The sequence below is a fragment of the Pongo pygmaeus genome, chromosome Y (assembly GCF_028885625.2).
Source record: "Pongo pygmaeus isolate AG05252 chromosome Y, NHGRI_mPonPyg2-v2.0_pri, whole genome shotgun sequence".
Taxonomy (NCBI): domain Eukaryota; kingdom Metazoa; phylum Chordata; class Mammalia; order Primates; family Hominidae; genus Pongo; species Pongo pygmaeus.
Window position 1 is genome coordinate 36,322,826 of NC_072397.2, and position 72,089 is coordinate 36,394,914.

Consider the following 72,089-nt stretch of genomic DNA (forward strand, 5'->3'; position numbering starts at 1 on the left):
TGAAAGTCCAGCCCCGCACCATCGCTATTTCCAAGTTGCCCATCCTTTCTCGACCAAACCAATGTACTTACATATGTTTGATTGACGACTCCTGTCTCCCTAAAATGCATAAATATAGGCAGTGTACACATCACCTGGGGCACATGTTCTCAGGATCTCCTGAGTAGGGCTGTGTCATGGACCATTTGTCACTCATATTTGGCTCAGAATTCTTCAATTGACTTTATGGTATAATATTAAAATTTGATACTGTTAGTACATCTCAGCTAATGTAGGATGTCAGTGTTCATAAAGTGGACATTTTCTTCAACATTAGAAATCCACTCTCAATTACACTGTGACTGTCACAGGAAAAGAAAAAATGTTGCTAACCAGTCACATATCATATACTTAAACTTAAATAATAATTCAAGTTCTCATATACCTACTTAAAAATTTTTCTATGTTGTTTGAACTACTTTAGTTCTCTAAGAAAAATGAGTCATTAAAGCATGAAAAAAGTGTTGTTGGAGGTTGTGATTTCTCCCCTGGCCTCAGCCAGTCATAGTGGTTCCACTCAGTGCCTCTCCTTTCTCTGTACCAGAATCTCCCCCAGAAACAAACTCAGATCATCTGCAAACCACACTTTGGTAGCTGTGACAATGCGTGGTCACTGACTCACTCAAGGGACACTTTCGTATAGTCAGAATTGGAGGCTAGGGCTGGGAATTAAGGCTCAGGGCAGTGCCCCTCCTCAGTTCTGGGTGCTGCAGACAGGGTGTATTTTCCTTACCTGGCCACCAGATGCCTGAATGCCATGTCTTTCCTGGGAGGGTCCTGAGGAGACGTTTTTATTCTCACCCGGTCGTAGCACCAGATCTCTTGTAGCAACGGCCACTCCTGGACATGTCCGGAAGAGAAAGAGGCTTCATCTTCATTGTGGACGCGATCCCGGGTATGCCAAAGCCGCGACCACTCTTGGGCGGGTCCTGAGATGAAGGAGGCTTAGTCTTCACCATGAACGTGCCACTGGTGTCCCCAGGTACCCTGAAACAACGGCCTTTCTCCGGTGTGTCCTGAGGAGAAGGAAGCGCTGTCCAAGGCTCTGTGAGGACACCCTGCTCCTCAGAGAGTTAGTTTGCGGGCTCTGCGGGCTCATTGCATAGGCTCCGTGCACCCTCTGGTGGTAGCCCGGGAAAATCTCTGAAATTAAGGGTGGGTTCATCCAGGCGGTAATCTCTGGAAGTGGAAGTTAAATAGAGCCAACATTCCCATACCTGAATGGAGATAAAAAGAAGCAAAGAAGACTGGCAATAGATAAAACATAATTGAGTTTTTGTATATCAGCAATAGTGAATAGAAATCATTGGAATTTGAATATTAAAACACCACTTACAACACTACCCACAAAATTGAATCCATTAAGTATAAATGTAACAAAATATGCAAGATTCATTCAGTAAACAACAAGTCACCTTTGAGAGAAATCAAAGAAATGTTAGTAAATGCAGAGAGGCCTGGCATGTTGGCAGATGCCTGTAATCCCAGCACTTTGGGAGGCTGCCACAGGCAGATCACTTGAGCCTAAGAGTTGGAGACCAGCCTGGGGAACAGGGTGAAATCCATCTCTACCAAAAATACAATGCCTGTAGTCCCAGCTACTTGAGTCATTGAAGTGGGAGAATCTCAGTGAGTTGAGATAGCAGCACTGCACTCCAACATGGGTGACACAACTCTTTTTCAATCAATCAATCAATCAATAAACAGATGTTTCTCGTTCTGGAGAAGTACATTTTTGATTATTTCAGCCATATCCCAATCAAACTCCAGGTAAATATATCAACAAACTCTTCCTAAACCTAGAATAGATGAAATAAGACTGAAGAAGAACAAAGCTAAGGGACTTGCACATCTGGATATGAATACTTACACTAAAGCTAACGTAATAAAGAAGAGTGTGGCATTCATAATTTAATACACAAGCAGATAAGTGGAAGAGAATAGATAGCCCCAAAACCATCCCAAGTCAACTGATTTTGTCAAAAATGCAAAGCATATTCTTTGGAAGAGATAAAGCTATTTCACAAGTGGCAAGAAAACTGCTGGAAACTATATGGAAATAAATGAACATAGACAAAAACTTTACAGTTAAAAAATTTGTCAAAAATACCCATACATTAAATTTATTCAATGCAAAGTTGTAATTAGAAAATATCTGCCTGGGCCTGGGTTTCGTAATGAGTTATTAGCAAGTCCATGAAAGAAAAAGAATGGATAATATGAACTTTATTGGAAGTTGAAATCTCTACTCTGTAGAACACCCTGTTACCAGTGGACATGGCAGTTCAAGCCTGTAATCTCAGCACTTTCGAAGGTGAAAGCAGACAGATCACCTGAGGACAGGAGTTCCAGATCAGCATCGTATACATGGTGAAATCACGTCTGTACTAAAAATGCAAAAATTTAACTGGGATTTCTGGTGTGCGCCGGTAATCCTAGCTGCTCGGGAGTCTGAGCAAGGAGAATCCTTTGAACTTGGGAGTTGGGGATTGCAGTGAGGCTAGATCTGGTCATTGCACTCCAGCCTGGGTAACAAAATGAGACTCCACCTCTAAAAAGAAAAAATCTGGTAAACAGAACCAAAAAGCCAGCCACAGATAGAAAAATTTAGCAAACTCATCGGAAAAGTGACTCGTATGGACAATATATGAGGAAACTCTCAAACTCAAAAAGATAAGCAATGCAATTCCAAGGTCAGAACCTGAGTAGATACATCACTAAGGAAGATACAGAGATGGAAATCAGGCAGGCACACCAAACACTGCTTGCGGAAAGCCTGCTGATTCTGCTGAAGGCTGAGACTCCAAGTTATCCATGGGGAGCAGCAGTGGTTGCCAGAGTGGCAGTGGCTCCAAAGGCTGCCCCCACCTACCCTATTTCCACCCTTTCTCCAGGGTCCAAGAGTCCCCAAGGCACTGAGCATCCTCTCCCAGAAAGAGCCTGAAGTTGGATATTTTGTTTCTCTGCTTTCCTTAAAGTTCTGGAGTCTGCCAAGTATCCTTAAGTTGGAAGTTTTATTATTATTCTAAGTACCTTGCAGCACTGGCAAGCATTAGGAGAGTTGGTTTTTAATCCACACTTGTCTTCATAAAGAGATAAAAGAATTGGCTCCAACTGCTTTTTAGTAAATTCTTCTAAAATGTTCGGTATAATATATTTTTATTTTGTTTTCCTGGAGACACAAAGCACAGACAAATTATAAAGTAAAACCCAAACAGGGAGTAATCATGAAATCATAGACACTATTTAGTCTTCATTTAACCTGACTTATTTTCATTATAATTTAACTTCTAGGATACATTTGCAGATCAAGCAGATCTGTTACATTGGTGTACATGTGACACGGTGGTTTGCTGCACCCATCAACCCATCATCTAAGTTTTAAGTCCTGCATGCATTCAGTATTTGTCCTAATGATCTCCTTCCACTTACCCCCTACTCCCTGAGAGGCCCCATTGTGTCCTCATTGTTCCATTCCCACTTATGAGAGAGAACAGGTAGTGTTTGCTTTTCTGTTCCTATGTTAGCTTGCTGAGAATGATTGTTTCCAGCTTTATTCATGTCCCTGGAAAGGACATGAACTTATTCTTTTTCATGGCTGCATAGTATCCCATTGGATATATGTTCCACATTTTCTTTATCCAGTCCATAATTGATGAGCATTTGGGTTTGTTCCATGTATTTTTTGTTCCTGAGTAGTGCTGCAATAAACATATGTGTGCATGTTTCCTTATATAAAATGATTTATAATCCTCTGGCGGTATACGACATAATGGGATTGCTGGGTCAAATGGTATTTCTGGTTATAGATCATTGAAAAATCACCACACTGTCTTCCCCAATGATTGAACTAATTTACACTCCCACCAGCAGTATAGAGCATTCCTTTTTCTCCACATCTACACCAGCATCTGTTGTTTCCTGACTTTTTGATGGTCACCATTCTGACTGGTGTGAGATGGTATCTCATTGTGCTTTTGATGTGCATTTCTCTAATGACCAGTGATGCTGAGTTTTTTTATACACATTTGTTGGCTGATTAAATGTCTTCTTTTGAGAATTGTCTGTTCATATCCTTTGCCCACTTTTTGATGGGGATTTTAATTTTGTTGTATATTTTTAAAAATTTCTTGTAGGTTTTGAATCGTAGACCTTTTTCAGATAGATAGGTTGAAAAAATGTTCTCACATTTGGTATGTCACCTGTTCACTCTGATGATATTTTCTTTTGCTGTGGAGAAGCTCTTTAGATTAGTTAGGTCCCATTTGTCAATTTTGGATTGTGTTGCCATTGTTTTTTGGTCTTTTGGTCATGAAGGCTTTGCCCATGCGTATATCCTGAATGATATTGTCTTGATTTTCTTCTAGGGCATTTAGGGTTTTAGGTTTTATGTTTAAGTCTGTTAATTCATCTTGAGTTAATTATGTGGTGTGAGAAAGGGATCTAATTTCAGGTTTCTGCATATGGTGAGCCAGTTTTCCCATATCAGGGAATTCTTCCCCAGTTGCTTGTTTTTGTCAGGCTTGTCAAAGATCAGATCACTGTAGATGTGTGAGTTACTTTAAGCAGTATGGTCATTTTCATGATATTTATTCTTCTTATCCGTGAACATGAATTTTTTTTTTTCCAAATTTTGCTGTCCTCTCTTATTTCTTTGAATGGTGGTTTGTAGTTCTCCATAAAGAAGTCCTTCATGTTCTTTGTAATTTTTATTCTTAGATATTTTATTTTCTTTGGAGCAATTGTGAATTTGAGTTCATTCATGATTTGGCTCTCTGTCTATTATTGGTGTATAGAAATGCTTGTGATTTTTGCACATTGATTTGGTAGACTGAGATTGCTGGAGTTGCTTATAAGCTTAAGCTAACTCATATAAAAGACAAGTTTCTTGTCTATTGTTAAGGAGTTTTAGAGGTGAGATAATGGGGTATTCTAAATATACAACTATGTCCTCTAAAAACAGGCAAAACTTGATTTCCTTTATTTTTATCTGAATATCCTTTATTTGTTTCTCTTGCCCAATTGCCCTGGGCAGAACTTTCAATCTGATGTTGAATAGGAGTGGCGAGAGAAGCCATCCTTGTCTTGTGCCCTGTGTTTTGTGTTTTCAAAGGAAATGTTTCCAGCTGTTGCCCATTCAGTATAATATTGCCTATGGGTTTGTCAAAAATACTTCTCTTTAGTTTCTGATACATTCCATCAATACTTGGTATATTGAGTGTTTTCAGTAGGAAGGGATATTGAATTTTATCAAAGGCCTTTTCTGCATTGATAGAGAAAATTATGTGGTTTTTGTCATTGGTTCTCTTCACATGATGAATTACGTTTGTTTATTTGTTTATGCTGAAACCAGCCTTGCTGGTTGGAGCTGATCTGATCGTGTTGGATAAGATTTTGATGTATTGCCGGATTTAGTTTGCGAGTATTTTATTGTGAATATTCACAATGATGTTCATTGGGGATATTGGCCTATTTTTTTTTTTTTTGTCTCTGACAGGTTTTGGTATTAAGATGATGCTGGCCTCATAAAATAAGTTCAGAAGGAGTGCCTCTTTTTCTATTGTTTGGAATAGTTTCAGAAGGACATGGCACCAGCTTTTCTTTGTACTTCTGTAGAAGTCAGCTGTCAATCTGTCTGGTCTGGGCATTTTATGGTTGGTAGGCTATTAATTACTGCCTCAACTTTAGAATCTGTTGGTCTCTTCAGGGATTCTACTTTTTCCTGGTTTAGTCTTGTATAAGTGTATGTGTCCAGGAGTTTATTTATTTCTTCTAGATTTTTTGCTTTATTTACATAGAGGTGTTTACAGTATTCTCTGATGGTAGCTTTATTTATGTGGGATCACTGGTTTCATCCCCATTATCTTTTTTTTTACTATGTCGATTTTATTTTCTCTTTTTGTCTTCTTTATTAGTCTGGCTAGCAGCATATCTATTTTGTTAAATTTTACAAAATAAAAAAATACACTCCTGTATTCATGAATTTTTTGAAGGATTTTCCTGTGTCTAACACTTTCAGTTATGTTCTGAAGTCAGTTATTTTGTTTTTTGTCTCAGCTTTTGTTCTTTCTTCTTCTTTTTTTTTTTTTTTTTTTTTTTTTTTAGAAGGTGTCTTGCTCTGCCATGCACACTGGTGTGGAGTGGTGCTACCTCAGCTCACTCTGGCTTTTAACTTTTGGGTTCAAGAGATTATCTCAACTCAGCTTCCCGAGTATCTTAGATTATAGGTGTGTGCCCCCATGTGAGGCTACTTTTTTTTTTTGTATTTTCTGTGGAGTTGGAATTTCACCATGTTGGTTGGCTAAGCTGGTGTTGAACTCTTGAACTCAGGTGACCTGCCTATCACAACTTCCCAATGTGCTGAAATATCAGGCATGAGCCACTAAGTCTGTCCCTCTAGTTTTCTTCATTGTGATTTTAGGGTGTTGATTTTAGATCTTTCCCACTTTTGATTTGGGTGTTTAGTGCTATAAATTTCTCTCTTAACGCTATTTTAGCTGTGTTCCAGAGATTGTGGTAGGTTGTGTCTTTGTTCTCATTGATTTCAAACACTTCTTTCTTAATTTTGTTATTTACCCAGTGGTCAATCAGGAGCAGGTTTTACAGTTCCCATGTAATTGTGCTGCTTTGAGTAAGTTTCTTAATCTGAGTTCAATTTATTCCACTCTGGTGTGAGACAATGTTTGTTTTCATATCCGTTCTTTTGCATTTGCTGAGGAGTGTTTTACCTCCAATTATGTGGTCAATTTTCCAATAAGCGCTACGCGGTGATGAGAAGAATGTATATTCTGTCGATTTGGCATGGAGACTTCTGCAGATGTCTATTAGGTCTGCTTGGTCAAGTCTGCGTTCCCTTCCTGAGTATTCTTGTTAAAATTCTGGCTCATTTATCTGTGTAATATCAATAGTGGGGTGTTAAAATCTCCTGTTACAATTGTGTGTGAGTCTAAGTCTGTGTAAGTCTCTACGAACTTGCTTTTTAATCTGAGTGCTCCTGTATTAGGTTCATATATATTTAGGATTGTTAGCTATGCTTGTTGCATTGATTCCTTTACCGTTATGCAATTCTCTTCTTTATCTTTTATGATCTGTGTTGGCTTAAAGTTCGTCTTAGGATAGACTACAATTTCAACCCCTGCATTTTTTTTTTTAACTTTCCATGTGCTTGGTAAATATTCCTCCATCCCTTTATTTTGAGCCAATGTGTGTCTTCACCCAAGAGATGTGTCTCCTGAATATAGCACACTGAAGAGCCTTGACTCTTTATCCAATTTGCCAGTCTCTGTACTTTGATTGGTAAATTTATTTCATTTACATTTAAGGTTAATATTCTTAAGTGTCAATTTCATCCTGGCATGGCAATGCTAGCTGGTTGTTTTGCATATTATTGATCCACTTTCTTCATAGTGTTGTTGTTCTTTATATTTTGCTATTTTTTTCAATGGTGAGTACTAGTTTTCTTTTGTTTTTTTTTTTCGTTTGTTTGTTTTTTGAGACGGAGTCTCACTCTGTCGGCCAGACTGGAGTGCAGTGGTGTGGACTTGGCTCACTTCAAGCTCCACTTCATGTGTTCCTGCCTTTCTGACTCAGCCTCCTGAGTCTGAGTAGCTGGGACTACAGGCACCCACCAACACGGCCAGCTATTTTTTTTGTATTTTTAGTAGTGATGGGGTTTCACTGTGTTAGCCAGGATGGTCTCCATCTCCTGACCTCATGATCCTCCTGCCTCTGCCTCCCAAAGTGCTGGGATTACAGGTGTGAGCCACTGCACAAGGTGAGTACTTTTATTTTCTTTCCATATTTAGTGCTTTCTTCAGGAAATTTTCTAAGGCAGGGATGGTGGTGACAAAACCATCTACATTTTGGTGTCTGTAACAATTTTATTTTTCTTTTTTCTTTTTTATTTTTATTTTCTTTTTTATTTTTCAATTTTATTTTTTATAAGGCTTAGTTGGGCTCAATATAAAATTCTAGGTTGAAATTGTTTTTCTTTAGAGTTGTTTTATATTGGACTCCACTCTCCTCTGGCTTGTAGGGTTTCTGCAGAGAGATCCTCTGTTAGTCTGATGGGTTTCCCTTTGTAGGTAACCTGATCTGTCTCTCTGGCTGTCCTTAACATTTTTTCTTTTTGTTCAACCTTACAGAATCTGACAGTTATAGGTCTGTTGCACCTCTCGAGGGGTATGTTAGTGTGTTATCTGTATTTCCTGAACTTGAATGCTGGCCTGTCTTGTTTCATTTGTGAAGTTCTCCTGGATAATTCATTGACGTGCATTTACAAACTTGGTTCCATTTTTCCCCATCACTTTCAGGTACACCAATCAATTATAGGTTTGGTCTATTTACATAGTCCCATATTTCTTGGAGGCTTTGTTTGTTGCTTTTCTTTCATTTTTCTCTAATCTTGTCTTCATGCTTTATTTCATTAAGTTGATCTTGAATCTCTGATACCCTTTTTTCCTCTTCATTGATTCAGCTATTAATACTTGTTTTTGCTTCACAATGTTTCTTGCACTGTGTTTTTTAGCTCTATGAGTTCACATACGTTCTTCTCTAAACTGGTTATTTTAGTTAGCAGCTGCTGTAATGTTTTATGAAGGTTCTTACCTTCCTTGCATTGGTTTAGAACATGTTTCTTTAGCTCAGATAGTTTTGTTATTACTGATCTTCTGAAACCTACTTCTGCCTACTCATCATCCTCATTCTCCATCCACTTTTGTGCCCTTGCTGGAGAGGAGTTGCAGTCATTTGGAGGAAAAGAGGCCTTCTAGTTTTTTTGAATTTTCAGCTGTTTTGTGCTGGCTATTCCTCATTTTTCGTGGATTTATCTACCTGTGATCTTTGATCTTGAATGTCTTTGTACTGGGATTTTCTGTGAGTGTCCTTTTTGTTGATGTTGATGTTACTGTTTCCTGTTTGTTAGTTTTTCTTCTAACAGTCAGTCGTCTCTTCTGCAGCTCTGCTGCAGTTTGCTGGTCTACTGCAGATGCTGTTTTCCTGGTTATCACCATATGAAGTTGCACAAGAGCAATGATTGGAAGATTGGTCCCAGAGTGATACCCGGCTGGTGCCAGCAACAACTCTTCTGTAGAAAGTATCTGAATGTCTTTGGATTGGGATTACGTGTGAGTGTCCTTTTTGTTGATGTTGATGTTACTGTTTCCTGTGTGTTAGTTTTTCTTCTAACAGTCAGGCATCACTTCTGCAGCTCTGCTGCAGTTTGCTGGTCTACTTCAGATGCTGTTTGCCTGAGTATCACCATATGAAGTTGCACAACAGCAATGATTGGAAGATTGGTCCCAGAATGATACCTGGATGGTTCCAGCCACAGCTCTTCTGTATGAAGTGTCTGTTGACCCCTGCTGGAAGGGGTCTCCTAGTCAGGAAGCACATTGTTCAGGGGCACACTTGAAAAGCCAGAGCAGAGCTTGAGCACTGTCCTGGGAGATACACTGCTCTCTTCAGAGCAAGCAGGCAGGAATATTTAAGTCTGCTGAAGTTGCACTCACAGCCATCCCTTTTTCCAGGTGTTCTGTCCCAGGGAGATGGGAGTTTTACATATAAGCCACTGACTCAGGCTGCTGTCTTTCTTTCAGAGATGCCCTACCCAGTAAGGAGGAATCTAGAGCACCAATGTGGCCACAGTTGTTTTGCATGCTTCTGTGAGTTCCATGCAGTCCAAACTTCCTGGCAGTTTTCTTAACACTCTGAGGGGAAAACCTTTTGCTGAAGTCTCAGTAATGGTGGTCAACCCTCTCCCAACCAACCGTGATCATTGTAGGTTGACTTCAGGCTTCTGTGTGGGTAAAGAGAACTTGAAGCCAGCAGTTATCAGCTTGCTGTTGTCCATGGGTGTGGGGCCTGCTCAGTGAGAACACTTAGCTCCCTGGCTTCAGCCCCTTTGCAGAGGGGTGAATGGTTCTGTGTCACTGGTGTTCCTTGTGCCACTGGGGTACAAAAATTATTTTGCAGCTAGCTCAGCAACTGTGAAAGCAGTCACCCAGGTTTGTGCTTGAAACCCAGGTCTGTGGTTATGCAAGCACACTAGGGAATCTCCTGGTCTGTGCATTGTAAAAAACCATGGAAAACCGCACGTTATGGGCTTGATAGCACAGCCCCCAATTGCTTTCCTTGGTTAAGGGAGGAAGTTTTCAGCCCCTTGCACTTCCTGAGTGAGGCAACACTCACCCTACTTCTGCTTGCCTTTTGTGGGCTGCACTCAATGTCTAACCACTTCCAGTGAGATGAACTGGGTGACTCAGGTGGAAATGCAGAAATCACCTGTCTTTTTTGTTCATCTCGCTGGGAGCTGCAGACCAGAGTTGTTACTTTTCAACCATATTGCCAGATGCCCACCACCTTTTCTTCTTCTTTAAAGTGTGCACTACTGAAATTACCAGAAGTTTCACTTGTAATATCTCAAAGCAAATGGGAAAGAACAGTGAGAAATGTTTTAACAAATTAATCTCTGTCTTAAAGTGTCAATCAAAAGCAGTGCCATGTTGCAAAAGGTGAAGAAAAATGAACAGACCAAAAACATGTGATTTCACATTTTGATTCACTTTTGAAAAAGCAGATTTAAAAAGGTAAACCTCCAGATTTCTAATCTCTATCAATTATGAAGCATTGCGAAGTATGTACTAAAATTGAAATCAATGATTTCTTCAATTTTCACAGAAACGAATTTGTGCTCTAGAAATTCCTGTTGTTGCTTTCATATCTGTGGGGGTTCAGTCAAGATGGTGGGGAAAATTAGCAGATGCAAACCTTCTTGCAAGGCCTGGGGGGTAGGCACAAGCTCCAGTAATAAACTTGCCTGAAAATGGCCTTTTCCCTTTATTTAAGTAAGTTAGAATAGAAACAAATGAATATGGGATGTTTATCTAACTAGCTTGCTTACTCATGTAGTGCTAAGGTTAATTTTTGACTTAGTACGGTGCTAGATTGCTTTCTAATTGGGAAGTCCACACTGTCAATTACTCTTTAGTGGTGTTGACTTGAGCCTTGGTCAATTAGTCTTTACTGAATTAATGCAAGTCTCACTAGGTGATTGGGGCCACAGTCAAAGCTCTGCAGTGAGCAGAGACCACACAACTGCACTCCAGCCTGGGCCACAGAGCAAGACTCCGTTTGAAAAAAATAAAAGGCTCCTACTCACTCTAGGAAAGAAGGGTCTTGTTTTTTTCCACATGGAACTGTTTCAGGACCAGTTCTCAGGAAGCCTTTATTGTATGTGTTAAAAGAAACATAACATAAAATTTACTAATCTAAACATTTGTACATGTATAGGTAAGTGGCATTAAGTATGTTTATGTTATTGTGCAACCATCACTACCATTTCACATTCTCACCAGAAATGCAGAAATGTTCCAATTTCTGCACAAACTCTCCAACTCTCCCTTTTTCAAAAAAAAAAAAAAAAATCTTGTGGGTATAAAGTAATCCCTCTCCTGCCCCACTCACACCTGTTTAAATATCTGTAACACACTCGCTGGTCATTTCCAGGTCACTTTTTCTATGCTGCCTATCCAGACACCCAGTGATCAGTGATGTCTCCTCAGGGCTTACAATTTCTTCCACATCTTGCTCTAATGTAATCCAGACCTCAGCATATAATATAAATGCATTGTTCCACATAAATAAAGGGAAATTAACATTTTATGAGCACCACCACGTGCAGATGACTTAGTATGACTAAATGAGATGGAACAAGACAGAAAGCAGGGAATGGACCAAACACTTAGCACAAGGCCCAGTGGTTCCTTAGCAAGGTTGAAACAGACTTACCATGACATGATGTGACCACTGCACTACTAGGAATGAATGATGAGAAATGAAGGCAAATTTACAGGCTACATACATAAATAAATATTCAAGACATCCTTATACACAATGTTCCCAAACCAGGAGCTCCCAAATGCCCATATGCAGAAGAAGGGTGAACAAGCTGTGGCACATCCACACCATGGCATGTGGCTCAGCATGAAAAGGAATGGACTGTTTATGCACTCAGAACAGAGTGACTCTGCAAGTGGTTCTGCTAAATAAAAGAAGCCAGATCAGAATGATGCAGAAAGACCCAAGTACATATTGTATTTACATGTAATTCTATAAAATATCTGCTAAATTTTAGTCAAAGAAGCAGATCTGTGATCTGAGATTGGCCAGGAAGAGATTGTTATTGCTGGGAGGAAGGTACGTTTTCATGACCTTCATCACACTTCTGGCCTTGTGGTAAATGATATACTCACATGGAGAAAACCACCAGTTCTTCTATCTGCACATGTGCAGTTTACCATATGCCAATCACACTTCAAGGAAGCTGTTTTTAAATAAGGAATAACTGTCCAAAGCTTAGAATATGGATGAGCAGGAGATCTGAGAAGGTAGATTCTTTTCTTTTCCTAATTTATGAGGCTATACAATGAGAATTAAGTTGGCCCTGAGCTCAGATGCAGAACAGACCTGAGGGAAAGTCTCACACAGTTCTTCCTTCTGCACAGAAGAGTGACCATCTAACATAGTACCCAGTTGTCCTTGAGGACCTTTACAGGTCAAAGTGACTTTCCTGTCCTTGTGTCTATTTTCTGGTATTTCCTCTTTCATGCAGAATCTTACATGCCCTCTGATGTAGAGGAAATGATGTTCAAGTTCTAATATGAACATTCTGGTTCCATTACAGTAGAGAAATGGGTTGCATTGTCTCTCTTCAAGACAAAGAGAAGGGAAAAGCCATGAGCACAATGTCCATGGTTGTGCAGTCAGGTTGCAAGTGGAGGAAGAATATCGCCATGCCAAGGCAGCAGCAGGACAACTGAAGGTGAAGGTTTCTGCAGAGGAAACAAAGAAGCTTAGGGATTACCAGAGGAATTCATCCTTCCCATGTGCAGACCCCTGGTTTGAAGGCCTGTTCCTCTTGTCCCAATGTGAAATGAGCCTGTGACCATCCCCATTTCAGCCTAAGTACTAATTGCACAGGCAAACATGAGTGTTCAACAGTTTTAAAAATGTGAAAAATAAAAGACAAATATGATCAAACACACAACTCACCTCCAGAGAAATGAGTCTTTAAGTTCCTTTTTCCTTCTGGCCCCACGCCCTCTGTTCAAGGAAATTTCAGAATTCATGCTCCGTATCATCTCAAAGAAGTATAAAATATTGCATCCATAGAAAGTAACAAAATTTAGGAAGATAATAAGAAAATTCTGAGATTAGGAAAGACAGCTTGAAATTCTCTTAAAATGTGAAACTCTCAAAAAATGGAAGACAGAATCTAAAAAATATTTCAAAACCACATACAATTAAAAAAATAAACCATAAGAAAAGTGGTTAGCTCTCTGGGAGATGAGTCCCAGAGTTGCAGTAGTGAAATAGCATTTGACATGTAAAAACCAAGGGAGGCAGTTATAAAAGTCCTTGGAATGACAGCTCAATTCCAGGCCTAGAGAGATGTTGGTTGGATGGGAACAGGAAAAGGGAAGGCATCCAGCAGTGACTTTTCAGGTGGGAGGTTAGAAATGAGGGAAGATGTTAAGGATGTGATAAAAGGAGACAATTTAATTTTAAATAGAAAGAGAGAAGAAAAGGAATAGAAACTTCAAGAAAATAGAAAGCTAAAGAAAAAATTTGTATATACCCATAGAATACCAAGACCTGTATGTGAATTCACAGTGATAATATACTTCCTACAAGAGGAAAGTCACAAGATCATATTGTATTGGATCAACAAAATATATATCTAAATATTTATATTCTACAGTTACCTACAACTTCAATGATAACTAAGAAAGAAAATAAAATCATGGTATTCCTATCATTGGATGAGGGTGGAGGAAATGTAGGAGTGTAAGAAACTCAGTCATCCTCTGTGGTACCTGGTTGGTAACAGGTAGTTCAGGTGACTAGAGTGAGGTGCACATGGTGGCAGCTCCTTCTGTGTAACTCTTGGCTCACCTCTGTATTTTTCAGTCATCTGCATATATTTTTATTTTCAAAATAAAATACATGAGAAATGATATGTGGTATCAGAGATTCTAGGAACAGTCTCTGTTTCAGGTGTACATGTTCCAAGTCTAATTAAATGTCACAGATTCCAGCAGAAAATCCTGTCTCTACCCACACTTCCGCTGCCTGAAACAAGACCCAAGTAACCACCAGATCCAGCTCAAAAACTTAAGATCTGTCTAAAGCAGATCCACATGGGGGCATCAACAAGGGTATCAATAGACACAACCACAGAGGTATCTGCAGTGTGCATCATGAAGTCCAGCCCCTAACTGTAGACCAACTTCCCAGTCTGGAAGGAAATTTCCTTAGAGGATGCCAGTGCTAGTGGCATCAACCACCACTCAGGTGCAGCCATAGAGTGGTCCAGCATGTAACTATAAGCAGCCAGAAGTCAGACAAAAGGAGAAACAAAGATGAAAGGGAGGGTGGTGACAACATGGTTGTGCCCCTACTGCTACATCTCACTACCCTGCAGTGGCCTGGGGGACACAAAAAACACCATATTTTGGTGGGCAGATGCTCTCTCAGGTCAGAGCAGTAGTACTTGGAAAGAAACTGAAGCCAAGCTGATGAATGTGGTCTCCTGTTTCAATTTGGCCACTCATGGCTGTGGGTCCCAGGATATCACAAATTGCAATGCCTTTCCCATTTTCTCTGTGGCTGCAAACACTTGGCTCAGGTTCTGATTGACCTGGCACCCCTGAGGCACTTAATAATGCCTATTACTTGAAATTGATAATACGTTAGCACTTTATTTACAATGACTTTCAATGAAGTATTGTTCTCCAGTATTGAAACTAGGAAAACGATTAACAAGAGCTTGATAGTTATGTGAATAAATGATGGTTGATCCTAAAGAACAATTAGGCAGTACTTGATAATAAAGAATTTGTATTTTATAAATGCACACTGTGTCTCAATGGTACTCTTAGGCTTTTGATAACCACCCCCACTTAATCTTTGCAACAATCCCCATGGCAGGTCCTGGCACCATCCCCATTTTAGAGGTGAGAAGTCACATTAACCTGCCTAAGGTCACATACCAGGGCAGAGCAGGATGTAAATAAAAGCAGGCAAAATAGGTACCAAGAAAGATTATAATATCCTTATGGTATGTGGAAAGGAGAAAAAGTGCACATGGTGTGAAGGCCAGACAAGATGTAGGCCAGCCCCAAATGTAGACCAGATGCACAGCTGGCCAGCCTGTACTTTTCTTGTCTTAAAAGGTCCTCCTCAACAAAAGAAGATCACAGAGTTCAGGGAGTGTGCTAAAAAGACACTGATATGTATCAGAAACATGAGAAAAGAGAAACAAACAAAATACCAAAAATAAACACACCAGAATTACAACAGGGTTTGTCTTTAGGTTACAGGCCTGCAAGTGTCTTTTCCTAAGTCTGTTTTCTCCATTCTCCAAAATAGACATAAATTCCGGTGATGAGTCAGGCTGCAGGAGTAAGCGTAGGGTCAGAGGAAACTTCTGCCCACACCTGGCCCCTGACCTCAACTCCTGGCTGGAGGCTTCTCCTTCCCTGGGGTCTGTCCTTATCCCATAGACAGGACCCTGTCATCTGTCATCCCTACACTCATTCCATGCCTTAGTCCCCAATAAAGAGTAGAGGGGAAGTGAACAGTGAAATTGTCTCATGGCCCATGGGATGATAGTACCTGGCAGTCAGTGGCATTCAAATTGTCTTGTCTCCAGGAAAGTCCAAGCCCAAGTCCTTGAGAGCTTTCTTGGGACTGTGGAGGCCCATTTTATTCATGTCCCTCCAAAAGGGATCAGATGGAAGAAGTTTTGTGGGACTCTGAGGCCCAGCCTTCTTTCCAGAAGGTAAAGCAGGCCTGCTGGCTGGAAAATGCTGTCACCACAAGGTCACCCCAATATTTTTGTTTATCTCTTGTCCTGTCTTTGGTCCAAACCAAAAACCCATAATTACTAACTGTAGAAAAGAGAGTTTCTGTGGTGCCAGTTGTGTTGGTCTCCCCTGTGTGAGAAAACCATGGGGCACCATAGGGAGCCCCTGAGGAGAAAAGTCTCCTTATTGCCTTCACGTATTTATGCCCGAAGTGCATAACTGCTCAGCAGCACTCCACAGGTTGTTCAGGTAGATAACACTCTCTTGAAGCAGTTGAGTATAATCAAACATTTTGGCTCCTCCTGAAACCAGCTCCCACATGTTTCAGTCCCAATAAGTTACAGATCTTTAGTAGGTTAGACACAGGCCTTTGCTCAAGGAAATTCACAGAAACTGACAGTGCCAAACCTCTTATTGAATGGGTCACGAGTTCTCCTTCACTGATTAATCCTTTTCCTTATCCCTTCTTCCCCCTCCCAGAGGCCCTGAGAACAAGGAGCTTGTAAACCAATAAATTGGGTGAAGCCCAAGAGCAATGGGCCATGAGCAAGCCTTCAATGCTCTGGTCCCCTGGACCCACCTTTTAAATGTTTATTCTGTCTCTTTCTAATTCCTTTGTTTCCTCCAGACTCAGGGTACCCACTGCATGGTGTGGGGCTGGTTTCCTCAACACTAACCTGGTACCTTCCAAATCTTGGTGCTTGTATTGTCTCTCAAATCAACTCAACAAGGCCTCCTCTGGTGACACAATAGCCATTTCTGTAGCCAAACCTGACCCTACCATACAGTGACCTTGAAATGCAGGCAGGCAGCCACAACACTACTTGGGCCTGTCCTGAGCCTCAGATCTCTGGTTTCAATGACCTCGCAGCCAGCTGATTGACAGGGACAAGGAAGTGTGTGGAGGAAGCACTCTCCACACCACTGAACTCCAGCCTGAGTGACAGAATAAGATTCCGTCTTAAAAAAAAAAAGAATTACCTTTAAAATGCATCCTATTTTTTCCTGGGGTTGTTCCAAGGTGGCCAAATAGGAACAGCTCCAGTGTGCAGCTCCCAGCATGATCAATACAGGTCAGTGATTTCAGCATTTCCCACAGAGGCACTTGGTTCATGTTATTGGGACGGGTTGGAGAGTGGTGCAGCCCACGGAGGTGGGTGCAGCCCATGGAGAGTGAGCTGAAGTAAGGCGGGGTGTCACCTCTACTGGGAAGTGCAAGGGGTTGGGTAATTTCCCTTTCCTAGCCAAGGGAAGACATGACAGACTACCTGGAAAAAAATGAGTATTCCTGTGCAAACACTGCACTTTTCCCAAGGTCACGGCATCTGGCAGAACAAGAGATTCTCTCCGTTGCCTGGCTTGGTGGGTCCCATGCCCACAGAGCCTTGCTCAGTCCTAATGCAGCAGTTTGAAATCAACCCCGAAGGTGGCAGCCTGGCTGGTAGATGGGCTTCCACCATTGCTAAGGCTTGAGTAGGTAAACAAAGCATGCAGAAAACTTGAACTGGGCAGAGCCCACCACAGCTCAACAAGGGCTATTTCCTCTAGATTTTGCCACTGTGGGCCAGGCATAGCTGAAAAAAAGGCAGCAGACAGCTTTGGCAGACTTAAACATCCCTGTCTGACAGTTCTGAAGAGAGCAGTGGTTATCCTGGGATGCCATTTGAGCTCTGAGATTGGACAGACTACCTCCTCACATGGGTCCCTGACCCTTGTGTAGCCTATCTGGGAGACACCTCCCAGTAGATGCTGACCTCATATAGGCAGCTTCCCCTCTGGGACGAAGCTTCCAGAGGAAGGATCAGACAGCAATATTTGCTATTGTGCAATATTTGCTCTTCTGCAAACTCTGCTCATGACAACCAGGCAGACAGAATCTGGAGTGGAACTCCCCCAAATTACAAAAGACCTGCAGCTGAGGGACCTCATGGTTAGAAGGAAAACGGACAAGCAGAAAGAATAGCTTCAACATAAAAAAAAAAATTTCATTTACACCAAAACCCTATGTGTAGAACAACAACATCAAAACCCAAGGTTGATAAATGCACAAAAGTGGGGAGAAACCAGAGTAGAAAAGATGAAAATTCTAAAAATTAGAGCACATCTACTCCTTCAAAGGATCACAGCTCCTGACAAGCAATGGAACAAAACTGGATGGAGAATGACTGTGATGAGTTGCCAGAGGTAGGCTTCTGAAGGTTGGCAATGACAAATCTCTTTGAGCTAAAGTCACATGTTCGAACCCATCACATGGAAGCTAAAAACCGCAAAAAGTGATTAAATGAATGGCTAACTAGAAGAAAGAGTGTAGAGAAGACCTTAAGTGACCTGATGGATCTGAAAACCCTGGCACAAGAACTTCATGACACATGCACAAGCTTCAATAGCTGATACGATCAAGTGGAAGAAAGGGTGTCAGTGACTGAAGATCATATCAATAAAATAAAGTGAGAAGACAGGGTTAGAGAACAAAAGAATAAAAAGAAACAAACCAATCTTCTGAGAAATATGGGACTAAGTGAAAAGACCAAATCTACATTTGACTGGTGTACCTGAAAGTGATTGAAAGAATGGAACCAAATTGGAAAACATTCTTCAGCATATTATCCAGGATAACTTCCCTAACTTAGCAAGGCAGGCCAACATTCAAATTCAGGAAATATAGATAACATCAGGAAGATGCTCCTTGAGAAGTGCAACCCCAAGACACATAACTGTCAGGTTCACCAAGATTGAAATGAAGAAAAAGTGTTAAGGGCAGCCAGAGAAAAAAGTTGAATTATTCACAAAGGGAAGCCTGTCAGACCAACAGTGGATCTCTTAGCAGAAACCGTACAAGCCAGAAGAGAGTGGGGCCAATATTCAAGATTCTTAAAGAAAAGAATTTCAATGCAGAATTTCATATCTAGCCAAACTAAGCTTTATAAGTGAAGGAGAATTAAAATCCTTTACAGTCAAGCAAATACTGAGAGATTTTGTCACCACCAGGCCTGCCTTAAAAGAGCTCCTGAAGGAAGCACTATACACAGAAAGAAACAAGTAGTACCAGCCACTACAAAAACATGACAAATTGAAAAGACCTTCAATGCTATGAAGAGACTGTATCAATTAATGGGCAAACTATCCAGCGAACATAATGACAGGATCATATTCACACATAACAATATTAACCTTAACTGTAAATGGGCTAAATGTCCCAATTAAAGGACACAAACTGGCAAATTGGATAAAGAGTTGAGACCTATCAGTGTTTGGTATTCAGGAGACCCATCTCTCATTCAAAGACTCACATAGGTTCAAAATAAAGGGATGGAAGAAGACCTACCAAGCAAATGGAAAGAAAAAAAAAAGCAGAGTTTGCAATCCTAGTCTCTGATAAAACAGATTTTAAACCAACAAAGATCAAAAGAGACAAAGAAGGCCATTGCATATGGTAAAGGGATCAATTCATGAAGAAGAGTTAAGTATCCTAAATATATATGCACCCAATACAGGAACACCCAGATTCATAAAGCAAGTCCTTATAGACCTACAAAGAGACTTACACTACCACACAATAATAATGGGAGATTTTAACACTGCACTATCAATATTAGACAGATCAACGAGGCAGAAAGTTTACAAGGATATCCAGGACCTTAACTGAGCTCTGCAACAAACAGGCCTAATGACATCTATTGAACTCTCCACCCCAAATCAACAGCATATACATTCTTCTCAGAACCACATCACACTTATTCTAAAATTGACCACATAATAGGAAATAAAGCACTACTAAGCAAATGTAAAAGAACAGAAATCACAACAAACTGTCTCCCAGACCACAGTGCAATCAAATTACAACCCAGCATTAAGAAATTCACTCAAAACTACAGAACTACATGGAAACTGAACATCTTGTTCCTGAATGACTGCTGGGTAAGTAAAGAAATGAAGGCAGAAAAACCGATGTTCTTTGAAGCCAATGTGAACAAAGACACAACGTACCATAATCTCTGGACACATTTAAAGCAGTGTGTAGAGGGAAATTTATAGCACTAAAAGCCCACAAGAGAAAGCAGAAAAGATCTAAAATTGACACTCTAACATGACAATGAAAAGAAAGAGAGAATCAAGAGTAAACAGATTCAAAAGCTAGCAGAAGACAAAAGATATGGAAAATCTGAGCAGAAATGAAGAGATAGAAATACAAAAAAACCTTTCAAAAAAATCAATGAATCTGGGAACTGTTTTTTTTTTTAAAGATCAACAAAATGGATAGATCCCTAGCAAGAATAATAAGGAAAAAAAGAGAGAAGAATCAAATAGGCATCACACTACCTGACTTCAAACTATACTACAAGGCTACAGTAACCAAAACAGCATGGTACTGGTACCAAAACAGAGATATAGACCAATGGAACAGAACAGAGCTGTCAGAAATAACACCACATATCTACAACTATCTGAACTTTGACAAACCTGAGAAAAACAAGCAATGGGGAATGGATTCCCTATTTAATAAATGGTGCTGGGAAAACTGGCTAGCCATATGTAGAAAGCTGAAACTGGATCCGTTCCTTACAACTTAAACAAAAATCAATTCAAGATGGATTAAAGACTTAAACGTTAGACCTAAAACCATAAAAATGCTAGAAGAAAACCTAGGCATTACCATTCAGGACATAGGCATGGACAAGAACTTCATGTCTAAAACACCAAAAGCAATGGCCACAGAAGTCAAAATTGACAAATGGGATCTAATTAAACTAAAGAGCTTCTGCACAGCAAAAGAAACTACCATCAGAGTGAACAGGCTACCTACAAAATGGGAGAAAATTTTCACAACCTACTCATCTGACAAAGGGCTAATATCCAGAATCTACAATGAACTCATACAAATTTACAAGAAAAAACAAACAACCCCATCAAAAAGTGGGTGAAGGAAATGAACAGACACGTCTCAAAAGAAGATATTTATGCAGCCAGAAAACACCTGAAAAAATGCTCAACATCACTCGCCATCAGAGAAATGCAATTCAAAACCACAATGAGATACCATCTCACACCAGTTAGAATGGCAATCATTAAAAAGTCAGGAAACAACAGATGCTGGAGAGAATGTGGAGAAATAGGAACACATTTACACTGTTGGTGGGACTGCAAACCAGCTCAACCATTGTGGAAGTCAGTGTGGTGATTCCTCAGGGATCTAGAACTAGAAATACTATTTGACCCAGCCATCCCATTACTGAGTATATACCCAAAGGAGTATAAATCATGCTGCTATAAAGACACGTGAACACGTATGTTTATTGTGGTATTATTCACAATAGCAAAGACTTGGAACCAACCAAAATGTCCAATAGGGATAGACTGGATTAAGAAAATGTGGCACATATACACCATGGAATACTATGCAGCCACAAAAAATGATGAGTTTATGTCCCTTGTAGGGACATGGACAAAATTGGAAATCATCATTCTCAGTACACTATCGCAAGGGCAAAAAACCAAACACCGCATGTTCTCACTCATAAATGGGAACTGAACAATGAGAACACATGGACACAGGAAGGGGAACATCACACTCTGGGGACTGTTGTGTGGTGGGGGGATGTGGGAGGCATAGCATTGAGAGATATATCTAATGCTAGATGATGAGTTAGTGGATGCAGCACACCAGCATGGCACATGTATACATATGTAACTAACCTGCACATTGCACACATGTACCATAAAACCTAAAGCATAATAATAATAAAATATAATAAAAAATAATAAAATAAAGGGGATGTCACCACCAGTCCCTCAGACATACAAACTACCATCAGAGAAAACCATAAACACCTCTATGCAAATAAACTAGCAAATATAGAATAAATCGATTAATTCCTGGACACATACATCCTACAAAAACTAAACCAGGAAGGAGTTGAATCTCTGAATAGACCAAAGACAGGCTCTGAAATTGAGGCAATAATTAATCGCCTACCAACCACAAAAGTCCAAGACCAGATGGATTCACAGCTGAATTCTACTGGAGGTACAAAGAGGAACTGGTAGCATTCCTTCTGAAATTATCCCAATCAATAAAAAAAGAAGTAATTCTCCGTAACTCATTTTATAAGGTCACCATCATCCTGATACTAAGGCCTGGCAGAGACACAACAAAAAAAGATAATTTTGGACCAATAGCCATGATGAACATCGGTGTGAAGATCCTGAGTACAATACCAGTAAACTGAATCCAGCAGCACATCAAAAAGCTTATCCACAACTATCATGTCATTTTCATCCCTGAAATGTAAATGTGTTTCAACTTATGCAAGTCAATAAGTGTAATCTATCACATAAACAGAACTAATGACAAAAGCCACATGATTATCTCAACAGATAGAAAAAAGGCCTCTGACAAAATTCAATAGTCCTTCATGCTAAAAAACTCTCAATAAACTAGGTATTCATGGAGCGTATCTGAAAATAATGAAAGCTACTTACCACAAACCCACAGCCAATATCATACTGAGTGGGCAAATACTGGAACCATTCCCTTTGAAAACTAGCACAAAACAAAGATGCCCTCTCTCACCACTCCTATTCAACATAGTGTTGGAAGTTCTGTGCAGGGCAATCAGGCAAGAGAAAGAAATAAAGAGTATTCAATTAGGAATTGAGGAAGTCAAATTGTTCCTGTTTTCTGATGACATGATTGTATATTGAGAAAACTCCATTGTCTTAGCCCAAAATCTACTTAAGCTGATAAGCAACTTCAGCAAAGTCTCAGGTTATGAAATCAGTGTGCAAAAATCACAAGCATTCCTATACACCAATAACAGAGACCAAAATCGTGAGTGAATTCCCATTTAAAATTGCTTCAAAGAGAATAAAATACCTAGGAATCCAACTTAAAAGGGATGTGAGGGACCTCTTCAGGGAGAGCTACAAAACACTGCTTAACAAAATAAAAAAGGACACAAACAAATGGGAGAATGTTCTATGATCATAGATAGGAAGAAACAATATCTTGAAAATGGCCATAGTGTCCAAAGTAATTTATACATGCAATGCCATTCTGATCAAGCTACCAATGACTTTCTTCAGAGAATTGGAAAAAAACTACCTTAATGTTTATATGGAACCAAAAAAGAAGCCACATTGCCAATACAGTCTTAAGCAAAAACAACAAAGCTGGAGACATCATGCTACCTGACTGGAAACTATACTACAAGGCTATGGTAAACAAAACAGCATGGTACTGATACAAAAACAGATATATTGACCAATGGAACAGAAGACAGACCTCAGAAATAACACCACACATCTGCAATCATCTCATTTTTGACATATCTGACAAAAAGAAGAAATGGGGAAATGATTCCTTATTTAGCAAATTGTACTGGGAAAAGTGGCTAGCCATTTGTAGAAAGCTGAAATTGGATCCCTTCCTTACACATTACATAAAAATTAATTCAAAATGGATAAAACACTTAAATGTTAAACCTAAAACCATAAAAAACCTAGAAGAAAACCTAGGCAATACCATTATGAACATAGGCATGGGCAAGGACTTCATGACTAAAACACCAAAAGCAATGGCAACAAAAGTGAAAATAGATAAATAGGACAGTGAAAAAACTGCCATCAGAGTAAACAGGAAACCTACAGAATGGGAGAAAATTTGCAATCTACAAATCCTACAAAGAACTAATATCCATAACCAACAAAGAACACAAACAAATTTATATGAAAAAAAAGTCATCAAAAGGTGGGCAAAGGATAAGAAGAGACACTTCTCAAAAGACGACATCTATGCAGTCAACAGAAGCAGGGAAAAATGGTCATCATCACTGGTCATCAGGGAAATGCAAATGAAAACCAAAATGTGATACCATCTCATGCCCCTTAGAATGGTGATCATTAAAAAGTCAGATGCTGGAGTAGATGTGGAGAAACTGGAATACTTTTACACTGCTGGTGGGAGTGTAAATTAGTTCAACCGCTGTGGAAGAGAGTGTGGTGATTCCTCAAGGATCTAAAACTAGAATTACCATTTGATTCACCAATCCCTTTACTGGAAATACACCTAAAGGATAATAAATCATGCTACTGTAAAGAAACATACATATGTTTGCTTATTGTGGCACTATTTACAACAGCAAAGACTTGGAAACAACCCAAATATCCATCAATGATAGACTGTATTAAGAAAATGTGGCACATATACAAGATAGAATCCTATGCAGCCATAAAAAAGGATGAGTTTATGTCCTTTGCAGGGACATGGATGAGCTAGAAACCATCATTCCCAGCAAACTTTCACAAGGACATAAAACCAAACACCACATATTCTCACTCATAGGTGGGAATTGAACAATGAGATCACTTGGACACAGGGCAAGGAAAATCACACACCAGGGCCTGTCAGGGAGTAGGGGGTAGGGATTTGGGGGAGGATTAGCATTAGGAGAAATACCTAATGTAAATGATGAGTTGATGGGTGCAGCAAACCAACATGGCACACGAATACCTATGTTCAAACCTGCACACTGTAGACACTTACCCTGGAACTTAAAGTATAATAAAAATTTAAAAATAAATAAATAAATAGAAATGCATCCTATTATGTTCATTTCAGATGTACAACATATACTATGGGATACATATTGCTATTTCAAAGGATACTATACTGGAACAAATTCACATATTTCTAATCTCACATAGTTATTGCTATAGTTCGGATATTTGCTTTTACAAACTATGCTGAAATTTGATCCCCAGTGTTGGAGGAGAGGTTGAGTGAGAGATGCTCAGGTCATGGGGGTGGATACTTTATGAAGAGCTTAGTGTCATTCTTGTGATAAGGAGGGAGATTCTTTTTTATTAGCCTTTGAGAACTCACTAAAAAAAAAAAAAGCCTGGCATCACCCTCCCTTCTGTTGCATATGTGTGATTGTAAATATTTTTCTTTCTGTGCCTGGTTTATTTCACTTAGCATAGTTACCCCCAAGATCCTCCATGGTGGGGCAAATGGCAAGATCTCATTCTTGCTTAGGGCTAAATAATATTTCTTTGTACTGGACAATACGGTTGTTTCCATATTTTAGGTATTGTTAATAATGATTCAATGAATATGAGAGTGCAAATATCTCTATGAGGTAGGGACTTCCTTTGGTTATATGTCTAAAGGAAGAGTTGTTGAGGCATAAGTAGTTTTATTTTTAATTTTCTGGAAACCTCCATACCAATTTTTATAGTTGCTACACATTACCAACAACACTGTACATGAGTTTTATTTTCTAAACATCCTAGCCAAACTTTGTGATCTTTTCAGTTTTTAATAATAGCCATCTTGATGTGAGTTATGTAACGTCTCAAAGTACCTTTGATTTAAATTTTTTCTGATGATTAATGATGTTGAATATGTTTTAAATACCTGTTACCCATTTAAATATGTTCTTTGGAGAAATGTCAATTCAGAGCTTTTGCTCAACTTTTAATATGTTTATTTGTTTTGCTACTGTTGAGTTGTACAATGTTGGGGAAAACAGTCCCACAACACCCCGCAGGTACCCTGAGTCTGGGGGAGACAAAGGAGTTAGAAAGAGAGAGAATAAGCATTTAAAAGGCAGGTCCAGGGCGCCGGAGCATCAGAGGATTGCTCACTGCCCAAAGATGTCAGGCTCCACCTAATTTAGTGGTCTACAAGATCTTTATTCTTAGGGTGGATAAGAGGGGGAGGAAGGAATGAGGAAAAGGATTAATCAGTGAAGGAGAACTCGTCAGTCATTGAGTAGGATGTATAGCACTGGTGGTTTCTGTGAATTCCCTTGAGCAAAGGCGTGTGGCTAATCTCCCTGAGCAACCAGTGGAATGCGCTGTGCGGTTGTGCTCTCAGGGAAAAAGACATGTAGGCAGTAAGTAGATTTTCTCCTCAGAAGCCAACCATGGCTCCCCGTGGGTGTCTCACACAGGGAAGATCAAATCAACCGGCACCTCAGAAACTTTCTTTCCCACATACAATTTCTTCATAAACATTAGATCTTAACCCATCATCAGATATATAGCTTGAAAATATTTTCCCCAATATTTAGGCTATTGTATTTGGTCGACTGATTCCTTTTTCATTTGATGTAGTCTTGCTCATTTGTTTTTGTTTATGTGGACTGAGGTTTTAATATGCTATCTAAAATAATTATTACCAAGGCCATCGTTCATGAGCTTTTTTCTATGTTCTCCTCTAGGTGTTGTAGAGGTTGCAGTCTTACATTTAGGAATTTTCAACTTATCTTCATTTGATTTTTGTGTATGATGTAAAATGTGGATCCAATTTTGTTATTTTGTGTGTGGAAATCTAGTTCTCCCAGCACTACTCATAGAAAACATGATCCCTCTTCTCATTTTATCATTTTGCTGCAGATTTCAAAAACTAATTGACTACATATGCTTGGATGTTCTGTTCTGTTCATTTGGTCATGTTTCTGTGTTCATGCCAATTTCAAATAAGGTCGTGTGATTCTTCTCAGTTCTTTTTCTTTCTCAAGAATTGTTTTCACAATTTATGGCTCTCTATATAGCTATACAAGTTTTGTACTTTGTTTTCTATTTCTGTGAAGAATGCCATTGAAATTTTGATGGATCACATTGCATCTGTGTATTGCTTTTGATGCTATAAATATTTTAACAATATTAACTCTCCCAATCCATAAGCATAGAGAATCTTTCCATTTATTTTTGTCTTCTTAAATTGCTTTTATCAATGTCTCATAGTTTTCAATGGAGAGATCTTTTACTTTCTGGTTACCTTTTTTTTAAGTATTTAATTTCTTTGATATGCTTATAAGTCAGATGAGTTTCTTGAATTCTTTTTCAGTCAGGTAATTATTTGTACAATGACGTTACCAAATTTGTTCATTGGTTCTAACAGTTTCTTAAATAGAACATTTGAACTGTCTTTACATATAGGAGTTTGTCATCTGCAAAGAGAGATAACTTTACTTATTGCTTTATAATTTGGCTGCCTTTTTTTTTTTCTCATCAGATGTTTATGTTCCCTATTTGATTTGTTTCCGTTTTAATTATTATTTTATTAATTGTGCCAATTTTGAAGTTCGTTGTTTTTCCTTCTAGATTCTTAGATACAATGAGATGTTGCTTATTTGGTATCTTTATTTTTTTAATGTACTCATTTATCGCTGTAATGTTCCATCATAATGCTGCTTCATTGCACACCATAGGTTTAGGTATGTTGTGTTTCCACTATTATTTGTCTCAAGATATTTATGAATATTTCTTTTATGTTTATTTTCAACAATTCATTGTTAAGGAGCAATGTTTTAAAAATGTCATGTAGGCTGGGGGGCAGTGGCTCATGCCTGTATTCTCAGAACTTTTGGAGGCCGAGGAGGGAAGATCATGAGGTAAGGAGATAGAGACCATCCTGACTAACACGGTGAAATCGTGTCTCTACTAAAAATACGAAAAATTAGCTGGGGGTGGTGGCAGTCACCTATAGTGCCAGCTATTCGGGAGGCTGGGGAAGGAGTATGGCGTTAACCTGGGAGGCGGAGCTTGCGGTGAGCTGAGATTGTGCCACTGCACTGCATCCTGGGCAACAAAGCGAGACTCTGTCTCAAAAAAAAAAAAAAAAAAGTTCATTATTTGTGAGTTTGTTTTTTTTTTTTTTTTTTGATTTCTCCTCTTACTGATTTTTGGTTTGCTACCATGACAGTCTGAAAAATATTAAATATATTTTTAGCCATCTCACTTTTTTAACACTTATTTTATGGCCTAGCACATGGTCTATCTTAGAGAATCCTCCAGGCGTGTTACAGCAAAATATATATTCGGCTGCTACACGATGAAAAGTTCTGTATATGTCTGTGGGTTCATTTAGTTAAAACTAAAGTCTGGCATTTTCTTATTAATTTTCTGTCGAGTTTATCTATTCCTTGTTTTAATTGAGGTACTGAAATTTCCTACAATTATTTTATTGCCATTTTCTTCTTCATTTCTATTTATATTTGCTTTAAATATTTAGGTGCTCCAATGTTGAGTGCAGATGTATATATATAACTGTTATAACATTTTGATGAATTGATTGCTTTATTATTAAATGATGACCTTCTTGGTCTTATGACAGGTTTTGAATTGAAATCTCTTTTATACATGGGAGTATAGCCACTCCTAATTTTTTAATTACCATTTGCATAGCAGTATCTTCTTCTATTCCTTCATTTTCGGCCATGTTTGTCCTTAAAGATTAAGTGGGTCTCATGGGTAACATGTAGTTGAATCCCGTTTTTAAAATCCATTTGGTTACTCCACGTCTTTTAATTACATAATTTAATTCATTTGCATTCAAGATAATTATTGATAATTAAGTTCTTACTACTGCTATCTTGTTAGTGGTTTCTGATTGAGTCATACATCATTTTTTCCCTTCTTCCTCCCATGTCTGCTTTTAAATGTTTAGCATTTAAATATCTTCAGTAGTGATAAGCTTTGACTGCTTTGTTTTTATCGTTAGTGTTGCTGCTGTAGTTTTTGATGGTCTTCAAATGCTCAGAGAAAACATCTTATAGTTAATAATCAACTAGCTTAAGCTGACAACTTTTGTCACATAAAAACCCTAGACACTTATCCTCTGTTCCAATGATGTTTTTGACATCACAATTTATATCTTGTAATACTGTGTCTTCCTTAAAGTCCTATTGTTGACAAGTCTTTTGCCGAATGATTTCGAGCTCCTCCATTTTTTTGTTTATTTTCCCTTGGTGCTTTTAGAATTTTCTTTATTTCTCAACCTTTGAGAGCTTGATTCTCTTTTTTGGCAGCACTTTTATTTTTCCTTACACAATTATGTGTTGCTGAGGCCTAACGTTCTCACATAACAGTAGAAAACAAAAATTTGTTGTCATCTCTTTACAGAATCTAGAATATCATACAATTCATACCTTACATAAATTAAAAGGATGAATACATTTACAAGTGTAAATGCAAACTGCTTCCAAATCAAGGCAAGTGAGAGTCCACCGTGTTCTGGAAAAAACATCAGCTGAGAAAGGAAACTGGGTCCTATGGCTTGGACTTTCCAACCGTGACAGACAGGCAGGACAGAAGAAACTAGGTCAGGAGTCCTTGCCAGCCTTTAGAGAAATCCCAGAACACTCAGCCCTGATACATTAATACCCTGCACAGATCAGAGACTGCTGGCCATGCAGACACACCAAGCCACAGACTTGTCTTCCACAAGTACATTCTTACCTCAGTCACGAAGTGACCACTCCAGGTGCACTAAAGTTTGAACTCAAAGATATGTACACAGTATTAAACAAATACCAAGGGGAACAATTAACTTGAATTCAAGGTCAAAATCAGCAACAAGTTCTATGATCCAGTGCTGGTATCAGATACAAGCTTCAAGGACAATTTCTTCTCAAAGGCTTATTCCAATTTCATGAGGCTAGCATGAGGTGTACGCATTTGCCAAGGGCAAATTTATACTTCTGTATTAACGCATGCAGCAAATGCTACACATCTGCTCAGTCCATTTAGAAGCATTTGTGGTGGATGATGGAGGAGCCCGACTCATCATACTCCTGCTTGCTAATCCACATCTGCTGGAAGGTGGACAGTGAGGACAGGATGGAGCTACCAATCCACACTGAGTACTTGCGCTCTGGGCGTGCAATGATCTTAATCTTCATGATGCTGGGCGCCAGGGCAGTGATCTCCTTCTGCATCCTGTCAGCAATGCCTGGGTACATGGTGGTGCTGTCAGATAGTACCGTGTTGGCATACAGGTCTTTGCGGATGTCCACGTCACACTTCATGATGGAGTTGAAGGTGGTCTCATGGATGCTGCAAGATTCCATACCCAGGAAGGAAGGCTGGAACAGCACCTCTGGACACCGGAACCGCTCCTTGTCAATGGTGATGACCTGGCCATCGAGCAGTTTGTAGCTCTTCTCCAAAGAAGAGGAGGATGTGGCAGTGGCCATCTCCTGCTTGAAGTTCAGGGAGACCTAGCACAGCTTCTCCTTGATGTCGTGCATGATTTCCCACTTGGCTGTGATGGTGAAGCTGTAGCCTAGCTTGTTGAGGATCTTCATGAGGTACTCAGTCAAGTCCCAGCCAACAAAGTCCAGAAACAGGGTGGCATGGGGAAGGTAGTAGCTCTCCTAGAAGGGCACCGTGTTGGTGACCCTGTGTCCAGAGTCCATGACAATGCCAGTGGTGCACCCAAAGCCATATAGGGACAGCACATCTTGGATGGCCACATACATGGCTTGGGTGTTGAAGGTCTCAAACATAATCTGAGACATCTTCTCTCTGTTGGCCCTGGTGCTCAGGGGTTCCTTGATTAGCAGCACTGGGTGCTCCTCTGGGGCCCCATGCAGCTTATTGTAAAAGTGGTGCCAGATCTTCTCCATGTTTTCCCAGTTGGCAATGATGCCATGCTTGATGGGTTACTTCAGGGTCAGGATGCTGTGCTTGCTCTGGGCTTTGTTGTTCATGTAGGAGTCCTTCCGGCCCATGTCCACCATCATTCTCTGGTGTCGGGGGCACCCCACGATGGAGGGAAACATGGCTCAGGGAGCGCTATCCCTAGCAAAGCCAGTTTTGCACATGCCAGAGCCATTGTCAGTGAGCAGCATGGCGATCACTTCTTCTATTGCGATGGGCAGAGGAGTGGGATAGCGGAGCCACAGAAGAACAAGGTGAACGAGCTGGCAGTGGTGACTGGAGTGAGAGTTTTATTCTTGTTTGTTGTGGGATAGTTTTATGTGGTATTAATCTTTTTTGTTGACTACGATCTTTCTGATCCTATATATTTATATTTCTCTCAAATTTTTGAAAGTTATTATTCACCTGAATATGCTGTATATATCTTCCTTTTGCTGAACTCTTTCACGAATATTGCTAAATCTTAGATTTGCTTATTTAAGGTAATTCTGTATATCTGGTAAATAGTCTTCATTCTTTTTGATTGTTTTTCTGTTTTGTTCTTTGTGAATTTCTTAATAACCTATGTTAATTTATTTTATTTTCTTTTTTCTTTTGCCTTTTTTTTTTTTTTTTTTTTTTTTTTTTTTGGACAAAGCCTCTCTGTGTTGCCCAGGCTGGAGTTCAATGGCACTACATTGACTCCCTGAAATATCAGGGTTTCACCGTCATGTCCAGACTGGTGTTGAACTGCTAACCTCAAGTGATCAACCCATTTCAGCCTCCCAAAGTGCTGTGATTACAGGCCTGAGCCTGCACAACTGGTCCTAATAACTCATTTTAGAGCTCACTGATTCTTTATTCTGTTTGATCTATTCTGCGGTTGAAAGCCTTCTGATTTTTCCACTTCAACCAGTATATTTCTCAGTTCCGGGATTCTTTATTTTTAAATAATTTCAGTCCATTTTTAAAAGTTTCTTTCAGAATTGTATCAGTTCCTTTTCTGTGTTGTTTTAGAGATCTGAGTTTCCTGAAAACTGATAACTTGAATTCTTGATCCAATAAACACTGATAGCCATCTTATTAATAAGCATTGGTCAATGGTTTATGCTTTGTCCATTTAGGGAGGTTAAAATTTCCTCTTTGGTATTATTTCTTGTGGTTATACATCTATATCTTTTTATTGAAGGACTAGTTATTTAGTTTATTGTTCTCTCTGTCTTATTTTGCATTTTGAGTTTTCTTTAAGACATAAGTATTGTGGGGTATTGTTTGCTTGATTTTGGCTAGGTCAATGCCTCTGTTTTGGCAGTAGATGGTGCCTTAAGCCCAGGTTTATCTCAGCTCTAACAAACTTTGAAACACAGCCAGTCTCCTATATGAGAGATTTTGAAAGAGATATCCTAAGAGTGTGGGAAGGCTCTCTATAGGTTTGTGATCAAGGAAATTATGCAATATACCTCCTTCCTTATGGTAATGCTGTACAGGCACTCAGGGTTGACATCTCCTGTGACTGAGATATCCAGGCTGGAGATGGGAGTCCTGCCTTTCTACTTCATGCCTGGTTGTCCTCAGGTTTTTTTTGTTTTTTGTTTTTTTTTCTCTTTTCAGAGCTCACAGGGCTTCCTTGGGTGAAGATAAGAATAAGTCCCCTGCCAGGGAAAACACAGTGATGGGGAATCTTTCCATCCACTTCAACTTTATTTTATTCAGTGTAGTAACCAAGAGTCAGAGGATTGTTTTGTTTTTTGTTTTTATCTTTTTTTCCTTTTTTTATGTGAGTATAGAAGAGTATTTTATTTTATTCTATTCTATTCTATTTTATTTTATTTTATTATACTTTAAGTTTTAGGGTTCATGTTCACAATGTGCAGGTTAGTTACGTATGTATACATGAGCCATGCTGGTGTGCTGCACCCATTAACTCGTCATTTAGCATTAGATATATCTCCTAATGCTATCCCTCCCCACTCCATCCAGCACACAACAGCACCCAGAGTGTGATGTTCCCCTTCCTGTGTCCATGTGTTCTCATTGTTCAATTCCCACCTATGAGTGACAACATGTGGTGTTTCATTTTTTTTCTTTGCGATAGTTTGCTGAGAATGTTGATTTCCAATTTCATCCATGTCCCTACAAAAGTCATGAACTCATCATTTTTTATGGCTACATAGTATTCCATGGTGTATATGGGCCACATTATCTTAATCCAGTCTATCGTTGTTGGACAATTGTGTTTGTTCCAATTCTTTGCTACGGTGAAAAGTGCCGCAATAAACATATGTGTGCATGTGTCTTTATAGCAGCATGATTTATAGTCCTTTGTGTAAGTACACAGTAATGGGATGGCTACTCACAAACAGTGTAAAAGTGTTCCTATTTCTCCACATCCTTTCCAGCAACTGATGTTTCCTGACATTTTAATGATTGCCATTCTAACTGGTATGAGATGGTATCTCATTGTGGTTTTGATTTGCATTTCTTTGATGGCCAGTGATGATGAGCATTTTTTCGTGTGTTTTTTGGCTGCATAAATGTCTTCTTTTGAGAAGTGTCTGTTCACATCCTTTGCCCACTTTTTCATGGGGTTGTTTATTTTTTCCTTGTAAATTTGTTTGAGTTCATTGTAGATTCTGAATATTAGCCCTGTGTCAGATAGGTAGTTTGCAAAAATTTTCTCCCATTTTGTAGGTTACCTGTTCACTTTGATGGTAGTTTCTTTTGCTGTGCAGAAGCTCTTTAGTTTAATTAGATCCCATTTGTCAATTTTGGCTTTTGTTGCCATTGCTTTTGGTGTTTTAGACATGAAGTACTTGTCCATGCCTATGTCCTGAATGGTAATGCCTAGGTTTTCTTCTAGGGTTTTTTATGGTTTTAGGTCTAACGTTTAAATCTTTAATCTATCTTGAATTAATTTTGTATAAGGTGTAAGGAAAGAATCCAGTTTCAGGTTACTACATATGGCTAGCCAGTTTTTCCAGCACCATTTACTAAATAGGGAATCCTTTCCCCATTTCTTGTTTTTCTCAGTTTTGTCAAAGATCAGATAGTTGTAGATACGCGGAGTTATTTCTGAGGGCTCTGTTCTGTTCCATTGGTTTATATCTCTGTTTTGGTACCAGTACCATGGTGTTTTGGTTACTGTAGTCTTGTAGTATAGTTTGAAGTCAGGTAGCATGACGCTTCCAGCTTTGTTCTTTTGGCTTAGGATTGACTTGGTGATTTGGGCTCTTTTTGGTTCCATATGAACTTTATAGTAGTTTTTTCCAATTCTGTGAAGAAGGTTATTGGTAGTTTGATGGGGAAGGCATCAAATCTATAAATTACTTTGGGCAGTATGATCATTTTCACGATATTGACTCTTCCTTCTCATGATCATGGAACGTTCTTCCATTTCTTTGTATCCTCTTTTATTTCATTGAGCAGTAGTTTGTAGATCTCCTTGAAGAAGTCCTTCACGTCCCTTGTAAGTTGGAATCCTAGGTATTTTATACTCTTTGAAGCAATTGTGAATGGGTGTTCACTCATGATTTAGTTCTCTGTTTGTCTGTTATTGGTGTATAAGAATGCTTGTGATTTTTGTACATTGATTTTGTATACTGAGACTGCTGAAATTGTGTATCAGTTTGAGGAGACTTTGGGCTGAGACAATGGGGTTTTCTAGATATACCTTCATGTCATCTGCAAACAGGGACAATTTGACTTCTTCTTTTCCTAATTGAATACCCTTTATTTCCTTCTCCTTCCTAATAGCCCTGGCCAGAAATTCCAACAATATGTTGAATAGAAGTGGTGAGAGAGGGCAACCCTATCTTGTGTCAGTTTTCAAAGGGAATGCTTCCAGTTTTTGCCCATTCAGTATGATATTGGCTGTGGGTTTGTCATAGATGGCTCTTATTATTTTGAGATACGTCCCATGAATACCTAATTTATTGAGAGTTTTTAGCATGAAGTGTTGTTGAGTTTTGTCAAAGGCCTTTTCTGCGTCTATTGAGATAATCATGTGGTTTTTGTCTTTGGTTCTGTTTATATACTGAATTATAATTACTGATTTGCTTATATTGAACAAGCCTTCCATCCCGGGGATGAAGCCCACTTGATCATGGTGGATAACCTTTTTGATGTGCTGCTGGATTCGTTTTGCCAGTATTTTATTGAGGATTTTTGCATGAATGTTCATCAAGGATATTGGTCTAAAAGTCTCTTTTTTTGTTGTGTCTCTGCCTGGCTTTGGTATCAGGATGATGCTGGCCTCATAAAATGAGTTAGGGAGGATTCCCTCTTTTCCTATTGATTGGAATAATTTCAGAAGGAATGGTAGCAATTCCTCCTTGTACCTCTGGTAGAATTCAGCTGTGAATCCATCTGGTCCTGGACTCTTTTTGGTTGGTAAGCTATTGATTATTGCCACAATTTCAGAGCTTGTTATTGGTCTATTCAGGAATTCAACTTCTTCCTGGTTTAGTCTTGAGAGGGTGTATGTGTCAAGGAATTTCTCCATTTCTTCTAGATTTTCTTGTTTATTTGTGTAGGTGTTTTTAGTATTCTGTGATGGTAGTTTGTACTTCTGTGAGATCGGTGATGATATCCCCTTAATCATTTTTTATTGCGTCTATTTGATTCTTCTCTCTTTTCTTCTTTATTAGTCTTGCTAGCAGTCTATCAATTTTGTTGATCCTTTCAAAAAACCTGATCCTGGATTCATTAATTTTTAAAGCGTCTTTTGTGTCTCTATTTCTTTCAGGTCTGCTCTGATTTTAGTTATTTCTTGCCTTTTGCCAGCTTTTGAATGTGTTTGCTCTTGCTTTTCTAGTTCTTTTAATTGTGATGTTAGGGTGTCAATTTTGGATCTTTCCTGCTTTCTCTTGTGGGCATTTAGTGCTATATATTTCCCTCTACGTGCTGCTTTGAATGTGTCCCATAGATTCTGGTATGTTTTGTCTTTATTCTCGTTGGTTTCAAAAAACATCTTTATTTCTGCCTTCATTTCATTATGTACTCAGTAGTCATTCAGGAGCAGGGTGTTCAGTTTCCGTGTAGTTGAGTTGTTTTGAGTGAGTTTCTTAATCCTGGGTTCTAGTTTGATTGCACTGCAATCTGAGAGACAGTTTGTTATAATTTCTGATCTTTTACATTTGCTGAGGAGAGCTTTATTTCTACCTATGTGGTAAATTTTGGAATAGGTGTGTTGTGGTGCTGAAAAAAATGTATATTCTGTTGATTTCGGGTGGAGAGTTCTGTAGATGTCTATTGGGTCCACTTGGTGCAGAGCTGAGTTCAAATCCTGGGTATCCTTGTTAACTTTCTGTCTGGGTATCCTTGTTAACTTTCTGTCTCATTGATCTGTCTGATGTTGACAGTGGGTGTTAAAGTCTCCTATTATTATGTGTGGGAATCTAAGTCTCTTTTTAGGTCAAGCAGTACTTGCTTCATGAATCTGGATGTTCTTGTATTTGGTGCATAGACAGTTAGCTCTTCTTGTTGAATTGATCCCTTTATAAGTATGTAATAGTCTTCCTTGTCTTTTTTGATCTTTGTTGGTTTAAAGTCTGTTTTATCAGAGACTAGCATTGCAACTCCTGCCTTTTTTTATTTTCCATTTGCTTGGTACATTTTCCTCCATCCTTTTATTTTGAGCCTATATGTGTCTCTGCACATGAGATGGTTTTCCTGAATACAGCACACTTATGGGTCTTGACTCTTCATCCAATTTGCCATTCTGTGTCTTTTAATTGAAATATTTAGTCCATTTACTTTTAAAGTTAATATAGTTATGTGTGAATTTGATTCTGTCATTATGATGTTAGCTGGTTATTTTGCTCATTAGTTGATGCAGTTTCTTCCTAGTCTCAATGGTCTTTACATTTTGGCATGATTTTGCAGTGGCTGGTACCAGTTCAGCCTTTCCATGTTTAGTCCTTCCTTCCTTCAGGAGCTCTTTTAGGTCAGTCCTGGTGGTGACAAAATCTCTCAGCATTTGCTTGTCTGTAAAGCATTTTATTTCTCCTTCATTTATGAGGCTTAGTTTGGTTGGATATGAAATTCTGGGTTGAAAATTCTTTTTTTTTCAGAATGTTGAATATTGGCTCCCAGTCTCTTCTGGCTTGTAGAGTTTCTACCAAGACTTCAGCTGTTACTCTTATGGGCTTTCCTTTGTGGGTAACCCGACCTTTCTCTCTGGCTGCCCTTTACATTTTTTCCTCATTTCAACTTTGGTGAGTCTGACAATTATGTGTCTTAGAGTTGCTCTTCTCAAGGAGTATCTTTTTGGCATTCTCTGTGTTTCTTAAATCTGAATGTTGGCCTGCCTTGCTAGATTGGGGAAGTTCTCCTGGATAATATCCTGCAGAGTGTTTTCCAACTTGGTTCCGTTCTCCCTGTCACTTTCAGCTTCACCAATCAGATGTAGATTTAGTCTTTTCACATAGTCTCATATTTCTTGGAGGCTTTGTTCATTTCTTTTTATTCCTTTTTCTCTAAACTTCCCTTCTCACTTCATTTCATTCATTTCATCTTCCATCACTGACACCCTTTCTTCCAGTTGATTGCATTGGGTTCTGAGGCTTCTGAATTCTTCACGTACTTCTTGGGCCTTGACTTTCAGTTCCACCAACTCCTTTAAGCACTTCTCTGTATTGGTTATTCTAGTTATACATTCATCTAAATTTATTTCAAAATTTTTATCTTATTTGCCTTTGGTTTGAATTTCCTCCTGTAGCTTGGAGTAGTTGGATCGTCTGAAGCCTTCTTCTCTCAACTCGTCAAAGTCATTCCCCCCTCCAGCTTTGTTTTGTTGCTAGTGAGGAACTGCATTCCTTTGGAGGAGGAGAGGCGCTCTGCTTTTTAGAGTTTCCAGTTTTTCTGTTCTGCTTTTTCCCCATATTTGTGGTTTTATCTACTTTTGGTCTTTGATGATGGTGATGTACAGATGGGTTTTTGGTGTGGATGTCCTTTCTGTTTGTTAGTTTTCCTTCTAACAGACAGTACCCTCAGCTGTAGGTCTGTTGGAGTTTGCTAGAGTTCCACTCCAGACCCTGTTTTCCTGAGTATCAGCAGAGCAGCAGATTTTTGTGAACTGCAAATGCTGTTGTCTGATAGTTCCCCTGGAAGTTTTGTCTCAGAAGAGTACTTGGCCATGTGAGGTGTCACTCTGCTCCTACTGGGAGATGCCTCCCAGTTAGACTGCTTGGGGGTCAGGGGTCAGGGACTCTCTTGACGAGGCAGTCTGCCCATTCTCAGATCTCCAGGTACATGCTGGGTGAACCACTGCTCTCTTCAAAGCTGTCAGACAGGGACATTTAAGTCTGCAGAGGTTACTGCTGTCTTTTTGTTTGTCTGTGCCCTGCCCCCAGAGGTGGAGCCTACATAGGTAGGCAGGCCTCCTTGAGCTGTGGTGAGCTCCACCCTGTTCGAGCTTCCTGGCTGCTTTCTTTTCCTAAGCAAGCCTGGGCAATGGCGGGCGCCCCTTCCTTAGCTTCACTGCTTCCTTGCAGTTTGATCTCATATTGCTGTGCCAGCAATCAGTGAGACTCCATGGGCTTAGGACCCTCTCAGCCAGGTGTGGGATATAATCTCCTGGTGCGCCATTTTTTAAGTCCATCAGAAAAGTGCAATATTAGGGTTGGAGTGACCTGATTTTCCAGGTGCCATCTGTCACCCCTTTCTTTGACTAGGAAAGGGAACTCCCTGACCTGTTGCACTTCCTCAGTAAAGCAATGCCTCTCCCTGCTGTTACACTTCCTCAGTAAAGCAATGCCTTGCCCTGCTTCGGCTTATGCATGGTGGGTTGCACCCACTGTCCTGCGCCCACTGTCTGGCACTCCCTAGTGAAATGAACCCAGTACCTCAGACGGAAATGGAGAAATAACCCTTCGTCTGTGTCACTCATGCTGGGAGCTGTAGACCAGAGCCTTTCCTATTTGGCCATCTTGGCTACCCACCTTTTTTCTTTTTTTTTCACACTTGGTTGTCAGCAGACTAGGGGAGAAGTGTCATGAATATAAAAGGCCAATTTTTTTACCCTTTGCCTGGTTTCTTCACTTCTCTGTCACCCTAGGAGTATCCTTATTCTCAATTTTGAACCCTGCGTTATTGATGGTGATAATCTCAGCTCTATACTCGGTTTTTCTGTGGGTGTTCTTGGAGGATTAGGGTTGGAGGCAATTGATTGCAGCTTCCTTTACTATACCATATTTTTTATAAAAGCACTCTAGTTTACACTTTTTCTCCTTTTTGTGTACATTTATGTTATAAATTTTACATTTCTTCTTTTTTATCCATATGTTTATGCATATATATTTCTCAACATTGATTTAGTGCATTTCAGAAGCTTTAGTATGTTTTAATTTTTCTTTTATTTGTGAAAATTATTTAATTCTTTGCAGATTCTTCAGGTAACCATAGGTTGTTGAAGAGTCTATTTATTAGTTTCCAAACAATATGTATTTTTCAGTTTTTAGAAAATGAGACTCAGTCTGGCATGGTGGTCATGCTTATAATCTGAGCACTTTGAGAGGCCAAAGTGGGTGTATCACGTGAGGTTAGGAGTTTGAGACTAGCCTTCTCAATACAGTGAAACTCTGTCTCCAATAAAACTATAAAAATTAGCCTAGCATGGTGGTGTGTGCCTGTAGTTCCAGCTACTCAGGAGTATGAGGCAGGAGAATTGCTTGAACATGAAAGGTTGTGGTGAGTCGAGATCACACCACTGAATTCCATCCTGGGTGACAGAGTGAGACTCCAATTTATTTACTTATTTATTTTTTAAAAAAGAAAGCAAAAAAGAAATAAAGAAAAAGAGGAAATGATCCTCTAGTTTTATTCCATTGTGGTTGGAGAAAGCATTATATGTGATTTCAATAATATTAGGTATAATTAGACTTGTTTTGTGGCCTACCATAAAGACTGTTCTAAAGATAGCATAGAGAATAACACATAAGCAGTTTAGAGGAATGTGTAGTCAGCTTGTGGACTGTTTTGTATATGTCTGAGAGACTTATTTGTTTGATACTGCTTTTCAAGACCTTTGTTTTCTCATTGAACTTGGATTTGGTCATTTCACACATTGTTGAACGTGGGGTGTTGAAATCTCCAACTATTATTATTATTGCAGAAATGTCTAGCTCCTCAAATCTATTCGTTTTTGTTTCATATATCCTGAGGATCTGTTATTAGGTATATATGTAAGTGATATATCTTCTTGATCAATTAAAGAATTTTGATATTTGTCTAGAAATTCTACCTCTATCTTGGTTACTGTTTGCATTATTTTTTCCCTCACTTTTAAAACATTTAAAAAGTTATTCTGCCAGTCTTTGACATTTAACTGGACTTTATTTGGACTGAAATTAATTGCTGACAAGAATTTAATTTCCTATTTTTGTCCTTTTTTTCTACAAGTTTTGTTGTTGTTATATTTCATTCCTCCAAAACTGTTCATATTTGCATTTGTTTTTCTGGGGTACAATTTTGACTCCTTCATTTCTCTTCAGTATATTGAACAGTTATTATCCTATTGGCTATTAATGGTATTATAATTAATATCTTAAATTTATAATAATACAGTGTGAATTACAATAACTGAGTATTGACATTATAGAAAAGTCATTTTCCTATATTGCTCTCCCTACCTTTCTACCTTTTTTGTCAGAAATTTTTGTTATACAATATGTAGTAACAACCCAGATATGTAATTATTGTTTTATTTTTGTCATTTCTTCATTTTATTATTGACTTTTATTTTACTTCATTGAGAGAGGGGTTCAGTCACATAGGCTAAACATGGTTCACTACAGCCTTGAGCTCAGGGGCTCAAGGGATCCTTCCACCTCAGTCCCTCATGTACCCAGGACAGAAGTGTATGCCACCACAGCTGGCTAATTTTGTAGATTTTCTGTAGAGACAGGGTCACTCTTTTTTGCCCTGACTGGTCTCAAACTCCTGGGCTCAAGGAAATCCCCATCCTTGGTTGCGATTACAGTTGTGAGATACTGTGCCTTTCCTCTTGTCATTTAAATCTAGTAGAAAAATGAAGTCACAGAAACCCCATATACAATAATATTGGCTTTTTTATTTCCTGGTGTAATTACTTTATTGATGTTCTTTATTTCATTTCTTATTTGCACATGATATAGTAGTAATCTACTCTTTTTAATTCTGTTTGCTTGGAAATGCCTCACTTGTTCATCAATTTAAATTTTGGTTTGGAAAGATATTGAGTTTATGATTGACTTAATTTTATTTATTTCAGCACTTTGAAGATCTCATCACAGTGAAATTTCCTCCATAATTTTTAATGAGAAACTGACTGTTAATGTCATGGATGATAACTTGCATGTGATCAGTTACTTCTGTCTTGCTTCTTTTAAAGTTCTCTATTTATTTGTCTTCTGTCAATTTCAGTGCATGTGTTTCAGTGCGGATATCCTTGAGTTTATGCTTCCTGGAGTATTTTTTTTTTTTCTTTGGAGATTCTTGGATGAGTAGATATCCATCTATCAAAACATTTGTGAAGTTTCAGCCACTGTTCATTCAAATATTATTTTTCTTCCCCCCATATTTCTCTTTTTTCAGTGGAACCCCCATTATGAATATGTTGATATTCTTGATGGAATCCCATGTCAACCTTAGTTTTGTTCATTATTCTTGTTTCTCTTTTTGTTTCATACACTGAATAATATCAAACAATCCATCTTCAAGTTGTCTCATTATGCTGTTTGCCTGCTCACACAAGCTATTCAATCTTTCTAGTTACAGATTATTGATTTCACTTTTTAAATAATGTATATGTCTTTATTGATATTTTCAATTTTGAATCACTGTTCTACTGGGTTCCCTCAGGTCTTTGAGAACATTAAAATGAAGAGAATTGAAAGATTTCCCTAGTTAGTACCATGCCTAGGCTTTCTGAAATAGTTTCTTTTAATTAGGTTTTCTTTGAATGTGCTTTTTTTGTGTTTAGCTTTGAATGCCTTTATTTTATTGTTGAACTTTGAACACTTTGGATATTATTCAGTATATTCAGATAACAAATTATTGACCTCCACAATTGCTTAGTTTGTGGGTTGTGTACTTGTTTAACAACTCTTTAAAGCTAGTTTTGTAGTCTGTGTTCTTTGTCATGTAAGGCCACTTAAACTGTGTTCTGTCATCATTTTGTTCATCTACTGTCTTTGAAACATTTAAAAAAAAAACAATACAAGGAAGGAAAAGAAAAAGAGGAAAAGAAATAAAAGAGAAACTTTCCAGAATGCATATGGACTTTTTCAGGGACTCTAGGGTTTAGTCCTAACTCAGGGAAAAGTGAAAAGTTTTGGGGTCTTTTCCATGCATGCCTCCAAAAATGGACATACTTATGTCCTTCTAAATATACCAGTAGGAGTCTAGGTGTGGTGGTTCATATCTGTAATCCCAGCAATTTGGAAGGCTTAAGAGAACAAATCACTTGAGCACAGAAGTATGAGACCAGCCTTGACAACATGGCAAGATCTATTCTTTATTAAAAAAATACAAAAATAAGCTAGATTTGGAGGCCCATGCCTGTACTGTGAAATGCTGAGGGGGGAGGATTGATGGAGTCTGGAGAGGTGAGATGCTCAAGAGGCTGAAATGGCAAGATCATGTGAACCCAAGGAGGTTGCCACAGCAGTAGGCCATGATCATGCCACAGGAATCCAATGTGGGCCACAGGGCAAGTTCTGTGACTATTTAAAACCCAATCCAAAATAAACAGCAGTAAACTGTAAGAGTTTTTCAAAGCTGATTTTCCTTATCAATTTTATTCACCAGCCTCTTCTTTCCAGGCATTTTGTTTGTCTACTGCTTGACCTGACTTATTCCTTGCTACTCGTGGCTCCGACTAGTATATATCCTTTCCACAAAGGCCTCCTGGGAGTCAACTTCTGCCCCCAAGGAAGCTCTGAGGTGGGCTAAAGAAAATCCTCTGAGCTAATAATCTCTAAGGGAGCCTCAGACATTTTAAATCACACAACCACAATTATTTGAGATAAGCTCCGTATTTCCACACGTGCATCAAAATCTGCATCTAGAATCTAATCTTCCTCACAGTTGCCATGAAGCCATGGAGTGGGTGATGATGGTCAGTTAAAATGCCAATACTGTCTTGCCCAAACTTAGAGTTCAGGTCTTTCTTCATTAAACACACCCCTGAGTTACGTTATTTGATTCCAGAGCTCCAAAAATCAAGTCTGAGGTTGTTTTCTCTTCCTTATATCTCTTCAGTTTTAATTCAATTGACTTTAGTGACAGCATAAAATAGAAACTTGGTTAAATCTACCTTGCTTTTTACTGTTCAGAGAGGTTTCTTTTGAGACAGAGTGTCATTTTCTCACCCAGCCCAGAGGGCAGTGGTGCGATCTTGGCTACTTGCAGCCTCTTCCATTTTCAAGGGATTCTCTTGTCTCAGTTTCCTAAGTAACTGGGATTACAGGCATGCACCCCCATGCCTAGAAAATGTTCTTATTTTTAGTAGAGAAGGGGTTTCACCATGTTGGCCAGGCTTGTCTCAAACTCTTGGCCTGAAGTCATCCACCTGCCTCAGCCTCCCAAAGTGCTGGGATTACAGTCATGGAGCCATCATGTCCAGACTGTTTTGTAAGACTTTATTTGACACTGCTTCCATCATTATCATGAAACCCATTCGTCTTTCATGTCATAAGAAATGGTTAAGAATATAGATTTATGTTAGCAACTTTTAAATGATATGACTTGATTGTTTTATAAATTATTAAGAATTCAGTTACTTCATTTCACAACAATATTGTAGTTGTAATAATTAAGTTCCATATTGGGACAATTTAATCTCCCAGTCTCTAACTAAAGTATTTGAGTGTAAAAATTAACTCTCTAAATAGACTACATAATGTGCAGCTCATATATTATTATAACATTAGTGGTGTTTTATATAATTAAATGTAAGGGTGATATTTTATGACACTATCCTATTATCTTGTAGAGTCATACCCTCCTAAGAAGACAGAATTACACTGGGTAGATGTAGGCATATCAATATAGAATTCAAAAGACACTCCTCAGATTTCACTGGGAAATAAAAAGTGAAATGTTACAACTGTTCTCGAAATATGACCCTAACCAGTAAGGAGAAGGTTTCTGATCTCTATGATAAAAGGAACGATAAATAATGTATTACTTGAGATTTTTCCACATTTGTTTCCGGTATTCAATTTTGAATAATAAAAAATGTAAATGATAACTGTAATGATACATTTAAGTAATAAAAACATTTAAATACATTTTAAATTTTAGACATTTAATATGAATTAAATGGTGAGCATACATTTCTTTATTCATATAACTCCAAGAGGCTCTCAAGTATAGAGAAGAATATGTCAAGTTCACAGCTCTAAATGTCTTATAGCTAGGATGGACAGAAATGGAAGGAGTGAGTGAAAAAATAGCATAAGTTTATCTGCAAGTCAACTAAAATATTGTTTCATGAATACTATATAGACAGTATTCAAAAATGTAATAATGAATTTACAAAATTGTATTATTTATTATAATATTAAACACAGAGAGAGACGTTATTATATCTCAGAATTCTAGCTTAAAATGGTGGATATAATAGTAAATAACACTGAAATGGCTCCTCACTTCATAAAGTAACAGTTAATAGTAAAGCAGAAAGGAACAAGAACAGAAAAGAAGAGAAAAGAAATGTGTTTCATTCGTTGAAAAGTAGAATTATTCCAGACCCTCAATGAACAATAAATTGAACAGGGTAACACAGAAGAAGGAAGTAAATTAAGATGTTGATACTATCAATTAGGGAACAATAAATGATGACCTCACCTTTAATGTATAAACAGCAACAAGAAAAAAATTTGTAGATGGTAGATAATAAATAAATTATTGTTATAGATAAAATATGAAAGAGATGAGGGAAAATAATTGTATTTGGAATATCTCCAGTTTTTATGTTATATAGGTGATGTGCTTTTGGAAAAAAAAATGTGGGAAGAGAGAGGCATGTAGAAAGTGTAAAGAAGTTCAGGGGAAGTTTTAAATTTAGCTGTCTTAATCTTGGGGCACTCGTAAGAAAAAAAGCACAATGTATAGAAACTCAGAGATCATATCACTGGTTGAATTCCTTAGAACCACAGGTTTAAAACTTAAGAGGCTTTTGTCTCAAAACAACATCAATAAAAAGCCAGGTGTGATGGTGTGCATCTGTAGTCTCAGCTACTGAGGAGACGAATGCAGGAAAATTGCTTGAGCCCAGAAATTTGAGGCTGTATTGAGTCAAGGTCTCACTACAGCACTGCAGACTGGGTCACAGAACATGTTTTCAAAAAAGGAAAAGGAAAGAAAAGAAAAACGGAAGGGAAAAGGGAAAGGAGAAAGGAAAGGAGAAAGAGGTATTCTGTGTAGTTACGTTAGTGGTCTAACCAACAGACATCTATTAGATAAAATGAAACAAAGCACACTGACAAATAAATAGAGAAATCAGATGAAAGTTGAGTCATGTAATCCAAAGCAAAATAGTATTTCAAGAATGAGGGTGTGAATCAGTTTTACAAATACACATGACTGTTTGAGTAATATGCAACAGACAAGTGATATATGGGATTTAGTGACAAGTAGAAGATATGATTCTAAAAACAGGGTAAATGCCTTAAGAAAGGAGAGTGAAGAAAAATAAAATTAAACCTTGTCAGGGCCAACTCTTTCCACGAGTCTTCCCATCGCAGAAAATAAATAAATGAGTTGACAATGGCATATCTGGGACTAAGACAAGCAGGATGTAGATCCAGTAAAGAAAATGATCAAACTGGGTGTGGCATCTCACACCTGTAATTGCAGCACTTCGGGAGGCTGATGGGGTGGATCATTTGAGGTCAGTTTGAGACCAGCCTTGGCAACACAGTGAAACCCCAATACAGTTAAAAATTCTAAAACTAGCCAGGCGTGGTAGTGCATGCCTTAATAGCAGATACTTAGGAGGCTGAGGCAGGAGAATCACCTGAATCCAAGAGGCCAATGTTGCATTGAGCCAAGATTGTGCCAGAGACTCTCTCTCAAAAAAATTAAACTAAACTAAAATAGAAAGAAATGATCCTGAAGGTAGAATGAAGAAGTAGTGGTACAAGGAGACAACAAATAATAAGTAAATCAGTGTTTTAATAAGCTGGGAAATTCAAAGCAAAGGCAAAGAGGGTCATAACAAGGAGCAGTAAAAAATACACACAAATCTATACAAGTTTTGTATTTGTTGATGATTTCTCAGGAGAAAGAAACACAAAAGAAAGTGGGAATAAGAAAATTGTCACCATTGCTTTGGTAGAAAGAAAAAAAGGAGAAAGACCAACCACAACAAAAAAATGTAAATTATACAACATTAAGCTTTAGTGTTCTTCATCCCTTCCCATGGTTATTGTTTCCTCAAGAAATAACGGAAGCCAAATATTCAAAATAGAAGAAAACTTTAGCATATATTACTGTCTGTGTATATCGTCATGTTTATTTTAACTGTAATTCATTCTTTTAAAATTTGTATTTTAAATTAACAAATATAAATATTTATGGGACACAAAGTGATTTTATAATGCATGTATATATTGCAAAATAATTATATTGGGCTAGTTACCATATCCATTACCTCACATACATACCATTTCTTTCTTTGTGGTAAGAATATATAAATTCTACATTTTAAACAATCTGTATTTTTGAGATAGAGTTTTGCTCCTGTTGCCCAGACTTGAGTGCACTGGTGCAAACTCAGCTCATTTCAACTGCCACCTCCCGAGTTCAAGTTATTGTCTTGCCTCAGCCACTCAAGTACCTGGGGTGAGAAGGGCATGCCACCAAACCTGGCTAATTCTTATATTTTCAGTAGAGACAGTGTTTCATCGTGTTGGCCAGGCTGGTCTTGAAACTCCTGACCTCTAAGGATCCTCTCTCCATGGCCACCCAAAGTGCTGGGATTTCAGACATGAGCCACCATGCCTGAACTTGTTTTATTAAACAATTTTGAAGTTGACATTTATTAACTGTGATCACTATTTGTTGCAAAGGATGAGCAGAACTTCTTCCTGTCTCAATTAAATCTGTTACCCTTTGTTACCCTTACTCTATACACTCCCATCACCACCCCACACTACAATCTCTACTTTTTGTGTTTGTAGAAAGAGTAAGGTCCTTGCTGCATTGCCCAGGCTGAAGTACAGTGACACAACTATGGCTCACTGTGGCCTCAAACTTCTGACCTCAAGTTATCCAACCACCTCATCCTCCTATAGTGCTGGAGTGACAGGCATGAGCCACCACATCTGCCATATTCACAGTTTGAATGAGTTCAACCATTTTAGATTTCACATATAATTGTGATCATTGTATACTTGTCTTTCTGTGCCTCTCTTATTACACTGAGCAAAATATCTTCCAATTCCATTCATTTGGTCACAAATAAATCAAAGATCTTTCTCCTTTTTTTTTTTTAATTTTTTTATTATACTTTAAGTTCTAGGGTACATGTGCACAACGTGCAGGTTTGTTACATATGTATACATGTGCCACATTGGTGTGCTGCACCCATTAACTCATCATTTACATTAGGTATAACTCCTAATGCTATCCCTCTCCCCTCCCCACACCCCACAACAGGCCCTGGTGTGTGATGCTCCCCACCCAGTGTCCAAGTGTTCTCATTGTTCAATTCCTACCTATGAGTGAGAACATGTGGTGTTTGATTTTCTGTCCTTGCGACAGTTTGCTCAGAATGATGGTTTCCAGCTTCATCCGTGTCCCTACAAAGGATATGAACTCATCCTTTTTTATGGCTGCATAGTATTCCATGGTGTATATGTTTCACATTTTCTTTTTATTTATTTATTTACTTATTTATTTATTTGTTTTTTTTTTCTCCCTCCTCCCCCCACCCCACAACAGTCCCCGAAGTGTGATGTTCCCCTTCCTGTGTCCATGTGTTCTCATTGTTCAATTCCCACCTATGAGTGAGAATATGCGGTGTTTGGTTTTTTGTTCTTGCGATAGTTTACTGAGAATGATGATTTCCAATTTCATCCATGTCCCTACAAAGGACGTGAACTCATCTTTTTTATGGCTGCATAGTATTCCATGGTGTATATGTGCCACATTTTCTTAATCCCGTCTATCATTGTTGGACATTTGGGTTGGTTCCAAGTCTTTGCTATTGTGAATAATGTCGCAATAAACATACGTGTGCATGTGTCTTTATAGCAGCATGATTTATAGTCCTTTGGGTATATACCCAGTAATGGGATGGCTGGGTCAAATGGAATTTCTAGTTCTAGATCCCTGAGGAATCGCCACACTGACTTCCACAAGGGTTGAACTAGTTTCCAGTCCCACCAATGGTGTAAAGGTGTTCCTATTACTCCACATCCTCTCCAGCACCTGTTGTTTCCTGACTTTTTAATGATTGCCATTCTAACTGGTGTGAGATGGTATCTCATTGTGGTTTTGATTTGCATTTCTCTGATGGCCAGTGATGGTGAGCATTTTTTCATGTGTTTTTTGGCTGCATAAATGTCTTCTTTTGAGAAGTGTCTGTTCATGTCCTTCGCCCACTTTCTGATGTGGTTGTTTGTTTTTTTTCTTGTAAATTTGTTGGAGTTCATTGTAGATTCTGGATATTAGCCCTTTGTCAGATGAGTAGGTTGTGAAAATTTTCTCCCATTTTGTAGGCTGCCTGTTCACTCTGATGGTAGTTTCCTTTGCTGTGCAGAAGCTCTTGAGTTTAATTAGATCCCATTTGTCAATTTTGGCTTTTGTTGCCATTGCTTTTGGTGTTTTAGACATGAAGTCCTTGCCCATGCCTATGTCCTGAATGGTATTGCCTAGGATTTCTTCTAGGGTTTTTATGGTTTTAGGTCTAACATTTAAGTCTTTAATCCATCTTGAATTGATTTTTGTATAAGGTGTAAGGAAGGGATCCAGTTTCAGATTTCTACATATGGCTAGCCAGTTTTCCCAGCACCATTTATTAAATAGGGAATCCTTTCCCCATTTCTTGTTTTTGTCAGGTTTGTCAAACATCAGATAGTTGTAGATATGTGGCATTATTTCTGACGGGTCTGTTCTGTTCCATTGATCTATATCTCTGTTTTGGTACCAGTACCATACTGTTTTGGTTACTGTAGCCTTGTAGTATAGTTTGAAGTCAGGTAGCGTGATGCCTCCAGCTTTGTTCTTTTGGCTTAGGATTGACTTGGTGATGCGGGCTCTTTTTTGGTTCCATATGAACTTTAAAGTAGTTTTTTCCAATTCTGTGAAGAAAGTCATTGGTAACTTGATGGGGATGGCATTGAATCTGTAAATTACCTTGGGCAGTATGGCCATTTTCATGATATTGATTCTTCCTACCCATGAGCATGGAATGTTCTTCCATTTGTTTGTATCCTCTGTTATTTCCTTGAGCAGTGGTTTATAGTTCTCCTTGAAGAGGTCCTTCACATCCCTTGTAAGTTGGATTCCTAGGTATTTTATTCTCTTTGAAGCAATTGTGAATGGGAGTTCACTCATGATTTGGCTCTCTGTTTGTCTGTTATTGATGTATAAGAATGCTTGTGATTTTTGTACATTGATTTTGTATCCTGAGACTTTGCTGAAGTTGCTTATCAGCTTAAGGAGATTTTGGGCTGAGACAATGGGGTTTTCTAGATATACTATCATGTCATCTGCAAACAGGGACAATTTGACTTCCTCTTTTCCTAATTGAATACCCTTTATTTCCTTCTCTTGCCTAATTGCCCTGGCCAGAACTTCCAACACTATGTTGAATAGAAGTGGTGAGAGAGGGCATCCCTGTCTTGTGCCAGTTTTCAAAGGGAATGCTTCCAGTTTTTGCCCATTCAGTATGATATTGGCTGTGGGTTTGTCATCAATAGCTCTTATTATTTTGAGATACGACCCATCAATACCTAATTTATTGAGAGTTTTTAGCATGAAGTGTTGTTGAATTTTGTCAAAGGCCTTTTCTGCATCTATTGAGATAATCATGTGGTTTTTGACTTTGGTTCTATTTATATGCTGGATTACATTTATTGATTTGCATATATTGAACCAGCTTTGCATCCCAGGGATGAAGCCCACTTGATCATGGTGGATAAGCTTTTTGATGTGCTGCTGGATTCTGTTTGCCAGTATTTTATTGAGGATTTTTGCATCAATGTTCATCAAGGATATTGGTCTAAAATTCTCTTTTTTTGTTGTGTCTCTGCCAGGCTTTGGTATCAGGATGATGCTGACCTCATAAAATGAGTTAGGGAGGATACCCTCTTTTTCTATTGATTGGAATAGTTTCAGAAGGAATGGTACCAGCTCCTCCTTGTACCTCTGGTAGAATTCAGCTGTGAACCCATCTGGTCCTGGACTTTTTTTGGTTGGTAAGCTATTGATTATTGCCACAATTTCAGCTCCTGTTGTTGGTCTATTCAGAGATTCAACTTCTTCCTGGTTTAGTCTTGGGAGGGTGTAGGTGTCAAGGAATTTATCCATTTCTTCTAGATTTTCTAGTTTATTTGCGTAGAGGTGTTTGTAATATTCTCTGATGGTAGTTTGTATTTCTGTAGGATCGGTGGTGATATCCCCTTTATCATTTTTTATTGCATCTATTTGATTCTTCTCTCTTTTTTTCTTTATTAATCTTGCTAGCGGTCTATCAATTTTGTTGATCCTTTCAAAAAAACAGCTCCTGGATTCATTTATTTTTTGAAGGGTTTTTTGTGTCTCTATTTCCTTCAGTTCTGCTCTGATTTTAGTTATTTCTTGCCTTCTGCTAGCTTTTGAATGTGTTTGCTCTTGCTTTTCTAGTTCTTTTAATTGTGATGTTAGGGTGTCAATTTTGGATCTTTCCTGTTTTCTCTTCTGGGCATTTAGAGCTATAAATTTCCCTCTACGCACTGCTTTGAATGCATCCCAGAGACTCTGGTATGTTGTGTCTTGGTTCTCATTGGTTTCAAAGAACATCTTTATTTCTGCCTTCATTTCGTTATGTACCCAGTAGTCATTCAGGAGCAGGTTGTTCAGTTTCCACGTAGTTGAGCGGTTTTGAGTGAGATTCTTAATCCTGAGTTCTAGCTTGTTTGCACTGTGATCTGAGAGATAGTTTGTTACAATTTCTGTTCTTTTACATTTATTAAGGAGAGCTTTACTTCCAAGTATATGGTCAATTTTGGAATAGGTGTGGTGTGGTGCTGAAAAAAATGTATATTCTGTTGATTTGGGGTGGAGAGTTCTGTAGATGTCTAATAGGTCCGCTTGGTGCAGAGCTGAATTCAATTCCTAGGTATCCTTGTTGATTTTCTGTTTCGTTGATTTGTCTAATGTTGACAGTGGGGTGTTAAAGTCTCCCATTATTAATGTGTGGGAGTCTAAGTCTCTTTGTAGGTCACTCAGGACTTGCTTTATGAATCTGGGTGCTCCTGTATTGGGTGCATATATATTTCGGATAGTTAGCTCTTCTTGTTGAATTAATCCCTTTACCATTATGTAATGGCCTTCTTTGTCTCTTTTGATCTTTGTTGGTTTAAAGTCTGTTTTATCAGAGACTAGGATTGCAACCCCTGCCTTTTTTTGTTTTCCATTTGCTTGGTAGATCTTCCTCCATCCTTTTATTTTGAGCCTATGTGTGTCTCTGCCCGTGAGATGTGTTTCCTGAATACAGCACACTGATGGGTCTTGAGTCTTTGTCCAATTTGCCAGTCTGTGTCTTTTAATTGGAGCATTTAGTCCATTTTCATTTAAAGTTAATATTGTTATGTGTGAATCTGATCCTGTCATTATGATGTTAGCTGGTTATTTTGCTCATTAGTTGATGCAGTCTCTTCCTAGTCTTGATGGTCTTTACTTTTTGATATGATTTTGCAGTGGCTGGTACTGGTTGTGCCTTTCCATGTTTAGCACTTCCTTCAGGAGCTCTTTTAGGGGAGGCCTGGTGGTGACAAAATCTCTCAGCATTTGCTTGTCTGTAAAGTATTTTATTTCTCCTTCACTTATGAAGCTTAATTTGGCAGGATATGAAATTCTGGGTTGAAAATTCTTTTCTTTAAGAATGTTGAATATTGGCCCCCACTCTCTTCTGGCTTGTAGGGTTTCTGCCGAGAGATCCGCTGTTAGTCTGATGGGCTTCCCTTTGATGGCAACCCGACCTTTCTCTCTGGCTGCCCTTAACATTTTTTCCTTCATTTCAACTTTGGTGAATCTGACAATTATGTGTCTTGGAGTTGTTCTTCTCGAGGAGTATCTTTGTGGCATTCTCTGTATTTCCTGAATCTGAATGTTGGCCTGCCTTGCTAGATTGGGGAAGTTCTCCTGGATAATATCCTGCAGAGTGTTCTCCAACTTGTTTCCATTCTCCCCGTCACTTTCAGGTACACCAATCAGACATAGATTTGGTCTTTTCACATAGTCCCACATTTCTTGGAGGCTATGCTCGTTTCTTTTTATTCTTTTTTTCTCTAAACTTCCCTTCTCACTTCATTTCATTCATTTCATCTTCCAGGGCTGATACCCTTACTTCCATTTGATCGCATCGGCTCCTGAGGCTTCTGCATTCTTCACGTAGTTCTTGAGCCTTGGTTTTCAGCTCCATCAGCTCCTTTAAGCACTTCTCTGTATTGGTTATTCTAGTTATACATTCTTCTAAATATTTTTCAAAGTTTTCAACTTCTTTGCCTTTGGTTTGAATATCCTCCCATAGCTCGGAGTAATTTGATCATCTGAAGCCTTCTTCTCAGGGGAGAGGAGCCAAGATGGCCAAATAGGAACAGCTCCGGTCTACAGCTCCCAGCACGAGCGACGCAGAAGACAGGTGATTTCTGCATTTCCATCTGAGGTACCGTGTTCATCTCACTAGGGAGTGCCAGACAGTGGGCGCAGGTCAGTGGGTGAGTGCACCATACGCCAGCTGAAGCAGGTGTGAGGCATTGCCTCACTCGGGAAGCCCAAGGGGTCAGGGAGTTCCCTTTCCAGGGGTGACAGATGACACCTGGAAAATCGGGCCACTCCCACCCAAATACTGTGCTTTTCCGACGGGCTTAGGAAACGGTGCCCCACGAGAGTATAGCCCGCACCTGGCTCAGAGGGTCCTACACCCACGGAGTCTCACTGATTGCTAGCACAGCAGTCTGAGATCAAACAGCAAGTCCGCAGCGAGGCTGGAGGAGAGGCGCCCGCCATTGCCCAGGCTCGCTTTGGTAAACAAAGCAGCCTGGAAGCTTGAACTGGGTGGAGCCCACCACAGCTCAAGGAGGCCTGCCTGCCTCTGTAGGCTCCACCTCTGGGGGCAGGGCACAGAAAAACAAGAAGACAGCAGTAACCTCTGCAGACTTAAATGTCCCTGTCTGACAGGTTTGAGGAGAGCATTGGTTCTCCCAGCATGCAACTGGAGATCTGAGAATGGGCTGACTGCCTCCTCAAGTGGGTCCCTGACCCCTGACCCCTGGGCAGCCTAACTGGGAGGCACCCCCCCAGCAGGGGCAGACTGATACTTCACACGGCCGGCCAGGTACTCCAAAAGACCTGCAGCTGAGGGTCCTGTCTTTTAGAAGGAAAACTAACAGAAAAGACATCCACACCAAAAGCCCATCTGTACATCACCATCATCAAAGACCAAAAGTAGATAAAACCACAAAGATGGGGAAAAAACAAAGCAGAAAAACTGGAAACTCTAAAAAGCAGAGTACCTCTCCTCCTTCAAAGGAACGCAGTTCCTCACCAGCAACAGAACAAAGCTGGACGGAGAATGTCTTTCTCCTTTTTTTAAGGCTGTACAGTATATCTCCTTGTGTATATGTGCCACACTTTATCTGTTGCTGCATTGATGAGGACTTGGGTTGTTACTGTATCTTGGCTGTTATGAATAACACTGAGATGAATATAGAAGTGGAGATATCTCATTGACATGTTAATTTTGTAACCTTTGAGTACATATTTGGAAGTAGAGTAGCTGGATTATGTGGTAATTCTTATTTTTAATTTAATTGTATTTTTGAAAACTCAATTCTATGACCCCAAAAGCACAGACTACAAAAGCAAAACAAAAAACAATTGGATCACATTACATCAAACTAAAGTGTTTCTGCACCACAGAGGGAAAACGGTGAAAAGAAAATGTTCACTGATAATGTATATGCTATATTACAAACACTTATTAAATTAAAGATATAGGTTCCAAAAATGTACTAGGTGAAAAATGTATTATGATTATTTTTTCTGCTTAGTTTTTGGAGCCAGATGGAGTTTGGATTGTGTTTTGTTTAATAAGTTGTACAATTATATTTAAGAAAACAGAAATTATTAATGCATAGTGACATTAGAAAAATCAATTTTATTAGAAACTACTTCCAAGATTTTGTTGTTTATAATTTTTTATGAGTATCTTTATAAAGTCACACTCACCCTCTTTACTCGTTGTTCTGTGAAAGTATATATGGATATTGCATACTCGTTTATTGAACATATCTAACGCTTCTCCATGAGTGATAGTAATTCCTCAGCTGCTTACTTTTATTCTTTTAATGGAATTTTCTCCAGATGCTTACACAATATCACAGTGCTTCTAGATGATTTTCAGTATCTCCTGGCAATACTTTGCCTGACCACCTTGGTTGCAAATACTGACAGAAGAGGAGCATAAAGCCAATGGCTTATATGTAGGTTATGATGAGCTACACAGCAGTTACTGCATCACAAGATTTCAGTAAATTTTTCCTTCCAGAGAATCTAAATATCAATATTATTATCACATTTTCTAAAAACGGAAAGCTGTACTGTAGGATTGTATGGCCCACCCCTGTCTCTTATCAGTTCCTCATTTGACAGCTGCAGTTTCACTGCTGACCAGCAGGGAGAATTGATGGCAGCATATAACTAGCCTGATTAAGATAGGCATCCGTAGTTACCCACCAAGCTGGAATTATTTTCTGTGTTGCTAGGAAGATGAGCTCCACTTTTCCAAAACTCCAGCCGTGGTGTCAACAATAACACAAAATATAAGATTAATAGAAAGTGTAAGCTCCCCTGTTTCAGAGATTCAGGGAAAAATGCCAGTCACTGCACATGAGATAATCACCAAGGAACGCCATATCATGACATAGATGAATTTTATCACCTGTAGCTTAAGGACAGCAAAGTCGTTGACAGAATGGATGGCCAGTATATTGCAGTGAATGGCACCTACACAACTGAGAAGAGGGAATATGTCATCAGCAATGCTATTAAAGATAAACATGAAAATGTTAGAGAATAATTTTCTTTAGTAATGGCCACTTTCTCTTTTAAACTTGCCATGTTAAGATATATTTCTCCCAACCCAGCTCCTTCAGAAAATAATTTACTTACAAAAAAGAAAAAAAAAATCTGTTATCTTTACATTATCAGGCATATAGTAAATATATGCATGCAAAACATATACTACACCTGGGAAAAACAAATAATAAGTGAATACACACATACCCAAATTTATAAACGTATATACACATTCCCTCAAAATAAAATAACTGGAACACAGGAAATTGGATAGAAACATTCAAATCTGATGCTATAAGGTGTGAGAGCACCTAGAAAGAAGTCTCAATTAAGAACAAATAAAATTACCTGAACTAGATCTTGAAAAGGTAGTTTCTTTTTTTACAGAAAGTTAGAGTTTAAAGTAGGAAATTACAGTGTAATGGTGATAACAGGAAATCAGAAATAATCTGTGGAGTCCAAGAAAATTCTGGAAGTGGTGCTGCCAGATTTTGCTGAATGATGGAATACAAGGTGCTAGAGAAGTAGAAAAATTAAAAGTTTTAGAAATTAAGTGATATGTGTGGGCATGTTTTTGTTTGTGTGTATTTAGGTAATTTTATCAGAAAGTTTTTAAGAAGAAAATTAATTTAATTTTGACATTGTTATTCCAATAATTAGACTAATAGGCACAAGGAAGAAAACCAAAATTATGTAGTTGTTGAATAATCAGTTTAAAAAATCTTCTACTACATTCAGTTGAAAGAGTAAAAATTCATTTCATGTATACATGAGGGTTAAAATAACACAGTCTTCATACACAATGAAATGAAGCCAGAAAACAAAAAGAGGCCAAATAGTCTTTACTCATCTAAAGTAATTATTCATTTTCTAACACCATTTAGAAAATGAATATCAAGAGTCCATTTATTCCTTCAGGAATACCCAAAGAGAAACTCAAAAGCAATAACATTCTTAACTGCATTTATGAGAAATAAGACTGAATAAAAAGAAATGATCTAAAAGTTAAATTTTAGAAAGTAAATTTTAACTGGGTGTGGTGACTTATACCTGTAACCCTAGCACTTTATCAGGCTGAGGTGAGTAGATCACTTGAGCCCAACAAAACAACAACAAAACACCAAAAATGTTAGCCAGCCATGGTGGCACTTTCCTGTAGTCTCAATTTTTCAGGAGATGGAGGTGCGAGGCTTGCCTGGGCAAAGGAAGTAGGCATAGTACATTTTGCCTTGGGACTTTTATTTGCCTGTCCCCTTACCCCAGCACTTTATGAGGTTGATACCCAGGGGTAATCATGTAGACCAACGCTGGCAACAGATAAGAAACTATGACCACAGCAGAATGGAGCTGAGTTCCAGTCAATATTCCTGCTGATTGACTACAGTAACCTCAGGCACCGAATAAAGGTCAGAGCGGAGACCATGGAAGCTACAGGCCTTGAGTGCACCCAGTGCTCAACTGTGTGATGCATGTGCAACTTGGCACTGAGTCAACTTTGTCAGTCAAATTACTCCAGACATGAAAGTCTGCTTATTAATATTTCCCTTCATGCTACCAGGGCTGAAGCTATCATAGACTACAAGACCTTAATTTCCTTCTTCTCCTTGCCATGAATCTCTGGACAGCCTTACTGTGGAAGAAAGCTTCCAAACAAAGACAAACTAAAACACTGAATTAGGCACCTACATCACTGCCCAGACATGGATGCATAGTCACAAGCATTAGGATCAATGAGAGAAATATGATATCATCAAGTGGTCAAAATAAAGCTCTGGTGGTGACTGATCCAAAATAGATGGGCATGGACACATGGCCTGACAAAGAATTCAAAATACTTGTTTTAAGACAATGCAGTGAACTTCATCAAAACACAGATAATTCTGAAATTTATCAGAGAAACTTACACGTGAGATTAAAAAAATGGGAGGAAAAAACAAACAGAAATCTTGAAGAAAAAAACACAACAAAATAAAAAATGCAATTGACAGCAGTGACTATAGAAGTGGTCAAGCAGCAAAACTCAAAGACAGGTCAATTCAAAATGTATAGTCAGAGGAGAAAACATAAATAAGATTCATAAGATTAATGGGATAATCTCCAAAGAGCAAATGTATCAGACACTGGCATTCAAGAGTGTGGTAGAGCTGGGTGTGATGGCTCATGCCTGTATCCTCAGCACTTTGGGGGGCCAAGGTGGGTGGATCATATGTTGTCAGGAGTTTGAGAGTAGCCTGGACAATATGGTGAACTGGTTTATCTATCATAATAGAAAAATTAACCGGGTGTATTGTTGGACATCTGTAATCCCAGCTACTCAGAAAGCTGAGTCAGGAGAATCACTGGAATTCAGGAGAATCACTGGAACCGAGGAAGCTGATGTTGCAGTGAGCCAGAATCCCACCATTGCACTCCAACCTGAGAGACAAGAGCAAACCTCTATCTCAAAAAAAAAAAGTATAAAAAAACAGTACAAAGCTTATTTGAAGAAATAATAACAGAAGCCTTCAAACTTAAATAAAATATAAATGTTCTGCTGTAGGAATATCGAAGGCTTACAATCACATTCAATTGCAATAAAAATATCCCTACGATTTAATATTATCAAGCCACTAAACATCAAAGACAAAGAGAGGATACAGAATTAAGCAGCAGAAAAACCTAACATATTAAAACAGAAATTCATCTATATGAGTAATATATGCGTATATATAATACAAATGTTAATAGATCCACAGGAAGAAAAAAATGCAAGATAATACTGGAAAACTTCAGCACCTTACGTTCAGCAATGAATAGATAATGCAGACAGAATTTAATAAGTAAACATTGGATGAAAATGCCATGTAGAGAAAATGCTAAAAACAGTTATTGAACTATTCATCCAAGAGCTATAGAATAAACATTTTTCTCCACTGCATACATGAGACATCTTCCAGGATATATCATACATTAGGTAGAAAATCATATCTTAATGAATTTGGAAAAATCAAAGTCATATCAAGTATCTCTTCTGAAATCGTAATTTGTAAGTACATCAAAATTAAAAATGCTCCTGAATAACCAATGAGTCAGTGAAGACATTAAAGAGAAAACACCATATTTCTTGAGACAAAAATAGAAACACAGCACACCAAAACCTATGAGATTCAACCGAAGCAGTTTTAAGAGGGAAGTTATGGTAATAAATGCCTTCAACTACAAGAAGATATCAAATACACAACTTGATGTTTCAATGAAGGAATTAGAAAATAAAAATCTATACTCAAAAGTAAAAAAAATTAAAAAAACAAAAAAAAGAAACAAAAAAAAACAAAGCCCCTAATAAAGGAAATCAGAGCCATAAAAGAGATACCATCACTGATACCCAGAAACAAATTAATAGTAAGAAATCAAATAAGCAATAAAAGGTCAACTATGAAAAAGAAGTCCATGACCTGATGTATTCACTGCTGCATTCTACCTACCACAAAAAGAAACTACTGCTACTTTTTTTTTTAACCTAGTCAAAACATAAAACAAAAAGGAAGATATGGGAACTGTTCGAACTCATTCCACTGGGATTGCATTATGCTTATTATAAAACCAGACAAGGATACAAGAAAAAAAGAGAAAACTATGGGCCATTATATTTGAAAAACATAATATAAAAATCCTCAATAAAATACTGGGAAAATGACTTATAATGACCATTTAGAAAATCATTCACTGTGATCAAGTGAGATTACAGGGATGAAGGAATGGTTTAATACACTAGAATCATTAAATGTCATACATTATATCAACAAATTTAAGAACAAAATCTATGCAGTCATTTCAATAAGTGAAAAAAATTTTGACAAAATTCAATGTTTTCACAATAAAATCTCTTAACAAATTATGTGTGGAACAACTGTAAGTCAACACAACAAAAGACATAGACCCAAATAACCAGATAACGTCATATATAAAAAGCCTTAGCTAATATCACACTCAAAGGGAATTAAAAGTTGAAAGCTTTTCTTTGAAGATATAAAGGAAGACCAGGATGTTCATTTTCACTACTTCTATTAATGTAACAATAAAAGTCTTTAGCCAGAACAATTAGACAAAAGAAAGTAAGAAAAGCTACCCAAATTAGAAAGGAAGAAGTAAAGTTGTCCAGATATGCTAATGACATACTATGGAAATCCTTAAACACACAACTAAAAAGTAGTTAGAACTAATACAGAAGGTCAGTAAAGTCTCAGTTTACAAAATCAACATATAAAGTTGCATAGCATTTCCATACACTAACAGCAACATATCAAAAAACAAATGGTTAAGACCACAATCTCATTAACAATATGTATGGGGGATAAAATGGAGTAAATTTAACCAAGGAGATAAAAAAATCTGCATTCTGAAATCTATGAAACACTAACAAAATGTTAAAATGACATAAGTAAGTGGAAAGATATTTATGTTCATTGACTGGAAAAAGCAATATGGTTAAAATGTTTTTATGATCCAAAGAAGTGCACAAGTTGAGTGCAGTCTCTATCAAAACATCAATGGCATTTTTCACAGAAATTGAAAAAAAGACCTAAATAAATATGAAATCACAAAAATAAAACCGTGAATAGCCAAAGCTATCCTGAAGATGTCAATGGGGTTGGCGATTGAATCCACACAACTGGGATGTCACAATACTATAAACCAATACAATAGAACACAATGAGCAAAAATAAATCTACACCTGTATAGTCAACTGATATTCTGCAGAGGTGCCAAGAAAACAAAATGAGGAAATGTCAGTCTCTTCAATAAGTGGTGCTGGGAAAACAAGACAACTATATGCAGAAGAACATAATTAGAACCCTATCTCTCACCGAATACAAAAATTAACTCAAATGAATTAAAAAGCCAAGTGCAGTAGTGTGCCTCTATAATTTTAGCTACTGAGGGGTCCCAGCAGGGAGGATCACCTGAGCCTAACTGTCAAACTATAGAATGAAACACTTATGCCACTGCACTAGGTAATACAGTGAGGCCTGACCTATAAGAATATATATTTAAAAACATTTAAAATTAAAGATGTAATGACAACACCAATCTGTGAAACTAGTAGAATAAATCACAAAACACATTTAATGACCTTGGTCTGGGCAAGAATATTTTTTGGATAAGACTTCATAAACACAAGCCAAAAAAATTACACAAACAAAAAAATGAGGTTACATCATACTACAAAAATGACTTACAGAAAAATATAGAAATAAAATAAAATAAATCACCAGACTAATATAATGAGAGCAAATATTTGCAAACTGTCCATCAGACAAGGGGTTAATCAAAATGTACAAGGAAAGAAAAACAGATTCAAAAGAACAAGAAAATAATAACCCAATTAAAAATAAGTATCTTCTGTTTACCAAAGAATACATATACACAGCTAACAGGTGTAGTGTGTATGTGTGTGTGTGTGTCTGTGGCTGTGTGTGCACACACACTATATATAAATATCTCAGCATTTCTCATCATCACAGAATTTCAACCTCTACCTTCCAGGTTCAAGTGATTGTACTGCCTCAAACTCCTAAGTAGCTGGGATTACAGGGGCATGTCACCACACCCAGCTACTTTTGTATTTGTAGTAGGGGTGGTTTCACCATGTCATCTAAGCTGGCCTCGAACTGCCACCCTCAGATGATCTGTATGCCTTGGCTTATAAAAGTGCTGGGATTAGAGGTGTGAGCCACCATGCTCAGACTATTGCAAGAAATTTAAGAAATATATAAAATTTCTTAAATTAGCCTTGTAACAAAGAAGAAATTTGCCAGGCACAATGGCATATGCCTGTAATCCCAACACTTTGGGAGGCCAATGTGGGTGGATCACGAGGTCAGGAGCTTGAGACCATCCAGGCCAATATAGTGAAACCCTATCTCTACTAAAAACACAAAAATTAGCTGGGCTTGGTGGTGTGTGCCTGTAGTCCCAGCTATTTGGGAGGCTCAGGCAGGAGAACCCCTTGGACCTGGGAGTTGAAAGTTGCTGGGAAGTGAGATCATGCCACTGCACTCCAGCCTGGGTGACAGACACTGTCTCCAAACAACAACAACTAAAGCAACAAAACTAGTTGTGTTTGTACTACATGAGGATTTATTGATTCTTATATTTTCAGGTGTTTTATTTATCTGTTGAGTTTTCTGGCTAATGTATTGTTCATTTTTTTCTTGTTTCTGCCTAAATCCTTTTATTTCAGGAGACTCAGTCAATTAAACTTAAATTATCTCCAGGGTATGGCCCGAAATCACTTCATGCATTATCACTGATATTAATTCCTTGGCTTTGCAGGAGTGTTTATTGCCCTGCTAGTGTCACCAATTGCCCTAGCTGTTATTAATTTTTATTTGCATAGAAGATTAAATCGTGAGATTGCACACTTTTGAAAGTGTTTATAAACTTCTGCACTTACTTTTTTTTTTTTTTTTTCTTTTATTATTATTATTATTATTATCATTATTATACTTTAGGTTTTATGGTACATGTGCGCAATGTGCAGGTAAGTTACATATGTATACATGTGCCATGCTGGTGCACTGCACCCACCAACTTGTCATCTAGAATTAGGTATATCTCCCAATGCTATCCCTCCCCCCTCCACCCACCCCACAACAGTCCCCAAAGTGTTCCCATTCCTGTGTCCATGTGTTCTCATTGTTCAATTCCCACCTATGAGTGAGAATATGCGGTGTTTGGTTTTTTGTTCTTGCGATAGTTTACTGAGAATGATGATTTCCAATTTCATCCATGTCCCTACAAAGGACGTGAACTCATCATTTTTTATGGCTGCATAGTATTCCATGGTGTATATGTGCCACATTTTCTTAATCCAGTCTATCATTTCTGGACATTTGGGTTGGTTCCAAGTCTTTGCTATTGTGAATAATGCAGCAATAAACATACGTGTGCATGTGTCTTTATAGCAGCATGATTCGATATCATGAAAATGGCCATCCTTCCCAACGTAATTTACAGATTCAATGCCATCCCCATCAAGCTACCAATGACTTTCTTCACAGAATTGGAAAAAACTACTTTAAAGTTCATATGAAACCAAAAAAGAGCCCGCATCGCCAAGTCAATCCTAAGCCAAAAGAACAAAGCTGGAGGCATCACACTACCTGACTTCAAACTATACTACAAGGCTACAGTAACCAAAACAGCATGGTACTGGTACCAAAACAGAGATATAGATCAATGGAACAGAACAGAGCCGTCAGAAATAATGCCAAATATCTACAAGTATCTGATCTTTGACAAACCTGACAAAAACAAGAAATGGGGAAAGGATTCCCTATTTAATAAATGGTGCTGGGAAAACTGGCTAGCCATATGTAGAAAGCTGAAACTGGATCCCTTCCTTACACCTTATACAAAAATCAATTCAAGATGGATTAAAGACTTAAATGTTAGACCTAAAACCATAAAAACCCTAGAAGAAAACCTAGGCATTACCATTCAGGACATAGGCATGGGCAAGGACTTCATGTCTAAAACACCAAAAGCAATGGCAACAAAAGCCAAAATTGACAAATGGGATCTAATTAAACTCAAGAGCTTCTGCACAGCAAAGGAAACTACCATCAGAGTGAACAGGCAACCTACAAAATGGGAGAAAATTTTCGCAACCTACTCATCTGACAAAGGGCTAATATCCAGAATCTACAATGAACTCCAACAAATTTACAAGAAAAAAACAAACAACCCCATCAAAAAGCGGGCAAAGGACATGAACAGACACTTCTCAAAAGAAGACATTTATGCAGCCAAAAAACACATGAAAAGATGCTCATCATCACTGGCCATCAGAGAAATGCAAATGAAAACCACAATGAGATACCATCTCACACCAGTTAGAATGGCAATCATTAAAAAGTCAGGAAACAACAGGTGCTGGAGAGGATGTGGAGAAATAGGAACACTTTTACACTGTTGGTGGGACTGTAAACTAGTTCAACCCTTGTGGAAGTCAGTGTGGCGATTCCTCAGGGATCTAGAACTAGAAATTCCATTCGACCCAGCCATCCCATTACTGGGTATATACCCAAAGGACTATAAATCATGCTGCACTTACCTTTTAAAGAAAAGTAACACTTATCCCCAGTGACACTTAATTCTATAAAATGTATATATTTTCTACATTCTAGTATGTTAGAAGTCTAAAGGCATATCTGAATGAAATTAGTTCTTAGAAAATTTATAGTACTCATGAAAATCAGTATAGTAGCAGACAGAAATCATATGGAAATGAATTGTTTAGCTAATTTTGATATTCCAAGTCACAGCTCCAAATTTAGGATGACTAGAAAATCTACCACTAACATGTTAAATCACATGAGTTGGCAAATAAAACTTGTGAGATTATTTTTGAGCCATACTCTCTTCTCTCTCACTCTACCCTCATTCCTTAATTTAAGGTTGTATTCGTATCCTTCATTACTATTTTGAATGCCCGTTAGGCTGAATGAGAATAATAATAAAAGGAGCAGAAAAAAACCACTAACTAAATCCCATTTTCATTTTTTAAAAACTATCATCTTATGACTGATAAAAATTAAATAGGAAAATTTTCAAAATTGTGAAAGCTAAATAAAACTGAACAGGGATGCATTTCAGTTAGAGGAATGATGATTACCCCATCCTTAATCTTGTTAGTGAACTATTTGTATTCTATTTACTTGTTGGAAACAGAATGGGAGATATTTGTGTCACTTACCTCACTGTAGGTCCTAAAGGAAGAACATGCCAAAAAACGTAATGCAGCTTTATTTCTTCTAAAGTCTTTGCTGGAAAACATTAGGAAACAAAGCTCATATGGGGTCTGTGCCCAAGGACCAATTTTTCTTCCAAAGATAAAACTCCTCCTGTAATTTGTTTATCAGTCTCTTCAAACATGGTGTCCATTCTCAGCATGCTGCTAAATCAAACTCTTCTTGTCAGTGAATCCAGTATATTTCCGTAACAAATCCAAACAGAAGAAAACAAGATTCTGTATAATTCACTATACATGGAAAATGTAAAAAGGTAAATATGGATCACTAATCACAATAAAAATACATATATCTGGTTTAGGAAATATTGAACCACGACTTGACATAATGCAGTCAATTAAAGCATTTGACATAATTTAGTCAATATGTCAAATATCTTGACATATTATTTCTTTAGCAAACATTGTTTCAAGGAAATAGACAATAAAACTTCTATGAGGTCTTAACTACCTCTTAACAGCAAGATGATACTCCTCTCTTCAAGTAGTAAGAAGAAAGGGATATATTTCTCATAAGTTTTCTTTTTGTGCTCTGCAGCCAATGTCTGCAGCTGACATTGACTACAACAAAATGGCACAAGGTCTAAGCCAAATCCAACCATGACACTAAGAAAACTATCTAGCAGATATTTCTGATTTGGAAAGGAATACAAAATAGTGAGCCCTTTAAGTTCCACTTATTGTTAGATGTTAGTTATTTTGCATTTAAAATACTGTTTCTTGGCTTGATGCGCTGAAGTTTTTAATCAAGTAAAGTTTCAATTTAAATAGAATGGAAATCTGGACTTAGCATGGTTATAGAAGATGTAAATTCTGTTTTGTTGTGGGGCCATGTGAAGCAGGTCATAATAGGTTCTTTCTAGACAAACTATCAGAGAAATTAATGATATATTGTGAAGGTCAATTAGTCATTATGGTTGGAAAGAAACATTCAACAAAAATGAATAGGAAGGAAGACAAAAGGCAACAGTACTTTTAATTCAAGTAAATATTGGAATGGAATTTAGGCAGAAAACTTTTCTGACTAAAAATTCTGTTAATATAATAAAAAGACAAGAAATGTGTAAGAGTACAACGCAAATTATTAGAGAGAGAACATGATATTTCCCCAGAAGATGCTGGTCATTTGTTAAAATATCAATGGGAAAAATAGACGTAGTAGTTTAAAAAATTGGGAGGGAAGAATCAAGAAGTTATCTATTTTATTTTTATTTGATAAGATGTTCATTTCCTGAACTTTCTTTGCATTGCTTTTATTCTCATAACTTACCATAAACATCCTTTCCTCCAATTTGTTAAGTTTTAGAGTAGAGTATTAAATTCCTCAACTTCTGTTGTTTGTTATTCTGATCTAAATCACACCTTTAAATACATGCATGTATTTATTCAAAGACAAAACCTTTATCACATTTTAAAATACATCCTCCTGGACCCAATCAATCAATGTGATTGATTTTTTCCTCTTTAGTGTAATTTCTTTTATTCTCTTCTTCACTGCCCTGATTTCTTTATCACACATATATAAAAACTCCATATTTTACGATCCACAACAGAAACTGTCTCTTTTGGTACTGACATTTTTCTCTACTTTTAATTTTAACAGAGAAATTCTATTAGCTATTTTATTTCCATCAGTTTGTATTCTGTCTCAGGTTTTATCCCACAACAATGAAGTCACAGTCCTTTCTCAAAGGCCATGAGTGACACCCTAACTGCTAAATTTAAAAGGTTACATTGAATTTCAGGTGAATATTTTTTCCTTTGATAATATGCTCTCATTTAAAAATTCCACTTACCTTACCAGTCAGGCCCTCTTCCCCAACAGTCTACCAGATACACTATACTTAAAATAATCACCTTTTTTTGTCAAATATAATATATATAATTTTTAATTTCTTGTCTTTGTTGTTTGTTTGTTTACTGAGACATGGTCTGTCTCTGTTGTCCAAGCTTGAGTGCAGTGGTGTGATCAAGAACTCACTGCAGCCTCAAACTCCCATGCTCAGGTGATATTTCCACATCAGCCTCCTGGTTGACTGTGACTACATGCCACCCAGTCTATCTAATTTTGGTAGAAACGGAGTCTCTCCCATGTATCCCAGTCTGCACTGGAGTTTCTAGGATCCAGCCATCTGCCTGCCTCAGGCTCCCAAAGTGCTAGCATTGGAGGTGCAATCCACCAGGCCTGGCCAAATATAAGTTACTTCTTAGTCACCCTCTTCCTTGAGCTATTCCTGATGAATTTGCTCTCAATCTCCCAGTTATCTCTTCCTGTAAGATGGATTTCTGAATGGTACTATGAATCCCAAATGGTTATCTCCAGCCAGCCTCTTACCAAAGACCAAATCATATATGACTGTGTTGCACATACTCATGTTTAACAGGCAATTTGATCTCAAGGCTATGCACTGAATTCAGATGCTCCTTCCAAACAACTTCCCCCAAGTGTATCACATTTCACCTGATAGTAATTACATCCTGTTGCAAAGGCCTAAAACTGTAAGATCATTCTTGACACTTTTCTTTTCATCTCCTCATTTCTATTAATCCTCAAATTCTGCATGTTTTCTTTTTAAAAGAGGTCCGGAACCTAACAACTTTTCCCTATTTTTCCTGCTGTCACCCAGATACAGGTTATCCACATTTCTCATCTGATTAATTCAGCCTCTTTACTGATCTCCCACCTTCCACTATTACAAGTATTACACTATTACCACTATTACAACTAGGTGAAGTATATCTCAGATACTATAAAATTAACCATTTTAAAGTACACATTCAGTGATTTGCAGGATATTCCCAATGTTATGCAACTATCACTATTATTTAAATATAGAATGTTGCCCTTACCTTAAAAAGTAACTCCACCTATGAGCATTCAATAGCAGCTTCCCTTTTTCCTAAGTTAAAACCATGGTCTTTATAATGTAACAAACAACCATATATTATTTTCTTCTCATTCTCTTTTGCATATCTTCTTCTACCGTCCTCTTTCTTGTTCAGAGCCTCAGTATATACTATGACTTCAGCGGTTTTGTGCTCCTTGTTGTTTCAAGAAGTTTGCTCAAATCTCCTTTGAGCTTATACTATTCACCTGCTTATAAATGAACCCAAAATCCTTATCCTTCTTACATAAAAATAAAATCACTAGATGTTGTCATTACTTTCCACTAAAGTGAAAATGTAAGTTCGATCAGTACATGGATTTTTCTCTTTGCTCAGGTGAACCTGCATAAACAATAACTAATGCATTCACAGTTAATTTGATCTTTTCTTATTTTATTTTTTTTATTTTTGGCATGTGATTGGGATGTGATTAAATCTTGCTCTGTTGCTCAACCTGGAGTGGCAGGATATCAGTTCACTGCAACCTCTGCCTCTCGGGTTTGAGCAATTCTCCTGAGTCAGCCTCCTGAGTAGCTGGGACCTCAGGCACCTGCCAGCCCAATTGGCAGTGTTTTTTTTTTTTCTTTTTTTTGACATTTTTAATACACACTGAGTTTTGCCATGTTGGATAGCCTGGTCTAAAACTCCTGAAATTGAATGCAATATATTACATAGACAAAGCAATATCTAGTGAGTTTTTAAATTATAAAGCTGTTTTTGCTCATTAATAGTAGTTTACTTTGAAAGTCTATTTTCATTTAGAAAAAAATTATCTCATTTTTGTTTTGTTTGTTTTCGATCAACTAGTTTAATATTTTGTAGCCATCAGGTATATATTTAAATCATTTATGTCAGACAATATTAAATTTAAAATATATGCATTTCTTAAGTGTTCCCTTATACTTGGTGTTGGTCACTAAACTGAGTTTTATTGAATCATATGTTGAAAAATACTGAAAGCTTAGTGTAAAAAGAAGCCGAATTTAAGGGTACAAAGTGTTTATATTTAAAATGTATTCATGAGAAATATTTGAATAAACCAAGCCTTGAAGTTGCTTAACGTTATTTTATTTAAAGTCTAAGAGAAGTATGGCTTTAAAAATCATAATGTGAGAAGAGAAATTTTGAGTGAATTGTATTACTTCTAAATGTCCCCCTCTGTCCAACTAAGTAAGTAGTAATGTTCAAATCTTACACAGAACTGAAACTCAGGGTGGGAAGTCATATAAGTAAATTAACAAATGATAAAATTTAGTTCATTTCAAGAGAAAACTGGGGGTTAAGAATACAATTAACAACACATTCTGTACAGATATTTAATTGGAAAATGGTGAAATTGTATTTGTTTATGTTTTTATCTGTGTGAGTGTATTTTCTAGCAAATTGCAGAAGTTTCTAGACAAACTCACTGCTTAAAAGGTCAGATCTTTATTTGTCTTGAGGGATCTATGTAGAAAGAAGAGTTTCCTTTATAAAAACACATATTTTGTTAATTTATTTACAGTTGCATTGACATAGTAAATGTATATAATCAAAAGATATTTTTTTTTCTTTTATTGTAATTATTATTATTTTCTAAACAAAACATTTTTTAAAAAAACAAACAGATATAATGTCATTAAAATATGGACCTAGGGGTTCTGTAGTTAAATATCGGTATAGTCACTTGAATTGTTGTTAATATCAAAATTTAAAATATTCCTTCCAAAATGGCTGTATTGATAAATGAGTTGTTGTTAATATTAATTTGTCACTTGATGGAAAGGAAAGTGAACAGAATTATTTTCTTACTACGAGCATTATTTTTCCTTCTTATCCCAGGTTGTGAGCACTTTTTGAGTGGGAATATCTGCTCCCTCTTATATCTCACCCACCAGAAAAACTTGTGGGACTCAAAAACACTGGTGCTACTTGTCATATGAATTCTGTGATCCAACAGCCACATATATATGCATATTATATATAATATATAAGCATCTATCATATATTATATAAATTATATATACATATCTATATATAATATATTATATATAGTTTTATATATTATATATAGTTATAAATAATATATGTAACTATATATAATGTAGATAGTTTATTATTTTATATGTATAGTCTTATATATATATATTATATATATAAATAGTTTCCACCAGAAACAGTATTCTTGCAATTGAATGCATAGGTAAAAATATAGACAATGATTTTTCAAAGATGAGAAGCAGAAAAATTAGGTAAATTCTAATTATTAATTACTATTACTTTGAAGATTCGGATAGCAGCTACTGCTTTCTCTCAGAAATTACTGTACTTTAAAAGAATTATGCCGGAAGTTCTTCTTCATAATATGGCTAAAATCTCTGAGATACTATGACTGACATATTTATTTTATCTGTTTCATAAGCTGTGCTTTTTAAAAATTCTCTCTATATTTTTCTCAAATGAGAGCTTTTTCTGCTAAAGAAACCAATTTCTACTTCAAATTATGTTATGGGAACTTGTAAAAAATATTAGTTAAGAATTATCATCAAACTGCCTATGAAAAGTATTCATTTGAAAATAAAGCGGTAAAAAAGTTAGATCATAGTGGCAGGTGACCTATTTAAGATACACCTCCAAATCAGAGAATATGGGATATCTAAATTTTGGTAATGTTTATACTGAAACTCTTTATTATAGTTATGATTTTTTTTTACTTTTCTGTATAGATATTGATACAAACTAAATTTAAAAATTAGAATATTTTAAGTGTCGTAAATGGTTCTCCTACAATTTCTTCATTTTTTTCCTTTAAGTGGGCAGAAATCATGTGTCTTTCAGCTACTAGTTTCTCATCACTTATCATTTATAGGATTACAAAATGCACACTTTCTTTCTCTTTGCTAGATCCAGTAAATTATATCATCCAAGCATCACAGTCGTGGTAGCTTTACTTTTATTAGTCTTCATATGGGATGTTCACCAATACTTGGTTAACAGCCACTATTGGAAGAAAAATTGTAATGTAAGTTCTTGTACTATATCCCGTATGACCCGTAGGGTGTTGAATTTAACACATATAGCGATGTTTAGTCATACCAGCAAGAAGCAAATGAAATAGGCAGAATATAAAATTGCAAATTAGATATCTTACTTTTGGACTTGGTTGCTTGTGCTTTATGTTGTCTTGGCAACGTACTGTGGCACGTATATCTGCCTTGTTTCTTTTTCTTTTTTTTTATTATTATACTTTAAATTTTAGGGTACTTGTGCACAATGTGGACGTTAATTACATATGTATACATGTGTCATGCTGGTGTGCTGCACCCATTAACTCAAAATTTAGCATTAGGTATATCTCCTAATGCTATCCCTTCCCCCTTCCCCCACCCCACAACAGTCCCCAGAGTGTGATGTTCCCCTTCCAGTGTCCATGTGTTCTCATTGTTCAATTCCCTTTGTCTATGCAATCAGCTTCTCCAAAGCAGGAAGTGGGTATTGTTTCTTTCTTTGTCACAAACCTAAGACACAATTAAAAGCATGCAGAAGTGTCTTAGATACTTGAAATACAAACTGTATTTTGCTTTATGGCTATAACCATGCTTTGACTTTTGGAGGTTCTGTCTATGCTCGCCTTCCATCCACACCTGAGGTTAATAGGTACATTTATTGAGTGTTAATAATTCTGATTTAATCATGTAAATAATCTTATGTTATTTGGAAAATGCATTATTCTCAAAAGAAAATACTGAATCCTAGAAAGACTAAGTAACTTGTTCCTCAAAATGTACTTATTTCCCCAAAGTTACTCATGGCAGAAGACTCACTTGTCTTTACTCCTGCCAACTTGACCAAACTTTACTATATTACGTCCAGTGTATATTATTATTTTATTGCTCTTTTATAATAACTTTTATGTCAACTCAGTTATAATAGCCCATGTTTGAAATAAGCAATAATCATAAAAATTAAAAAATAAATTAAGTGCTTTTAAAATGAGGAGTATAAACAGTATATCATTTTATTCATTAACTTTTGGTATTTGTTGTAACTTCTGCCCTTGTATTTATAAATTTAAATTAGTGCATTACTGATTTCTTTTGGTCTTTAAGTAAGACAGGAGATAGAAAACAGCACAATGTTAGTGTCCTAAGATGGCTTCAAGACATCTTTGTTCATTTAGCTGTTTACAAACTACAGTCCTATATACCCAAGGAATTTTGGTAACAGTTAAGGTAAATTTTAAGTAAGTGACTATTTCAGTTTTATAAAAACCTCAATATAATAACTAAACATTACTCAGAAAAAGGCTTCATATAAGGGACTTATGTTAAGTCAAAGGTAACATAAAAGACAAGGATTGCGTGTTTTTATTCATATGTGAGAAATAACAAAGTTGATCTCATGGAGGTAGAGAATAGAATGACAGATTATCATAGGCTGTGAAAGATATTGAGCAAACAAATAAGTGAGTGAGTTGATGGGTAAAAATACAGTTAGAAGGAATAGGATCTAAAGTTTGATTGTATAGGAAGGAGAATATTGATATGAATAATTTATTATAGATTTCAAAATAACTAGAAGTTTAGATGTGGAAAGTTGTTTAAACAAATATGTCATAAATGTCCCAAATTATTAATATAGCAATTACCAATATGCTATTTAAAAATTTGATCATAACTCATTGTGTGCATGCATAAAAATGATAGTTCTACTTTGTAAATATGTAAAATTATAATTTACTAATTTAAAAACCAATAAATTATGGTATATTTAAATAAGAAATTTCACTACATCTGACCACTTCTGAATGGTAAAATGCTCTTTCTCTGTACACATTGGGTCTTTGTGATCCAAATTCTGGTTTTAGAAGTACTTTCAACATGTTCTTGGGCAGATGGAGGTCATGGCAGAAAGCCCACACATGCTTCAGCATGAGCTGGAAATTGTGGTCCAGGGCACTCCTGGATGCCATGAAACAATATGCACCATTGGATAGATAATTACTAGCTTGTCTTGCCTTGGTGTTGAGACTGCTTCTTTGACTGAAGACCATATAATAATTATAAATCTTGCAACACCTATAATGTGTTGGGCAAATTAAGGAAATAATCTAATGAGGAAGTGCTCAGAAGACTTCAAAAATGCCATAAAAGATGGCCTTATAGAGTAAAATGTTACCAGGGAAGGAGATGCTCATCCTGTTCAAGAGCAAGTAGTCTGGTAGTTTCTAGCATCAAGTTTGGAACCACCTCAGGATTACTGGATCCCACTCTTAGATGGGCAATGCCCTTTAAAAAGCTCCTGATTAACAACAACAACATGCTTGGTTGATGAATGGAAGTTTCAAGGTGGATGAACAATGTCCTATTGGCAGGCTTTCATAGAGAACAGAAATGTAAAGACAAATTGAAGATGGAATGAGCAAATTAGCTCAATGATTAAACTGCATGCTGTTTTTTTTAAATGAATGATTAAAAACATTAAACCATTAATTTATAGAGGCAAATATTTGAATTCATTAGTAGTAAGTAGTAGTCAATATTCTGGCCATTTGAACAATAGAAAACTGGACTTTCAAGCAGATAGCAGTATGTGACACATGGACTTTCAATAGGCTGAGTCACATCCTGGAATCTGCTTAATAGTAATAATTTAAGTGGTACATTAAAGAAGGATATGTTGGCTTCCATTTGAAGAATCCTCTCCAGGATGATTGGGAGGTTATTAGAACCTGGACAATATGATGCAATCACTTGAGGTAGCAAACTTATAGAGATGCTGCAGTAATGCAGAGATAAGATTAATCTACACATATTTCTCTTACA

The 72,089-nt window shown here is 37.6% G+C and overlaps 2 pseudogenes; both read right to left on the reverse strand.

The window, feature by feature from the left end:
• On the reverse strand, positions 419–15,819 carry LOC129025759 (PTPN13 like Y-linked pseudogene; annotated as a pseudogene).
• LOC129025841 (actin, cytoplasmic 2-like) lies at positions 29,263–30,562 on the reverse strand (annotated as a pseudogene).
• Positions 30,563–72,089: the final 41,527 nt, after the last annotated feature.